This window comes from Phyllobates terribilis, unplaced genomic scaffold (genome assembly GCF_046119375.1).
Source record: "Phyllobates terribilis strain yellow unplaced genomic scaffold, ASM4611937v1 Scaffold_13__5_contigs__length_258822181, whole genome shotgun sequence".
NCBI lineage: Eukaryota > Metazoa > Chordata > Amphibia > Anura > Dendrobatidae > Phyllobates > Phyllobates terribilis.
In genome coordinates, this window is record NW_027362773.1 from 179,924,664 (window position 1) to 179,996,752 (window position 72,089).

Sequence of the window (72,089 nt, forward strand, 5' to 3'; positions counted from 1 at the left end):
CCTTGATATTTAGTTGTTTTCAGCCAATTTTCTGAATTTTTGAAAATTTCACTTTTTTGTAAAAATATCCACTAATTGAGGGAATAATATGTGTGAGGGTACCCCAGGAGAGTTACGAATGTGTGTGGGTAGAATATATATCACACGGGGGTAAAATTGAAAAAAGTTGTAAAATTATTTTTCTAGGACTTAGTCATTTTTCCTGCGTTTATCAGACTTTCAGATAGGGGAAATGTCAGTGAGTGTTCCGATTTCAGTACCAGAGCAATTCGCCCGATGAGTCCTTGATATTTAGTCGTTTTCAGTTAATTTTCTGAATTTTTGAAAATTTCACTTTTTTGTGAAAATATCCACTAAATGAGGGAATAATATGTGTGAGGGTACCCCAGGAGAGTTCCAAATGTGTGTGGGTAGAATATATATCCCACGGGGGTAAAATTGAAAAAAGTTGTAAAATTATTTTTTTTGGACTTAGTCATTTTTCTGGCGTTTATCAGAATTTCAAATAGGGGAAATGTCAGTGAGTGTTCCGATTTCAGTACCAGAGCCACTCGCCCGATGAGACCTTGATATTTAGTCGTTTTCAGCCAATTTTCTGAATTTTTGAAAATTTCATTTTTTTTGTGAAAATATCCACTAAATGAGGGAATAATATGTGTGAGGGTACCCCAGGAGAGTTCCAAATGTGTGTGGGTAGAATATATATCCCACGGGGGTAGAATTGAAAAAAGTTGAACAATTTTTTTTTTTGGACTTAGTCATTTTTCCGGCGTTTATCAGACTTTCAGATAGGGGAAATGTCAGTGAACATTCCGATTTCAGTTCCAGAGTGATTTTCCCATTGTGTCCTTGATATTTAGTTGTTTTCAGCCAATTTTCTGAATTTTTGAAAATTTCACTTTTTTTGTAAAAATATCCAGTAAATGAGGGAATAATATGTGTGAGGGTACCCCAGGAGAGTTCCGAATGTGTGTGGGTAGAATATATATCACACGTGGGTAAAATTGAAAAAAGTTGAAACATTTTTTTTTTTCGACTTAGTCATTTTTCCTGTGTTTATCAGACTTTCAGATAGGGGAAATGTCAGTGAGTGTTCCAATTTCAGTACCAGAGTGATTCGCCCGATGAGTCCTTGATATTTAGTCGTTTTCAGCCAATTTTCAGAATTTTTGAAAATTTCACTTTTTTGTGAAAATATCCAATAAATGAGGGAATAATATGTGTGAGGGTACCCCAGGAGAGTTCCAAATGTGTGTGGGTAGAATATATATCCCACGGGGGTACAATTGAAATAAGCTGAAAAATTTTTTTTTTTGGACTTAGTCATTTTTTCGGCCTTTTTCAGACTTTCAGATAGGGGAAATGTCAGTGAGTGTTCTGATTTCAGTACCAGAGCAATTCGCCCGATGAGTCCTTGATATTTAGTCGTTTTCAGCCAATTTTCTGAATTTTTGAAAATTTCACTTTTTTGTGAAAATATCCACTAAATGAGGGAATAATATGTGTGAGGGTAGCCCAGGAGAGTTCCAAATGTGTCTGGGTAGAATATATATCCCACGGGGGTAAAATTGAAAAAAGTTGAACAATTTTTTTTTTTGGACTTAGTCATTTTTCCGGCGTTTATCAGACTTTCAGATAGGGGAAATGTCAGTGAGCATTCCGATTTCAGTTCCAGAGCGATTCTCCCATTGTGTCCATGATATTTAGTTGTTTTCAGCCAATTTTCTGAATTTTTGAAAATTTCACTTTTTTGTAAAAATATCCACTAAATGAGGGAATAATTTGTGTGAGGGTACCCCAGGAGAGTTCCGAATGTGTGTGGGTAGAATATATATCACACGGGGGTAAAAGTGAAAAAAGTTGAAACATTTTTTTTTTTCGACTTAGTCATTTTTCCTGTGTTTATCAGACTTTCAGATAGGGGAAATGTCAGTGAGTGTTCCAATATCAGTACCAGAGTGATTCGCCCGATGAGTCCTTGATATTTAGTCGTTTTCAGCCAATTTTCAGGATTTTTGAAAATTTCACTTTTTTGTGAAAATATCCAATAAATGAGGGAATAATATGTATGAGGGTACCCCAGGAGAGTTCCAAATGTGTGTGGGTAGAATATATATCCCACGGGGGTAAAATTGAAAAAAGTTGAAAAATTATTTTTCTTGGACTTAGTCATTTTTCCTGCGTTTATCAGACTTTCAGAAAGGGGAAATGTCAGTGAGCATTCTAATTCAGTTCCAGAGCCATTCGCCCGATGAGTCCTTGATATTTATTCGTTTTCAGCAAATTTTTTGAATTTTTGAAAATTTCACTTTTTTGTGAAAATATCCACTAAAAGAGGGAATAATATGTGTGAGGGTACCCCAGGAGAGTTCCAAATGTGTGTGGGTAGAATATATATCCCACGGGGGTACAATTGAAAAAAGTTGTAAAATTATTTTTCTTGGACTTAGTCATTTTTCCGGCGTTTATCAGACTTTCAGATAGGGGAAATGTCAGTCAGTGTTCCGATTTCAGTTCCAGAGCAATTCACCCGATGAGTCCTTGATATTTAGTCGTTTTCAGTCAATTTTCTTTATTTTTGAAAATTTCACTTTTTTGTGAATATATCTACTAAATGAGGGAATAATATGTGTTAGGGTACCCCAGGAGAGTTCCAAATGTGTGTCGGTAGAATATATATCCCACGGGGGTAAAATTGAAAAAAGTTGAAAAATTATTTTTCTTGGACTTAGTCATTTTTCCGGCGTTTATCAGACTTTCAGATAGGGGAAATGTCAGTGAGCATTCCGATTCAGTTCCAGAGTGATTCGCCCGATGAGTCCTTGATATTTATTCGTTTTCAGCCAATTTCTTGAATTTTTGAAAATTTCACTTTTTTGTGAAAATATCCACTAAATGAGGGAATAATATGTGTGAGGGTACCCCAGGAGAGTTTCAAATGTGTTTGGGTAGAATATATATCACACGGGGGTAAAATTGAAAAAAGTTAAAAAATTATTTTTCTTGGACTTAGTCATTATTCCTGCGTTTATCAGACTTTCAGATAGGGGAAATGTCAGTGAGCATTCCGATTCAGTTCCAGAGCGATTCGCCCGATGAGTCTTTGATATTTATTCGTTTTCAGCCAATTTTTTTAATTTTTGAAAATTTCACTTTTTTGTAAAAATATCCACTAAATGAGGGAATAATATGTGTGAGGGTACCCCAGGAGAGTTTCAAATGTGTGTGGGTAGAATATATGTCCCACGGGGGTAAAATTGAAAAAAGTTGAAAAATTATTTTTCTTGGACTTAGTCATTTTTCCGGCGTTTATCAGACTTTGATAGGGGAAATGTCCGTGAGCATTCCGATTCAGTTTCAGAGTGATTCGCCCGATGAGTCCTTGATATTTATTCGTTTTCAGCCAATTTTTTGAATTTTTGAAAATTTCACTTTTTTGTGAAAATATCCACTAAATGAGGGAATAATATGTGTGAGGGTACCCCAGGAGAGTTCCAAATGTGTGTGGGTATAATATATATCCCACGGGGGTAAAATGGAAAAAAGTTGAAAAATTATTTTTCTTGGACTTAGTCATTTTTCCGGCGTTTATCAGACTTTCAGATAGGGGAAATGTCAGTGAGCGTTCCGATTTCAGTTCCAGAGCGATTCGCCCGATGAGTCCTTGATATTTAGTCGTTTTCAGCCAATTTTCTGAATTTTTGAAAATTTCACTTTTTTGTGAAAATATCCACTAAATGAGGGAATAATATGTGTGAGGGTACCCCAGGAGAGTTCCAAATGTGTGTGGGTATAATATATATCCCACGGGGGTAAAATGGAAAAAAGTTGAAAAATTATTTTTCTTGGACTTAGTCATTTTTCCGGCGTTTATCAGACTTTCAGATAGGGGAAATGTCAGTGAGCGTTCCGATTTCAGTTCCAGAGCGATTCGCCCGATGAGTCCTTGATATTTAGTCGTTTTCAGCCAATTTTCTGAATTTTTGAAAATTTCACTTTTTTGTGAAAATATCCACTAAATGAGGGAATAATATGTGTGAGGGTACCCCAGGAGAGTTCCAAATGTATGTGGGTAGAATATATATCCCACGGGGGTAAAATTGAAAAAAGTTGAAAATTTTTTTTTTTTGGACTTAGTCATTTTTTCGGCCTGTATCAGACTTTCAGATAGGGGAAATGTCAGTGAGCATTCCGATTTCAGTTCCAGAGCGATTCGCCCGATGAGTCCTTGATATTTAGTCGTTTTCAGCTAATTTTCTGAATTTTTGAAAATTTCACTTTTTTGTGAAAATATCTACTAAATGAGGGAATAATATGTTTGAGGGTACCCCAGGAGAGTTCCAAATGTGTGTGGGTAGAATATATATCCCACGGGGGTAAAATTGAAAAAAGTTGTAAAATTATTTTTCTTGGACTTAGTCATTTTTCCGGCGTTTATCAGACTTTCAGATAGGGGAAATGTCAGTGAGTGTTCCAATATCAGTACCAGAGTGATTCGCCCGATGAGTCCTTGATATTTAGTCGTTTTCAGCCAATTTTCAGAATTTTTGAAAATTTCACTTTTTTGTGAAAATATCCAATAAATGAGGGAATAATATGTATGAGGGTACCCCAGGAGAGTTCCAAATGTGTGTGGGTAGAATATATATCCCACGGGGGTAAAATTGAAAAAAGTTGAAAAATTTTTTTTTTTTGGACTTAGTCATTTTTTTGGCCTTTATCAGACTTTCAGATAGGGGAAATGTCAGTGAGCGTTCCGATTTCAGTCCCAGAGCGATTCGCCCGATGAGTCCTTGATATTTAGTCGTTTTCAGCCAATTTTCAGAATTTTTGAAAATTTCACTTTTTTGTGAAAATATCTACTAAATGAGCGAATAATATGTGTTAGGGTACCCCAGGAGAGTTCCAAATGTGTGTGGGTAGAATATATATCCCACGGGGGTAAAATTGAAAAAAGTTGAAAAATTATTTTTCTTGGACTTAGTCATTTTTCCGGCGTTTATCAGACTTTCAGATAGGGGAAATGTCCGTGAGCATTCCGATTCAGTTCCAGAGTGATTCGCCCGATGAGTCCTTGATATTTATTCGTTTTCAGCCAATTTTTTGAATTTTTGAAAATTTCACTTTTTTGTGAAAATATCCACTAAATGAGGGAATAATATGTGTGAGGGTACCCCAGGAGAGTTCCAAATGTATGTGGGTAGAATATATATCCCACGGGGGTAAAATTGAAAAAAGTTGAAAAATTTTTTTTTTTTGGACTTAGTCATTTTTTCGGCCTGTATCAGACTTTCAGATAGGGGAAATGTCAGTGAGCGTTCCGATTTCAGTTCCAGAGCGATTCGCCCGATGAGTCCTTGATATTTAGTCGTTTTCAGCTAATTTTCTGAATTTTTGAAAATTTCACTTTTTTGTGAAAATATCTACTAAATGAGGGAATAATATGTTTGAGGGTACCCCAGGAGAGTTCCAAATGTGTGTGGGTAGAATATATATCCCACGGGGGTAAAATTGAAAAAAGTTGTAAAATTATTTTTCTTGGACTTAGTCATTTTTCCGGCGTTTATCAGACTTTCAGATAGGGGAAATGTCAGTGAGTGTTCCAATTTCAGTACCTGAGCGATTCGCCCGATGATTCCTTGATATTTAGTCATTTTCAGCCAATTTTCTGAATTTTTGAAAATTTCACTTTTTTGTGAAAATATCCACTAAATGAGGGAATAATATGTGTGATGGTACCCCAGGAGAGTTCCAAATGTGTGTGGTTAGAATATATATCCCACGGGGGTAAAATTGAAAAAAGTTGTAAAATTATTTTTCTTGGACTTAGTCATTTTTCCGGCGTTTATCAGACTTTCAGATAGGGGAAATGTCAGTGAGCGTTCCGATTTCAGTTCCAGAGCGATTCGCCGATGAGTCCTTGATATTTAGTCGTTTTCAGCCAATTTTCAGAATTTTTGAAAATTTCACTTTTTTGTGAAAATATCCACTAAATGAGGGAATAATATGTGTGATGGTACCCCAGGAGAGTAACAAATGTTTGTGGTTAGAATGTATATCCCACGGGGGTAAAATTGAAAAAAGTTGAAAAATTATTTTTCTTGGACTTAGTCATTTTTTCGGCGTTTGTTAGACTTTCAGCTAGGGGAAATGTCAGTGAGCATTCCGATTTCAGTTTCAGAGCGATTCGCCCAATGAGTACTTGATATTTAGTTGTTTTCAGCCAATTTTCTGAATTTTTGAAAATTTCACTTTTTTGTGAAAATATCCACTAAATGAGGGAATAATATGTGTGAGGGTACCCCAGGAGAGTTAAAATGTGTGTGGGTAGAATATATATCCCACGGGGGTAAAATTGAAAAAAGTTGTAAAATTATTTTTCTTGGACTTAGTCATTTTTCCGGCGTTTATCAAACTTTCAGATAGGGGAAATGTCAGTGAGCGTTCCAATTTCAGTCCAGAGCGATTCGCCCGTTGAGTCCTTGATATTTAGTAGTTTTCAGACAATTTTCTGAATTTTTGAAAATTTCACTTTTTTGTGAAAATATCCACTAAATGAGGGAATAATATGTGTGAGGGTACCCCAGGAGAGTTCCAAATGTGTGTGGGTAGAATATATATCCCACGGGGGTAAAATTGAAAAAAGTTGAAAAATTATTTTTTTTTGGACTGTCATTTTTCCGGCGTTTATCAGACTTTCAGATAGGGGAAATGTCAGTGAGCGTTCCGATTTCAGTTCCAGAGCGATTTGCCCGTTGATTCATTGATATTTAGTCGTTTTCAGTCAATTTTCTGAATTTTTGAAAATTTCACTTTTTTGTGAAAATATCCACTAAATGAGGGAATAATATGTGTGAGGGTACCCCAGGAGAGTTCCAAATGTGTGTGGGTAGAATATATATTCCACGGGGGTAAAATTGAAAAAAGTTGAAAACTTATTTTTTTTTGGACTTAGTCATTTTTCGGGCGTTTATCAGACTTTCAGATAGGGGAAATGTCAGTGAGCGTTCCAATTTCAGTTCCAGAGCGATTCGCCCATTGAGTCCTTGATATTTAGTCGTTTTCAGTCAATTTTCTGAATTTTTGAAAATTTCACTTTTTTGTGAAAATATGCCATAAATGAGGGAATAATGTGTGAGAGTACCCCAGGAGAGTTCCAAATGTGTGTGCGTAGAATATATATCCCACAGGGGTAAAATTGAAAAAAGTTGAAAAAATTTTTTTGTTGGACTGTCATTTTTCGGGCGTTTATCAGACTTTCAGATAGGGGAAATGTCAGTGAGCATTCCGATTTCAGTTCCAGAGCGTTTCGCGCGTTGTGTCCTTGATATTTAGTCGTTTTCAGTCAATTTTCTGAATTTTTGAAAATTTCACTTTTTTGTGAAAATTTCCACTAATTGAGGGAATAATATGTGTAAGGGTACCCCAGTAGAGTTCCAAATGTGTGTTTGTAGAATATATATTCCACGGGGGTAAAATTGAAAAAAGTTGATAAATTATTTTTTTTTGGACTGTCATTTTTCGGGCGTTTATCAGACTTTCAGATAGGGGAAATGTCAACGAGCGTTCCAATTTCAGTCCAGAGCGATTCGCCCGTTGAGTCCTTAATATTTAGTCGTTTTCAGTCAATTTTCTGAATTTTTGAAAATTTCACTTTTTTGTGAAAATTTCCACTAAATGAGGGAATAATATGTGTGAGGGTACCCCAGGAGAGTTCCAAATGTGTGTGGGTAGAATATATATTCTACGGGGGTAAAATTGAAAAAAGTTGAAAAATTATTTTTTTTTGGACTGTCATTTTTCGTGCGTTTATCAGACTTTCAGATAGGGGAAATGTCAGTGAGCGTTCCATTTTCAGTTCCATCGCAATTCGCCCATTGAGTCCTTGATATTTAGTCGTTTTCAGCTAATTTTCTGCATTTTTGAAAATTTCACTTTTTTGTAAAAATATCCACTAAATGAGGGAATAATATGTGTGAGGGTACCCCAGGAGAGTTCCAAATGTGTGTGGGTAGAATATATATCCCACGGGGGTAAAAGTGAAAAAAGTTTAAAAAAATTTTTTTTGGACTTAGTCATTTTTCCGGCGTTTATCAGACTTTCAGATAGGGGAAATGTCAGTGAGCATTCCGATTTCAGTTCCAGAGCGACTCGCCTGATGAGTCCTTGATATTTAGTCGTTTTCAGTCAATTTTGTGAATTTTTGAAAATTTCACTTTTTTGTGAAAATATCCACTAAATGAGGGAATAATATGTGTGAGGGTACCCCAGGAGAGTTCCAAATGTGTGTGGGGAGTATATATATCTCACGGGGGTAAAATTGAAAAAAGTTGAAAATTTATTTTTGTTTGGACTGTCATTTTTCGGGCGTTTATCAGACTTTCAGATAGGGGACATGTCAGTGAGCGTTCCAATTTCAGTTCCAGAGCGATTCGCCCGTTGAGTTCTTGATATTTAGTCGTTTTCAGACAATTTTCTGAATTTTTGAAAATTTCACTTTTTTGTGAAAATATCCACTAAATGAGGGAATAATATGTGTGAGGGTACCCCAGGAGAGTTCCAAATGTGTGTGGGTAGAATATATATCTCACGGGGGTAAAATTGAAAAAAGTTGAAAATTTATTTTTTTTTTGGACTGTCATTTTTCGGGCGTTTATCAGACTTTCAGATAGGGGAAATGTCAGTGAGCGTTCCAATTTCAGTTCCAGAGCGATTCGCCCGTTGAGTCCTTGATATTTAGTCGTTTTCAGACAATTTTCTGAATTTTTGAAAATTTCACTTTTTTGTGAAAATATCCACTAAATGAGGGAATAATATGTGTGAGGGTACCCCAGGAGAGTTCCAAATGTTTGTGGGTAGAATATATATCTCACGGGTGAAAAATTGAAAAAAGTTGAAAAATTATTTTTTTTTGGACTGTCATTTTTCGGGCGTTTATCAGACTTTCAGATAGGGGAAATGTCAGTGAGCGTTCCAATTTCAGTTCCAGAGCGATTCGCCCGTTGAGTCCTTGATATTTAGTCGTTTTCAGTCAATTTTCTGAATTTTTGAAAATTTCACTTTTTTGTGAAAATATCCACTAAATAAGGGAATAATATGTGTGAGGGTACCCCAGGAGAGTTCAAAATGTGTGTGGGTAGAATATATATCCCACGGGGTAAAATTGAAAAAAGTAGAAAAATTTTTTTTTTTGGACTTAGTCATTTTTCCGGCCTTTATCAGACTTTCAGATAGGGGAAATGTCAGTGAGTGTTCCGATTTCAGTTCCAGAGTTATTCGCCCGTTGAGTCCTTGATATTTAGTCGTTTTTAGTCAATTTCCTGAATTTTTGAAAATTTCACTTTTTTGTGAAAATTTCCACTAAATGAGGGAATAATATGTGTGAGGGTACCCCAGGAGAGTTCCAAATGTGTGTGGGTAGAATATACAGTGCCTACAAGTAGTATTCAACCCCCTGCAGATTTAGCTGGTTTGATAAGATGCAAATAAGTTAGAGCCTTCAAACTGCAAACGAGAGTAGGTTTTATGAGCATAAGAATAAATCTTACAAACCAAAAAGTTATGTTGCTCAGTTGAATTTTATTAAATTTTAAACATAAAAGTGTGGGTCAATTATTATACAACCCCTATGTTTAATATTTTGTGGAATAACCCTTGTTTGCAATTACAGCTAATAATCGTCTTTTATAAGACCTGATCAGGCCGGCACAGGTCTGTAGAGTTATTTTGGCCCACTCCTCCATGCAGATCTTCTCCAAGTTATCTAGGTTCTTTGGGTGTCTCATGTGGACTTTATTCTTGAGCTCCTTCCACGAGTTTTCAATTGGGTTAAGGTCAGGAGACTGACTAGGCCACTCCAACACCTTGACTTTTTCCCTCTTGAACCAGGCCTTGGTTTTCTTGGCTGTGTGCTTTGGGTCGTTGTCTTGTTGGAAGATGAAATTACGACCCATCTTAAGATCCTTGATGGAGGAGCGGAGGTTCTTGGCTAAAATCTCCAGGTAGGCCGTGCTATCCATCTTCCCATGGATGCGGACCAGATGGCCAGGCCCCTTGGCAGAGAAACAGCCCCACAGCATGATGCTGCCACCACCATGCTTGACTGTAGGGATGGTATTCTTGAGGTCGTATGCAGTGCCATCCAGTGTCCAAACGTCACGTGTGTGGTTGGCACCAAAGATCTCGATCTTGGTCTCATCAGACCATAGAACCTTGAACCAGTCTGTCTCAGAGTCCTCCAAGTGATCATGAGCAAACTGTACACGAGCCTTGACATGAAGCATTGAAAGTAAAGGTACCTTACGGGCTCGTCTGGAACGGAGACCATTGCGGTGGAGTACGTTACCTATGGTATTGACTGAAACCAATGTCCCCACTGCCATGAGATCTTCCCGGAGCTCCTTCCTTGTTGTCCTTGGGTTAGCCTTGACTCTTCGGACAAGCCTGGCCTCGGCACGGGAGGACACTTTCAAAGGCTGTCCAGGCCGTGGAAGGCTAACACTAGTTCCATAAGCCTTCCACTTACGGATGATGCTCCCAACAGTGGAGACAGATAGGTCCAACTCCTTGGAAAGGGTTTTGTACCCCTTGCCAGCCTTGTGACCCTCCACGATCTTGTCTCTGATGGCCTTGGAATGCTCCTTTGTCTTTCCCATGTTGACCATGTCTGAGTGCTGTTCACAAGTTTGGGGAGGGTCTTAAATAGTCAGAAAAGGCTGGCAAAAGAGATCTTTAATCCACACATGTGAAGCTCATTATTCTTGGTGCCTGAACTACTTCTTAATACTTTAGGGGGACCAAACAGAATTCTTGTGGTTTGAGGGGTTGAATAATAAATGACACTCTGAATTAACTTTTAACGTTTTAAAAAAAAAACAAAAACAAAATTTGCTGCAGAGCATTTCCCACTTCCAGGCTGATCTACAGTACAAATGTCACAATGCCAAGTTAATTCCGCATGTGTCAACCAGCTAAATCTGCAGGGGGTTGAATACTACTTGTAGGCACTGTATATCCCACGGGGGTAAAATTGAAAAAAGTTGAAAAATAATTTTTTTTTGGACTTAGTCATTTTTCGGGCGTTTATCAGACTTTCAGATAGGGGAAATGTCAATGAGCGTTCCGATTTCAGTTCCAGAGCGATTCGCCCGTTGAGTCCTTGATATTTAGTCGTTTTCAGTCAATTTTCAGAATTTTTGAAAATTTCACTTTTTTGTGAAAATATCCACTAAATGAGGGAATAATATGTGTGAGGGTACCCCAGGAGAGTTCCAAATGTGTGTGGGTAGAATATACAGTGGTGGCCAAAAGTATTGGCACCCCTGCAATTTTGTCAGATAATACTCAGTTTCTTCCTGAAAATGATTGCAATCACAAATTCTTTGGTATTATTATGTTCATTTAATTTGCTTGCAAGGAAAAAACACAAAAGAGAATGAAGCAAAAATCAAATCATTGATCATTTCACACAAAACTCCAGAAATGGGCCAGACAAAAGTATTGGCACCCTCAGCCTAATACTTGGTTGCACAACCTTTAGCCAAAATAACTGCGAACAACCGCTTCCGGTAACCATCAATGAGTTTCTTACAATGCTCTGCTGGAATTGTAGACCATTCTTCTTTGCAAACTGCTCCAGGTCCCTAATATTTGAAGGGTGCCTTCTCCAAACTGCCATTTTGAGATCTCTCCACAGGTGTTCTATGGGATTCAGGTCTGGACTCATTGCTGGCCACCTTAGAAGTCTCCAGTGCTTTCTCTCAAACCATTTTATAGTGCTTTTGGAAGTGTGTTTTGGGTCATTTTCCTGCTGGAAGACCCATGACCTGAGGAAGACACAGCTTTCTCACACTGGGCCCTGCATTATGCTGAAAAATTTGTTGGTAGTCTTCAGACTTCATAATGCCATGCACACGGTCAAGCAGTCCAGTGCCAGAGGCAGCAAAGCAACCCCAAAACATCAGGGAACCTCCGCCATGTTTGACTGTAGGGACCGTGATCTTTTCTTTGAATGCCTCTTTTTTTTCCTGTACACTCTATGTTGATGCTTTTTCCCAAAAAGCTGTACTTTTGTCTCATATGACCAGAGAACATTCTTCCAAACCGTTTTAGGCTTTCTCAGGTAAGTTTTGGCAAACTCCAGCCTGCCTTTTTTATGTCTCGGGGTAAGAAGTGGGGTCTTCCTGGGTATCCTACCATACAGTCCCTTTTCATTCAGACGCCGACGGATAGTACGGGTTGACAATTTTGTACCCTCAGACTGCAGGGCAGCTTGAACTTGTTTGGATGTTAGTCGAGGTTCTTTATCCACCATCCGCACAATCTTGCGTTGAAATCTCTCGTCAATTTTTCTTTTCCGTCCACATCTAGGGATGTTAGCCACAGTGCCATGGGCTTTAAACTTCTTGATGACACTGCGCACGCAAGACATAGGAACATTCAGGTCTTTGGAGATGGACTTGTAGCCTTGAGATTGCTCATGCTTCCTCACAATTAGGTTTCTCAAGTCCTCAGACAGTTCTTTGGTCTTCTTTCTTTTCTCCATGCTCAATGTGGTACACACAAGGACACAGGACAGAGGTTGAGTCAACTTTAATCCATGTTAACTGGCTGCAAGTGTGATTTAGTTATTGCCAACACCTGTTAGGTGCCACAGGTAAGTTACAGGTGCTGTTAATTACACGAATTAGAGAAGCATCACATGATTTTCCAAACAGTGCCAAAACTTTTGTCCACCCCCTTTTTTAGGTTTGGTGTGGAATTGTATCCAATTTGGCTTTAGGACAATTCTTTTTGTGTTTTTCATTGAAGACAAATTAAATGAAGATAATAATACCAAAGAATTTGTGATTACAATCATTTTCAGGAAGAAACTGAGTATTATCTGACAGAATTGCAGGGGTGCCAATACTTTTGGTCACCACTGTATATCCCACGGGGGTAAAATTGAAAAAAGTTGAAAATTTTTTTTTTTTGAACTTAGTCATTTTTCCGGCGTTTATCAGACTTTCAGATAGGGGAAATGTCAATGAGCATTCCGATTTCAGTTGCAGAGCGATTCGCCCGTTGAGTCCTTGATAGTTAGTCGTTTTCAGTCAATTTTCTGTATTTTTGAAAATTTCACTTTTTTGTGAAAATATCCACTAAATGAGGGAATAATATGTGTGAGGTTACCCCAGGAGAGTTCAAAATGTGTGTGGATAGAATATATATCCCACGGGGGTAAAATTGAAAAAAGTTGAAAAATTATTTTTTTTGGACTTAGTCATTTTTCCGGCGTTTATCAGACTTTCAAATAGGGGAAATGTCAGTGAGCGTTCCGATTTCAGTTCCAGAGCGATTCGCCCGATGAGTCCTTGATATTTAGTCATTTTCAGCCAATTTTCAGAATTTTTGAAAATTTCACTTTTTTGTGAAAATATCCACTAAATGAGGGAATAATATGTGTGAGGGTACCCCAGGAGAGTTCCAAATGTGTGTGGGTAGAATATACAGTGGTGGCCAAAAGTATTGGCACCCCTGCAATTTTGTCAGATAATACTCAGTTTCTTCCTGAAAATGATTGCAATCACAAATTCTTTGGTATTATTATGTTCATTTAATTTGCTTGCAAGGAAAAAACACAAAAGAGAATGAAGCAAAAATCAAATCATTGATCATTTCACACAAAACTCCAGAAATGGGCCAGACAAAAGTATTGGCACCCTCAGCCTAATACTTGGTTGCACAACCTTTAGCCAAAATAACTGCGAACAACCGCTTCCGGTAACCATCAATGAGTTTCTTACAATGCTCTGCTGGAATTGTAGACCATTCTTCTTTGCAAACTGCTCCAGGTCCCTAATATTTGAAGGGTGCCTTCTCCAAACTGCCATTTTGAGATCTCTCCACAGGTGTTCTATGGGATTCAGGTCTGGACTCATTGCTGGCCACCTTAGAAGTCTCCAGTGCTTTCTCTCAAACCATTTTATAGTGCTTTTGGAAGTGTGTTTTGGGTCATTTTCCTGCTGGAAGACCCATGACCTGAGGAAGACACAGCTTTCTCACACTGGGCCCTGCATTATGCTGAAAAATTTGTTGGTAGTCTTCAGACTTCATAATGCCATGCACACGGTCAAGCAGTCCAGTGCCAGAGGCAGCAAAGCAACCCCAAAACATCAGGGAACCTCCGCCATGTTTGACTGTAGGGACCGTGATCTTTTCTTTGAATGCCTCTTTTTTTTCCTGTACACTCTATGTTGATGCTTTTTCCCAAAAAGCTGTACTTTTGTCTCATATGACCAGAGAACATTCTTCCAAACCGTTTTAGGCTTTCTCAGGTAAGTTTTGGCAAACTCCAGCCTGCCTTTTTTATGTCTCGGGGTAAGAAGTGGGGTCTTCCTGGGTATCCTACCATACAGTCCCTTTTCATTCAGACGCCGACGGATAGTACGGGTTGACAATTTTGTACCCTCAGACTGCAGGGCAGCTTGAACTTGTTTGGATGTTAGTCGAGGTTCTTTATCCACCATCCGCACAATCTTGCGTTGAAATCTCTCGTCAATTTTTCTTTTCCGTCCACATCTAGGGATGTTAGCCACAGTGCCATGGGCTTTAAACTTCTTGATGACACTGCGCACGCAAGACATAGGAACATTCAGGTCTTTGGAGATGGACTTGTAGCCTTGAGATTGCTCATGCTTCCTCACAATTAGGTTTCTCAAGTCCTCAGACAGTTCTTTGGTCTTCTTTCTTTTCTCCATGCTCAATGTGGTACACACAAGGACACAGGACAGAGGTTGAGTCAACTTTAATCCATGTTAACTGGCTGCAAGTGTGATTTAGTTATTGCCAACACCTGTTAGGTGCCACAGGTAAGTTACAGGTGCTGTTAATTACACGAATTAGAGAAGCATCACATGATTTTCCAAACAGTGCCAAAACTTTTGTCCACCCCCTTTTTTAGGTTTGGTGTGGAATTGTATCCAATTTGGCTTTAGGACAATTCTTTTTGTGTTTTTCATTGAAGACAAATTAAATGAAGATAATAATACCAAAGAATTTGTGATTACAATCATTTTCAGGAAGAAACTGAGTATTATCTGACAGAATTGCAGGGGTGCCAATACTTTTGGTCACCACTGTATATCCCACGGGGGTAAAATTGAAAAAAGTTGAAAATTTTTTTTTTTTGAACTTAGTCATTTTTCCGGCGTTTATCAGACTTTCAGATAGGGGAAATGTCAATGAGCATTCCGATTTCAGTTGCAGAGCGATTCGCCCGTTGAGTCCTTGATAGTTAGTCGTTTTCAGTCAATTTTCTGTATTTTTGAAAATTTCACTTTTTTGTGAAAATATCCACTAAATGAGGGAATAATATGTGTGAGGTTACCCCAGGAGAGTTCAAAATGTGTGTGGATAGAATATATATCCCACGGGGGTAAAATTGAAAAAAGTTGAAAAATTATTTTTTTTGGACTTAGTCATTTTTCCGGCGTTTATCAGACTTTCAAATAGGGGAAATGTCAGTGAGCGTTCCGATTTCAGTTCCAGAGCGATTCGCCCGATGAGTCCTTGATATTTAGTCATTTTCAGCCAATTTTCAGAATTTTTGAAAATTTCACTTTTTTGTGAAAATATCCACTAAATGAGGGAATAATATGTGTGAGGTTACCCCAGGAGAGTTCCAAATGTGTGTGGGTAGATTATATGTCCCACGGGGGTAAAATTGAAAAAAGTTTAAAAAAATTTTTTTTTTGGAGTTAGTAATTTTTCCGGCGTTTATCAGACTTTCAGATAGGGGAAATGGCAGTGAGCGTTCCAATTTCAGTTCCAGAGTGATTCGCCCGATGAGTCCTTGATATTTGTCGTTTTCAGCCAATTTTCTGAAGTTTTGAAAATTTCACTTTTTTGTGAAAATATCCACTAAATGAGTAAATAATATGTGTGAGGGTACCCTAGGAGATTTCCAAATGTGTGTGGGTAGAAAATATATCCCACGGTGGTAAAATTGAAAAAAGTTGAAAATTTTTTTTTGGCCTTAGTTATTTTTCCGGAATTTATCAGACTTTCAGATAGGGGAAATGTCAGTGAGCGTTCCGATTTCAGCTCCAGAGCGATTCGCCCGATGAGTCCTTGATATTTAGTTGTTTTCAGACAATTTACTGAATTTTTGAAAATGTCACTTTTTTGTGAAAATATCCACTAAATGAGGGAATAATATGTGTGAGGGTACCCCAGGAGAGTTCCAAATGTGTGTCGGTAGAATATATATCCCACGGGGGTAAAATTGAAAAAAGTTGAAAAAAATTTTTTTTTTTTGGCCTTAGTCATTTTTCCGGCGTTTATCAGACTTTCAGATAGGGGAAATGTCAGTGAGCGTTCCGATTTCAGTTCCAGAGCGATTCGCCTGATGAGTCCTTGATATTTAGTCGTTTTCAGATAATTTTCTGAATTTTTGAAAATTTCACTTTTTTGTGAAAATATCCACTAAATGAGGGAATAATATGTGTGAGGGTACCCCAGGAGAGTTCCAAATGTGTGTGGGTAGAATATATATCACACGGGGGTAAAACTGAAAAAAGTTGAAAAAATTTTTTTTTTTGGACTTAGACATTTTTCTAGCCTTTATCAGACTTTCAGATAGGGGAAATGTCAGTGAGCGTTCCGATTTCAGTTCCAGAGCGATTCGCCCGATGAGTCCTTGATATTTAGTCATTTTCAGCCAATTTTCAGAATTTTTGAAAATTTCACTTTTTTGTGAAAATATCCACTAAATGAGGGAATAATATGTGTGAGGTTACCCCAGGAGAGTTCCAAATGTGTGTGGGTAGATTATATGTCCCACGGGGGTAAAATTGAAAAAAGTTTAAAAAAATTTTTTTTTTGGACTTAGACATTTTTCTAGCCTTTATCAGACTTTCAGATAGGGGAAATGTCAGTGAGCGTTCCGATTTCAGCTCCAGAGCGATTCGCCCGATGAGTCCTTGATATTTAGTTGTTTTCAGACAATTTTCTGAATTTTTGAAAATGTCACTTTTTTGTGAAAATATCCACTAAATGAGGGAATAATATGTGTGAGGGTACCCCAGGAGAGTTCCAAATGTGTGTGTGTAGAATATATATCCCACGGGGGTAAAATTGAAAAAAGTTGAAAACATTTTTTTTTGGACTTAGTCATTTTTCCGGCGTTTATCAGACTTTCAGATAGGGGAAATGTCAGTGAGCATTCCGATTTCAGTTCCAGAGCGATTCGCCTGATGAGTCCTTGATATTTAGTCGTTTTCAGCCAATTTTCTGAATTTTTGAAAATTTCACTTTTTTGTGAAAATATCCACTAAATGAGGGAATAATATGTGTGAGGGTACCCCAGGAGCGTTCCAAATGTTTGTGGGTAGAATATATATCCCACAGGGGTAAAATTGAAAAAAGTTGAAAACATTTTTTTTTTGGACTTAGTCATTTTTCCGGCGTTTATCAGACTTTCAGATAGGGGAAATGTCAGTGAGCGTTCCGATTTCAGTTCCAGAGCGATTCGCCCGATGAGTCCTTGATATTTAGTCGTTTTCAGATAATTTTCTGAATTTTTGAAAATTTCACTTTTTTGTGAAAATATCCACTACATGAGGGAATAATATGTGTGAGGGTACCCCAGGAGAGTTCCAAATGTGTGTGGGTAGAATATATATCCCACGGGGGTAAAATTGAAAAAAGTTGAAAACATTTTTTTTTTGGACTTAGTCATTTTTCCGGCGTTTATCAGACTTTCAAATAGGGGAAATGTCAGTGAGCATTCCGATTTGAGTTCCAGAGCGATTCGCCCGATAAGTCCTTGATATTTAGTCGTTTTCAGACAATTTTCTGAAGTTTTGAAAATTTCACTTTTTTGTGAAAATATCCACTAAATGAGGGAATAATATGTGTGAGGGTACCCCAGGAGAGTTCCAAATGTGTGTGGGTAGAATATATATCCCACAGGGGTAAAATTGAAAAAAGTTGAAAACATTTTTTTTTTGGACTTAGTCATTTTTCCGGCGTTTATCAGACTTTCAGATAGGGGAAATGTCAGTGAGCATTCCGATTTCAGTTCCAGAGCGATTCGCCCGATGAGTCCTTGATATTTAGTCATTTTCAGCCAATTTTCTGAATTTTTGAAAATTTCACTTTTTTGTGAAAATATCCACTAAATGAGGGAATAATATGTGTGAGGGTACCCCAGGATAGTTACAAATGTGTGTGGGTAGATTATATATCGTACGGGGGTAAAATTGAAAAGAGTTGAAAAATTATTTTTTTTTGGACACAGTCATTTCTCGGGCGTTTATCAGACTTTCAGATAGGGGAAATGTCAGTGAGCATTCCGATTTCAGTTCCAGAGCGATTCGCCTGATGAGTCCTTGATATTTAGTCGTTTTCAGATAATTTTCTGAATTTTTGAAAATTTCACTTTTTTGTGAAAATATCCACTAAATGAGGGAATAATATGTGTGAGGGTACCCCAGGAGAGTTCCAAATGTGTGTGGGTAGAATATATATCCCACGGGGGTAAAATTGAAAAAAGTTGCAAAAAATTTTTTTTTTTTGGCCTTAGTTATTCTTCCGGAATTTATCAGACTTTCAGATAGGGGAAATGTCAGTGAGCGTTCCGATTTCAGTTCCAGAGCGATTCGCCCGATGCCTCCTTGATATTTAGTCGTTTTCAGACAATTTTCTGAATTTTTGAAAATTTCACTTTTATGTGAAAATATCCACTAAATGAGGGAATAATATGTGTGAGGGTACCCCAGGAGAGTTCCAAATGTGTGTGGGTAGAATATATATCCCACGGGGGTAAAATTGAAAAAAGTTGAAAACATTTTTTTTTGGACTTAGTCATTTTTCCGGCGTTTATCAGACTTTCAGATAGGGGAAATGTCAGTGAGCATTCCGATTTCAGTTCCAGAGCGATTCGCCCGATGAGTCCTTGATATTTAGTCATTTTCAGCCAATTTTCTGAATTTTTGAAAATTTCACTTTTTTGTGAAAATATCCACTAAATGAGGGAATAATATGTGTGAGGGTACCCCAGGAGAGTTCCAAATGTGTGTGGTTAGAATATATATCCCACAGGGGTAAAATTGAAAAAAGTTGAAAACATTTTTTTTTTGGACTTAGTCATTTTTCCAGTGTTTATCACACTTTCAGATAGGGGAAATGTCAGTGAGCATTCCGATTTCAGTTCCAGAGCGATTCGCCCGATGAGTCCTTGATATTTAGTCGTTTTCAGCCAATTTTCTGAAGTTTTTAAAATTTCACTTTTTTGTGAAAATATCCACTAAATGAGGGAATAATAGGTGTGAGGGTACCCCAGGAGAGTTCCAAATGTGTGTGGGTAGAATTTATATCCCACGGGGGTAAAATTGAAAAAAGTTGAAAAAAATTTTTTTTTGGACAGTCATTTTTCTGGCATTTATCAGACTTTCAGATAGGGGAAATGTCAGTGAGTGTTCCGATTTCAGTTCCAGAGCAATTCGCCCGATGAGTCCTTGATATTTAGTCGTTTACAGACAATTTTCTGAATTTTTGAAAATTTCACTTTTTTGTGAAAATATCCACTAAATGAGGGAATAATATGTGTGAGGGTACCCCAGGATAGTTACAAATGTGTGTGGGTAGATTATATATCGTACGGGGGTAAAATTGAAAAGAGTTGAAAAATTATTTTTTTTTGGACACAGTCATTTCTCGGGCGTTTATCAGACTTTCAGATAGGGGAAATGTCAGTGAGCATTCCGATTTCAGTTCCAGAGCGATTCGCCCGATGAGTCCTTGATATTTAGTCGTTTTCAGCCAGTTTTCTGAATTTTTGAAAATGTCACTTTTTTTTTAAAATATCCACTAAATGAGGGAATAATATGTGTGAGGGTACCCCAGGATAGTTCCAAATGTGTGTGGGTAGATTATATATCGTACGGGGGTAAAATTGAAAAAAGTTGAAAAATTATTTTTTTTTGGACTTAGTCATTTCTCGGGCGTTTATCAGACTTTCAGATAGGGGAAATGTCAGTGAGCGTTCCGATTTCAGTTCCAGAGCGATTCGCCCGATGAGTCCTTGATATTTAGTCATTTTCAGCCAATTTTCTGAATTTTTGAAAATTTCACTTTTTTGTGAAAATATCCACTAAATGAGGGAATAATATGTGTGAGGGTACCCCAGGAGAGTTCCAAATGTGTGTGGTTAGAATATATATCCCACAGGGGTAAAATTGAAAAAAGTTGAAAACATTTTTTTTTTGGACTTAGTCATTTTTCCAGTGTTTATCAGATTTTCAGATAGGGGAAATGTCAGTGCGCGTTCTGATTTCAGTACCAGAGCGATTCGCCCAATGAGTCCTTGATATTTAGTCGTTTTCAGCCAATTTTCAGAATTTTTGAAAATTTCACTTTTTTGTGAAAATATCCACTAAATGAGGGAATAATATGTGTGAGGGTACCCCTGGAGAGTTCCAAATGTGTGTGGGTAGAATATATATCCCACGGGGGTAAAATTGAAAAAAGTTTAAAAAAAAATATTTTTGGACTTAGTCATTTTTCCGGAGTTTATCAGACTTTCAGATAGGGGAAATGTCAGTGAGCGTTCCAATTTCAGTTCCAGAGCGATTTGCCCGTTAAGTCCTTGATATTTAGCCGTTTTCAGCCAATTTTCTAAAGTTTTGAAAATTTCACTTTTTTGTGAAAATATCCACTAAATGAGGGAATAATATGTGTGAGGGTACCCCAGGAGAGTTCCAAATGTGTGTGGGTAGAATTTATATCCCACGGGGGTAAAATTGAAAAAAGTTGTAAAAAAATTTTTTTGGGACTTAGTCATTTTTCCGGTGTTTATCAGACTTTCAGATAGGGGAAATGTCAGTGAGCGTTCCGATTCCAGTTCCAGAGCGATTCGCCCGATGAGTCCTTGATATTTAGTCGTTTTCTGCCAGTTTTCTGAATTTTTGAAAATGTCACTTCTTTTTGAAAATATCCACTAAATGAGGGAATAATATGTGTGAGGGTACCCCAGGAGAGTTCCAAATGTGTGTGGGCATAATTTATATCCCACGGGGGTAAAATTGAAAAAAGTTGTAAAAAAATTTTTTTTGGACTTACTCATTTTTCCGGCGTTTATCAGACTTTCAGATAGGGGAAATGTCAGTGAGCGTTCCGATTTCAGTTCCAGAGCGATTCGCCCGATGAGTCCTTGATATTTAGTCGTTTTCAGACAATTTTCTAAATTTTTTAAAATGTCACTTCTTTTTGCAAATATCCACTAAATGAGGGAATAATATGTGTGAGGGTACCCCAGGATAGTTCCAAATGTGTGTGGGTAGATTATATATCCCACGGGGGTAAAATTGAAAAAAGTTGAAAAATTTTTTTTTTTTGGACTTAGTTATTTCTCGGGCGTTTATCAGACTTTCAGATAGGGGAAATGTCCGTGAGCGTTCCGATTTCAGTTCCAGAGCGATTCGCCCATTGAGTCCATGATATTTAGTCGTTTTCAGCCAATTTTCTGAAATTTTGAAAATTTCACTTTTTTGTTAAAATATCCACTAAATGAGGGAATAATATGTGTGAAGGTACCCCAGGAGAGTTCCAAATGTGTGTGGGTAGAATATATATCCCACGGGGGTAAAATTGAAAAAAAGTTGAAAAATTATTTTTTTGGACTTAGTCATTTTTCCGGCGTTTATCAGACTTTCAGATAGGGGAAATGTCAGTGAGCGTTCCGATTCCAGTTCCAGAGCGATTCGCCCGATGAGTCCTTGATATTTAGTCGTTTTCTGCCAGTTTTCTGAATTTTTGAAAATGTCACTTCTTTTTGAAAATATCCACTAAATGAGGGAATAATATGTGTGAGGGTACCCCAGGAGAGTTCCAAATGTGTGTGGGCATAATTTATATCCCACGGGGGTAAAATTGAAAAAAGTTGCAAAAAATTTTTTTTTTTTGGCCTTAGTTATTCTTCCGGAATTTATCAGACTTTCAGATAGGGGAAATGTCAGTGAGCGTTCCGATTTCAGTTCCAGAGCGATTCGCCCGATGCCTCCTTGATATTTAGTCGTTTTCAGACAATTTTCTGAATTTTTGAAAATTTCACTTTTATGTGAAAATATCCACTAAATGAGGGAATAATATGTGTGAGGGTACCCCAGGAGAGTTCCAAATGTGTGTGGGTAGAATATATATCCCACGGGGGTAAAATTGAAAAAAGTTGAAAACATTTTTTTTTGGACTTAGTCATTTTTCCGGCGTTTATCAGACTTTCAGATAGGGGAAATGTCAGTGAGCATTCCGATTTCAGTTCCAGAGCGATTCGCCCGATGAGTCCTTGATATTTAGTCATTTTCAGCCAATTTTCTGAATTTTTGAAAATTTCACTTTTTTGTGAAAATATCCACTAAATGAGGGAATAATATGTGTGAGGGTACCCCAGGAGAGTTCCAAATGTGTGTGGTTAGAATATATATCCCACAGGGGTAAAATTGAAAAAAGTTGAAAACATTTTTTTTTTGGACTTAGTCATTTTTCCAGTGTTTATCACACTTTCAGATAGGGGAAATGTCAGTGAGCATTCCGATTTCAGTTCCAGAGCGATTCGCCCGATGAGTCCTTGATATTTAGTCGTTTTCAGCCAATTTTCTGAAGTTTTTAAAATTTCACTTTTTTGTGAAAATATCCACTAAATGAGGGAATAATAGGTGTGAGGGTACCCCAGGAGAGTTCCAAATGTGTGTGGGTAGAATTTATATCCCACGGGGGTAAAATTGAAAAAAGTTGAAAAAAATTTTTTTTTGGACAGTCATTTTTCTGGCATTTATCAGACTTTCAGATAGGGGAAATGTCAGTGAGTGTTCCGATTTCAGTTCCAGAGCAATTCGCCCGATGAGTCCTTGATATTTAGTCGTTTACAGACAATTTTCTGAATTTTTGAAAATTTCACTTTTTTGTGAAAATATCCACTAAATGAGGGAATAATATGTGTGAGGGTACCCCAGGATAGTTACAAATGTGTGTGGGTAGATTATATATCGTACGGGGGTAAAATTGAAAAGAGTTGAAAAATTATTTTTTTTTGGACACAGTCATTTCTCGGGCGTTTATCAGACTTTCAGATAGGGGAAATGTCAGTGAGCATTCCGATTTCAGTTCCAGAGCGATTCGCCCGATGAGTCCTTGATATTTAGTCGTTTTCAGCCAGTTTTCTGAATTTTTGAAAATGTCACTTTTTTTTTAAAATATCCACTAAATGAGGGAATAATATGTGTGAGGGTACCCCAGGATAGTTCCAAATGTGTGTGGGTAGATTATATATCGTACGGGGGTAAAATTGAAAAAAGTTGAAAAATTATTTTTTTTTGGACTTAGTCATTTCTCGGGCGTTTATCAGACTTTCAGATAGGGGAAATGTCAGTGAGCGTTCCGATTTCAGTTCCAGAGCGATTCGCCCGATGAGTCCTTGATATTTAGTCATTTTCAGCCAATTTTCTGAATTTTTGAAAATTTCACTTTTTTGTGAAAATATCCACTAAATGAGGGAATAATATGTGTGAGGGTACCCCAGGAGAGTTCCAAATGTGTGTGGTTAGAATATATATCCCACAGGGGTAAAATTGAAAAAAGTTGAAAACATTTTTTTTTTGGACTTAGTCATTTTTCCAGTGTTTATCAGATTTTCAGATAGGGGAAATGTCAGTGCGCGTTCTGATTTCAGTACCAGAGCGATTCGCCCAATGAGTCCTTGATATTTAGTCGTTTTCAGCCAATTTTCAGAATTTTTGAAAATTTCACTTTTTTGTGAAAATATCCACTAAATGAGGGAATAATATGTGTGAGGGTACCCCTGGAGAGTTCCAAATGTGTGTGGGTAGAATATATATCCCACGGGGGTAAAATTGAAAAAAGTTTAAAAAAAAATATTTTTGGACTTAGTCATTTTTCCGGAGTTTATCAGACTTTCAGATAGGGGAAATGTCAGTGAGCGTTCCAATTTCAGTTCCAGAGCGATTTGCCCGTTAAGTCCTTGATATTTAGCCGTTTTCAGCCAATTTTCTAAAGTTTTGAAAATTTCACTTTTTTGTGAAAATATCCACTAAATGAGGGAATAATATGTGTGAGGGTACCCCAGGAGAGTTCCAAATGTGTGTGGGTAGAATTTATATCCCACGGGGGTAAAATTGAAAAAAGTTGTAAAAAAATTTTTTTGGGACTTAGTCATTTTTCCGGTGTTTATCAGACTTTCAGATAGGGGAAATGTCAGTGAGCGTTCCGATTCCAGTTCCAGAGCGATTCGCCCGATGAGTCCTTGATATTTAGTCGTTTTCTGCCAGTTTTCTGAATTTTTGAAAATGTCACTTCTTTTTGAAAATATCCACTAAATGAGGGAATAATATGTGTGAGGGTACCCCAGGAGAGTTCCAAATGTGTGTGGGCATAATTTATATCCCACGGGGGTAAAATTGAAAAAAGTTGTAAAAAAATTTTTTTTGGACTTACTCATTTTTCCGGCGTTTATCAGACTTTCAGATAGGGGAAATGTCAGTGAGCGTTCCGATTTCAGTTCCAGAGCGATTCGCCCGATGAGTCCTTGATATTTAGTCGTTTTCAGACAATTTTCTAAATTTTTTAAAATGTCACTTCTTTTTGCAAATATCCACTAAATGAGGGAATAATATGTGTGAGGGTACCCCAGGATAGTTCCAAATGTGTGTGGGTAGATTATATATCCCACGGGGGTAAAATTGAAAAAAGTTGAAAAATTTTTTTTTTTTGGACTTAGTTATTTCTCGGGCGTTTATCAGACTTTCAGATAGGGGAAATGTCCGTGAGCGTTCCGATTTCAGTTCCAGAGCGATTCGCCCATTGAGTCCATGATATTTAGTCGTTTTCAGCCAATTTTCTGAATTTTTGAAAATTTCACTTTTTTGTTAAAATATCCACTAAATGAGGGAATAATATGTGTGAAGGTACCCCAGGAGAGTTCCAAATGTGTGTGGGTAGAATATATATCCCACGGGGGTAAAATTGAAAAAAAGTTGAAAAATTATTTTTTTGGACTTAGTCATTTTTCCGGCGTTTATCAGACTTTCAGATAGGGGAAATGTCAGTGAGCGTTCCGATTCCAGTTCCAGAGCGATTCGCCCGATGAGTCCTTGATATTTAGTCGTTTTCTGCCAGTTTTCTGAATTTTTGAAAATGTCACTTCTTTTTGAAAATATCCACTAAATGAGGGAATAATATGTGTGAGGGTACCCCAGGAGAGTTCCAAATGTGTGTGGGCATAATTTATATCCCACGGGGGTAAAATTGAAAAAAGTTGTAAAAAAATTTTTTTTGGACTTACTCATTTTTCCGGCGTTTATCAGACTTTCAGATAGGGGAAATGTCAGTGAGCATTCCGATTTCAGTTCCAGAGCGATGCGCCCGATGAGTCCTTGATATTTAGTCGTTTTCAGCCAATTTTCTGAATTTTTGAAAATTTCACTTTTTTGTGAAAATAACCACTAAATGAGGGAATACTATGTGTGAGGGTACCCCAGAAGAGTTCCTAATGTGTGTGGGGAGATTATACAGTTCTATGAAAAAGTTTGGGCACCCCTATTAATCTTAAGCTTAATGTTTTATAAAAACTGGTGTTTTTTCAACAGCTATTTCAGTTTGATATATGTAATAACTGTTGGACACAGTAATGTTTTTGCCTTGAAATGAGGTTTATTGTACTAACAGAAAATGTGCAATCTGCATTCAAACACAATTTGACAGGTGCATAAGTATGGACACCCTTATCATTTTCTTGTTTTAAATACTCCTACCTACTTTTTACTGACTTACTAAAGCACTTTTTTTGGTTTTGGAACCTCATTGAGCTTTGAACTTCATAGCCACGTGTATGCAATCATGAGAAAAGCTACTTAAAGTGGCCACTTGCAAGTTGTTCTCCTGTTTGAATCTCCTCTGAAGAGTGGCATCATGGGCTCCTCAAAACAACTGTCAAATGGTCTGAAAACAAAGATTATTCAACATAGCTGTTCAGGGGAAGGATACAAAAAGCTGTCTCAGAGATTTAACCTGTCAGTTTCCACTGTGAGGAACATAGTAAGGAAATGGTAGATAACAGGGACAGTTCTTGTTAAGGCCAGAAGTGTCAGGCCAAGAAAAACATCAGAAAGGCAGAGAAGAAGAATGGTGAGATCAGTCAAGGACAATCCTCAGACCACCTCCAGAGAGCTGCAGCATCAACTTGCTGCAGATGGTGTCACTGTGCATCGGTCAACTATACAACGCACTTTGCACAAGGAGAAGCTGTATGGGAGAGTGATGCGAAAGAAGCCGTTTCTGCAAGCACGCCACAAACAGAGTCGGCTGAGGTATGCAAAAGCACATTTGGAGAAGCCAATTTCTTTTTGGAAGAGGTCCTGTGGACTGATGAAACCAAGATTGAGTTGTTTGGTCATACAAAAAGGCGTTATGCATGGCGGCAAAAAAACACAGCATTCCAAGAAAAACACTTGCTACCCACAGTAAAATTTGGTGGAGGTTCCATCATGCTTTGGGGCTGTGTGGCCAATGCCGGCACCGGGAATCTTGTTAAAGTTGAGGGACGCATGGATTCCACTCAGTATCAGCAGATTCTTGACAATAATGTTCAAGAATCAGTGATAAAGTTGAAGTTACGCAGGGGATGGATCTTTCAGCAAGACAATGATCCAAAACACCGCTCCAAATCTACTCAGGCATTCATGCAGAGGAACAATTACAATGTAATGGAATGGCCATCCCAGTCCCCAGACCTGAATATCATTGAACATCTGTGGGATCATTTGAAGAGGGCTGTCCATGCTCGGCAACCATCAAACTTTACTGAACTGGAATTGTTTTGTAAAGAGGAATGGTCAAAATACCTTCATCCAGGATCCAGGAATTCATTAAAAGCTACAGGAAGCGACTAGAGGCTGTTATTTTTGCAAAATGAGGATCTACTAAATATTAATGTCACTTTTCTGGTTAGGTGCCCATACTTATGCACCTGTCAAATTTTGTTTGAATGCAGATTGCACATTTTCTGTTAGTATAATAAACCTCATTTCAAGGCAGAAACATTACTGTGTCCAACAGTTATTACATATATCAAACTGAAATAGCTGTTGCAAAAACACCAATTTTTATAAAACATTAAGCTTAAGATTAATAGGGGTGCCCAAACTTTTTCTTATAACTGTATATCCCACGGGGGTAAAATTGAAAATAGTTGAAAAATTTTTTTTTTTGTACTTAATCATTTTTCGGGCATTTATCAGACTTTCAGATAGGGGAAATGTCAGTGAGCGTTCCGATTTCAGTTCCAGAGCGATTCGCCCGATGAGTCTTTGATATTTAGACGTTTTCAGGGAATTTTCTGAATTTTTGAAAATTTCACTTTTTTGTGAAAATATCCACTAAATGAGGGAATAATATGTGTGAGGGTACCCCAGAAGAGTTCCTAATGTGTGTGGGTAGATTATATATCCCACGGGGGTAAAATTGAAACTAGTTGAAAAATTTTTTTTTTTGTACTTAATCATTTTTCGGGTATTTATCACACTTTCAGATAGGGGAAATGTCAGTGAGCGTTCCGATTTCAGTTCCAGAGCGATTCGCCCGATGAGTCTTTGATATTTAGACGTTTTCAGGGAATTTTCTGAATTTTTGAAAATTTCACTTTTTTTGTGAAAATATCCACTAAATGAGGGAATAATATGTGTGAGGGTACCCCAGGAGAGTTCCAAATGTGTGTGGTTAGAAAATATATCCCACGGGGGTAAAATTGCAAAAAGTTTAAAAATTTTTTTTTTGGACTTAGTCATTTTTCTGCCGTTTATCAGACTTTCAGATAGGGGTAATGTCAGTGAGCGTTCCGATTTCAGTTCCAGAGCGATTCGCCCGATGAGTACTTGATGTTTAGTCGTTTTCAGCCAATTTTCTGAATTTTTGAAAATGTCACTTTTTTGTGAAAATATCCACTAAATGAGGGAATAATATGTGTGAGGGTACCCCAGGAGAGTTCCAAATGTGTGTGGTTAGAAAATATATCCCACGGGGGTAAAATTGCAAAAAGTTTAAAAAATTTTTTTTGTACTTAGTCATTTCTCGAGCATTTATCAGACTTTCAGATAGGGGAAATGTGAGTGAGCATTCCGATTTCAGTTCCAGAGCGATTCGCCCGATGAGTCTTTGATATTTAGACGTTTTCAGGGAATTTTCTGAATTTTTGAAAATTTCACTTTTTTGTGAAAATATCCACTAAATGAGGGAATAATACGTACCCTAGGAGAGGTCCAAATGTGTGTGGGTAGAAAATATATCCCACAGGGGTAAAATTGCAAAAAGTAAAAAAAAATTTTTTTTTGGACCTAGTCATTTTTCCGCCGTTTATCAGACTTCCAGATAGGGGAAATGTCAGTGAGCGTTCCGATTTCAGTTCCAGAGCTATTCGCCGGTTGAGTCCTTGATATTTAATTGTTTTCAGCCAATTTTCTGAATTTTTGAAAATTTCACTTTTTTGTGAAAATATCCACTAAATGAGGGAATAATATGTGTGAGGGTACCCCAGGAGAGTTCCAAATGTGTGTGGGTAGAATATATATCCCACGAGAGTAAAATTGAAAAAAGATGAAAAAAATTTTTTTTTGGACTTAGTCATTTTTCCGGCATTTATCAGACTTTCAGATAGGGGAAATGTCAGTGAGCGTTCCGATTTCAGTTCCAGAGCGATTCGCCAGATTAGTCCTTGATGTTTAGTCGTTTTCAGCCAATTTTCTGAATTTTTGAAAATTTCACTTTCTTGTGAAAATATCCACTAAATGAGGGAATAACACGTGTGAGGGTACCCTAGGAGAGTTCCAAATGTGTGTGGGTAGAAAATATATTCCACGGGGGTAAAATTGCAAAAAGTTTAAAAAAAATTTTTTTTGGACTTAGTCATTTTCGGGCATTTATCAGACTTTCAGATAGGGGAAATGTCAGTGAGCGTTCTGTTTTCAGTTCCAGAGCGATTCGCCCGATGAGTCCTTGATATTTAGTCCTTTTCAGCCAGTTTTCTGAATTTTTGAAAATGTCAATTTTTTGTGAAAATATCCACTAAATGAGGGAATAATACGTGTGAGGGTACCCTAGGAGAGTTCCAAATGTGTGTGGGTAGAAAATATATCCCACGGGGGTAAAATTGAAAAAGTTGAAAAAATTTTTTTTTTTGGACTTAGTTATTTTTCCAGCATTTATTAGACTTTCAGATAGGGGAAATGTCAGTGAGCGTTCTGACTTCAGTTCCAGAGCGATTCGCCCGATGAGTCCTTGATATTTAGTCGTTTTCAGCCAAATTTTAGAATTTTTGAAAATTTCACTTTTTTGTGAAAATATCCACTAAATGAGGGAATAATATGTGTGAGGCTACCCCAGGAGAGTTCCAAATGTGTGTTGGTAGAATATATATCCCACGAGGGTAAAATTGAAAAAAGATGAAAAAAATTTTTTTTTGGACTGTCATTTTTCCGGCGTTTATCAGACTTTCAGATAGGGGAAATGTCAGTGAGCGTTCGGATTTCAGTTCCAGAGCGATTCGCCCGATAAGTCCTTGATGTTTAGTCGTTTTCAGCCAATTTACTGAAGTTTTGAAAATTTCACTTTCTTGTGAAAATATCCACTAAATGAGGGAATAATACGTGTGAGGGTACCCTAGGAGAGTTCCAAATGTGTGTGGGTAGAAAATATATCCCACGGGGGTAAAATTGCAAAAAGTTAAAAAATTTTTTTTTGGACTTAGTCATTTTTCGGGCATTTATCAGACTTTCAGATAGGGGAAATGTAAGTGAGCGTTCTGATTTCAGTTCCAGAGCGATTCGCCCGATCAGTCCTTGATATTTAGTTGTTTTCAGCCAGTTTTCTGAATTTTTGAAAATGTCACTATTTTGTGAAAATATCCACTAAATGAGGGAATAATATGTGTGAGGGTACCCCAGGAGAGTTCCAAATGTGTGTGGGTAGAATATATATCCCACGGGGGTAAAATTGAAAAAAGATGAAAAAATTTTTTTTTTTAACTGTCATTTTTCCGGCGTTTATCTGACTTTCAGATAGGGGAAATGTCAGTAAGCGTTCTGATTTCAGTTCCAGAGCGATTAGCCCGATGCGTCCTTGATATTTAGTCGTTTTCAGCCAATTTTTAGAATTTTTGAAAATTTCACTTTTTTGTGAAAATATCCACTAAATGAGGGAATAATATGTGTGAGGCCACCCCAGGAGAGTTCCAAATGTGTGTGGGTAGAATATATATCCCACGAGGGTAAAATTGAAAAAAGATGAAAAAAATTTTTTTTTGGACTGTCATTTTTCCGGCGTTTATCAGACTTTCAGATAGGGGAAATGTCAGTGAGCGTTGCGATTTCAGTTCCAGAGCGATTCGCCCGTTGAGTCCTTGATATTTAGTCGTTTTCAGCCAATTTTCTGAATTTTTGAAAATTTCACTTTTTTGTGAAAATATCCACTAAATGAGGGAATAATATGTGTGAGGGTACCCCAGGCGAATTCCAAATGTGTGTGGGTAGAATATATATCCCACGGGGGTAAAATTGAAAAAAGTTGAAAAAATTTTTTTTTTGGACTTTGTCATTTTTCCGCCATTTATCAGACTTTCAGATAGGGGAAAAGTCAGTGAGCATTCCGATTTCAGTTCCAGAGCGATTTGCCCGATTAGTCCTTGATGTTTAGTCGTTTTCAGCCAATTTTCTGAATTTTTGAAAATTTCACTTTCTTGTGAAAATATCCACTAAATGAGGGAATAATACATGTGAGGGTACCCTAGGAGAGTTCCAAATGTGTGTGGGTAGAATATATATCCCACGAGGGTAAAATTGAAAAAAGATGAAAAAAATTTTTTTTTTGACTGTCATTTTTCCGGCGTTTATCAGACTTTCAGATAGGGGAAATGTCAGTGAGCGTTCGGATTTCAGTTCCAGAGGGATTCGCCCGATTAGTCCTTGATATTTAGTCGTTTTCAGCCAATTTTCTTAAGTTTTGAAAATTTCACTTTCTTGTGAAAATATCCACTAAATGAGGGAATAATACGTGTGAGGGTACCCTAGGAGAGTTCCAAATGTGTGTGGGTAGAAAATATATCCCACGGGGGTAAAATTGCAAAAAGTTTAAAAAAAATTTTTTTTGGACTTAGTCATTTTTCGGGCATTTATCAGACTTTCAGATAGGGGAAATGTTAGTGAGCGTTCTGATTTCAGTTCCAGAGCGATTTGCCCGATCAGTCCTTGATATTTAGTCGTTTTCAGCCAGTTTTCTGAATTTTTGAAAATGTCACTATTTTGTGAAAATATCCACTAAATGAGGGAATAATATGTGTGAGGGTACCCTAGGAGAGTTCCAAATGTGTGTGGGTAGAATATATATCCCACGGGGTAAAATTGAAAAAAGTTGAAAAATTATTTTTTTTTGGACTTAGTCATTTCTCGGGCATTTATCAGACTTTCAGATAGGGGAAATGTCAGTGAGCGTTCCGATTTCAGTTCCAGAGCTATTCGCCGGTTGAGTCCATGATATTTAGTTGTTTTCAGCCAATTTTCAGAATTTTTGAAAATTTCACTTTTTTGTGAAAATATCCACTAAATGAGGGAATAATATGTGTGAGGCCACCCCAGGAGAGTTCCAAATGTGTGTGGGTAGAATATATATCCCACGAGGGTAAAATTGAAAAAAGATGAAAAAAATTTTTTTTTGGACTGTCATTTTTCCGGCGTTTATCAGACTTTCAGATAGGGGAAATGTCAGTGAGAGTTCCGATTTCAGTTCCAGAGCGATTCGCCCGATGAGTCCTTGATGTTTAGTCGTTTTCAGCCAATTTTCTGAATTTTTGAAAATTTCACTTTTTTGTGAAAATATCCACTAAATGAGGGAATAATACGTGTGAGGTTACCCTAGGAGAGTTCCAAATGTGTGTGGGTAGAAAATATATCCCACGGAGGTAAAATTGCAAAAAGTATAAAAATTTTTTTTTGTACTTAGTCATTTCTCGGGCATTTATCAGACTTTCAGATAGGGGAAATGTCAGTGAGCGTTCTGATTTCAGTTCCAGAGCGATTCGCCCTTTGAGTCATTGATATTTAGTCGTTTTCAGCCAATTTTCTGAATTTTTGAAAATTTCACTTTTTTGTGAAAATATCCACTAAATGAGGGAATAATATGTGTGAGGGTACCCCAGGAGAGTTCCAAATGTGTGTGGGTAGAATATATATCCCACGGGGGTAAAATTGAAAAAAGTTGAAAAAATTTTTTTTTTTGGACTTAGTTATTTTTCCAGCATTTATTAGACTTTCAGATAGGGGAAATGTCAGTGAGCGTTCTGATTTCAGTTCCAGAGCGATTCGCCCGATGAGTCCTTGATATTTAGTCGTTTTCAGCCAAATTTTAGAATTTTTGAAAATTTCACTTTTTTGTGAAAATATCCACTAAATGAGGGAATAATATGTGTGAGGCTACCCCAGGAGAGTTCCAAATGTGTGTTGGTAGAATATATATCCCACGAGGGTAAAATTGAAAAAAGATGAAAAAAAATTTTTTTTGGACTGTCATTTTTCCGGCGTTTATCAGACTTTCAGATAGGGGAAATGTCAGTGAGCGTTCGGATTTCAGTTCCAGAGCGATTCGCCCGATAAGTCCTTGATGTTTAGTCGTTTTCAGTCAATTTACTGAAGTTTTGAAAATTTCACTTTCTTGTGAAAATATCCACTAAATGAGGGAATAATACGTGTGAGGGTACCCTAGGAGAGTTCCAAATGTGTGTGGGTAGAAAATATATCCCACGGGGGTAAAATTGCAAAAAGTTAAAAAATTTTTTTTTGGACTTAGTCATTTTTCGGGCATTTATCAGACTTTCAGATAGGGGAAATGTTAGTGAGCGTTCTGATTTCAGTTCGAGAGCGATTCGCCCGATCAGTCCTTGATATTTAGTCGTTTTCAGCCAGTTTTCTGAATTTTTGAAAATGTCACTATTTTGTGAAAATATCCACTAAATGAGGGAATAATATGTGTGAGGGTACCCTAGGAGAGTTCCAAATGTGTGTGGGTAGAATATATATCCCACGGGGTAAAATTGAAAAAAGTTGAAAAATTATTTTTTTTTGGACTTAGTCATTTCTCGGGCATTTATCAGACTTTCAGATAGGGGAAATGTCAGTGAGCGTTCCGATTTCAGTTCCAGAGCTATTCGCCCGTTGAGTCCATGATATTTAGTTGTTTTCAGCCAATTTTCAGAATTGTTGAAAATTTCACTTTTTTGTGAAAATATCCACTAAATGAGGGAATAATATGTGTGAGGGTACCCCAGGACAGTTCCAAATGTGTGTGGGTAGAATATATATCCCACGGGGGTAAAATTGAAAAAAGATGAAAAAATTTTTTTTTTTAACTGTCATTTTTCCGGCGTTTATCAGACTTTCAGATAGGGGAAATGTCAGTGAGCGTTCTGATTTCAGTTCCAGAGCGATTAGCCCGATGAGTCCTTGATATTTAGTTGTTTTCAGCCAATTTTTAGAATTTTTGAAAATTTCACTTTTTTGTGAAAATATCCACTAAATGAGGGAATAATATGTGTGAGGCCACCCCAGGAGAGTTCCAAATGTGTGTGGGTAGAATATATATCCCACGAGGGTAAAATTGAAAAAAGATGAAAAAAATTTTTTTTTGGACTGTCATTTTTCCGGCGTTTATCAGACTTTCAGATAGGGGAAATGTCAGTGAGCGTTGCGATTTCAGTTCCAGAGCGATTCGCCCGTTGAGTCCTTGATATTTAGTCGTTTTCAGCCAATTTTCTGAATTTTTGAAAATTTCACTTTTTTGTGAAAATATCCACTAAATGAGGGAATAATATGTGTGAGGGTACCCCAGGCGAATTCCAAATGTGTGTGGGTAGAATATATATCCCACGGGGGTAAAATTGAAAAAAGTTGAAAAAATTTTTTTTTTGGACTTTGTCATTTTTCCGCCATTTATCAGACTTTCAGATAGGGGAAAAGTCAGTGAGCATTCCGATTTCAGTTCCAGAGCGATTTGCCCGATTAGTCCTTGATGTTTAGTCGTTTTCAGCCAATTTTCTGAATTTTTGAAAATTTCACTTTCTTGTGAAAATATCCACTAAATGAGGGAATAATACATGTGAGGGTACCCTAGGAGAGTTCCAAATGTGTGTGGGTAGAATATATATCCCACGAGGGTAAAATTGAAAAAAGATGAAAAAAATTTTTTTTTTGACTGTCATTTTTCCGGCGTTTATCAGACTTTCAGATAGGGGAAATGTCAGTGAGCGTTCGGATTTCAGTTCCAGAGCGATTCGCCCGATTAGTCCTTGATGTTTAGTCGTTTTCAGCCAATTTTCTGAAGTTTTGAAAATTTCACTTTCTTGTGAAAATATCCACTAAATGAGGGAATAATACGTGTGAGGGTACCCTAGGAGAGTTCCAAATGTGTGTGGGTAGAAAATATATCCCACGGGGGTAAAATTGCAAAAAGTTTAAAAAAAATTTTTTTTGGACTTAGTCATTTTTCGGGCATTTATCAGACTTTCAGATAGGGGAAATGTCAGTGAGCGTTCTGATTTCAGTTCCAGAGCGATTCGCCCGATCAGTCCTTGATATTTAGTCGTTTTCAGCCAATTTTCAGAATTTTTGAAAATTTTACTTTTTTGTGAAAATATCCACTAAATGAGGGAATAATATGTGTGAGGGTACCCCAGGAGAGTTCCAAATGTGTGTGGGTAGAATATATATCCCACGGGGGTAAAATTGAAAAAAGATGAAAAAAAATTTTTTTTTAACTGTCATTTTTCCGGCGTTTAACAGACTTTCAGATAGGGGAAATGTCAGTGAGCGTTCTGATTTCAGTTCCAGAGCGATTAGCCCGATGAGTCCTTGATATTTAGTCGTTTTCAGCCAATTTTTAGAATTTTTGAAAATTTCACTTTTTTGTGAAAATATCCACTAAATGAGGGAATAATATGTGTGAGGCCACCCCAGGAGAGTTCCAAATGTGTGTGGGTAAAATATATATCCCACGAGGGTAAAATTGAAAAAAGATGAAAAAAATTTTTTTTTGGACTGTCATTTTTCCGGCGTTTATCAGACTTTCAGATAGGGGAAACGTCAGTGAGCGTTGCGATTTCAGTTCCAGAGCGATTAGCCCGATGAGTCCTTGATATTTAGTCGTTTTCAGCCAATTTTTAGAATTTTTGAAAATTTCACTTTTTTGTGAAAATATCCACTAAATGAGGGAATAATATGTGTGAGGCCACCCCAGGAGAGTTCCAAATGTGTGTGGGTAGAATATATATCCCACGAGGGTAAAATTGAAAAAAGATGAAAAAAATATTTTTTTGGACTGTCATTTTTCCGGCGTTTATCAGACTTTCAGATAGGGGAAATGTCAGTGAGCGTTGCGATTTCAGTTCCAGAGCGATTCGCCCGTTGAGTCCTTGATATTTAGTCGTTTTCAGCCAATTTTCTGAATTTTTGAAAATTTCACTTTCTTGTGAAAATATCCACTAAATGAGGGAATAATACATGTGAGGGTACCCTAGGAGAGTTCCAAATGTGTGTGGGTAGAATATATATCCCACGAGGGTAAAATTGAAAAAAGATGAAAAAAATTTTTTTTTTGACTGTCATTTTTCCGGCGTTTATCAGACTTTCAGATAGGGGAAATGTCAGTGAGCGTTCGGATTTCAGTTCCAGAGCGATTCGCCCGATTAGTCCTTGATGTTTAGTCGTTTTCAGCCAATTTTCTGAAGTTTTGAAAATTTCACTTTCTTGTGAAAATATCCACTAAATGAGGGAATAATACGTGTGAGGGTACCCTAGGAGAGTTCCAAATGTGTGTGGGTAGAAAATATATCCCACGAGGGTAAAATTGCAAAAAGTTTAAAAAAAATTTTTTTTGGACTTAGTTATTTTTCGGGCATTTATCAGACTTTCAGATAGGGGAAATGTCAGTGAGCGTTCTGATTTCAGTTCCAGAGCGATTCGCCCGATGAGTCCTTGATATTTAGTCGTTTTCAGACAAATTTTTAGAATTTTTGAAAATTTCACTTTTTTGTGAAAATATCCACTAAATGAGGGAATAATATGTGTGAGGCCACCCCAGGAGAGTTCCAAATGTGTGTGGGTAGAATATATATCCCACGAGGGTAAAATTGAAAAAAGATGAGAAAAAATTTTTTTTGGACTGTCATTTTTCCGGCGTTAATCAGACTTTCAGATAGGGGAAATGTCAGTGAGCGTTCTGATTTCAGTTCCAGAGCGATTAGCCCGATGAGTCCTTGATATTTAGTCGTTTTCAGCCAATTTTTAGAATTTTTGAAAATTTCACTTTTTTGTGAAAATATCCACTAAATGAGGGAATAATATGTGTGAGGGTACCCCAGGTGAATTCCAAATGTGTGTGGGTTGAATATATATGCCACGGGGGTAAAATTGAAAAAAGTTGAAAAAATTTTTTTTTTGGACTTTGTCATTTTTCCGCCATTTATCAGACTTTCAGATAGGGGAAAAGTCAGTGAGCATTCCGATTTCAGTTCCAGAGCGATTTGCCCGATTAGTCCTTGATGTTTAGTCGTTTTCAGCCAATTTTCTGAATTTTTGAAAATTTCACTTTCTTGTGAAAATATCCACTAAATGAGGGAATAATACATGTGAGGGTACCCTAGGAGAGTTCCAAATGTGTGTGGGTAGAATATATATCCCACGAGGGTAAAATTGAAAAAAGATGAAAAAAATTTTTTTTTTGACTGTCATTTTTCCGGCGTTTATCAGACTTTCAGATAGGGGAAATGTCAGTGAGCGTTCCGATTTCAGTTCCAGAGCGATTCGCCCGATTAGTCCTTGATGTTTAGTCGTTTTCAGCCAATTTTCTGAAGTTTTGAAAATTTCACTTTCTTGTGAAAATATCCACTAAATGAGGGAATAATATGTGTGAGGGTACCCCAGGAGAGTTCCAAATGTGTGTGGGTAGAAAATATATCCCACGGGGGTAAAATTGCAAAAAGTTTAAAAAAATTTTTTTTTGGACTTAGTCATTTTTCGGGCATTTATCAGACTTTCAGATAGGGGAAATGTCAGTGAGCATTCTGATTTCAGTTCCAGAGCGATTCGCCCGATGAGTCCTTGATATTTAGTCGTTTTCAGCCAATTTTTAGAATTTTTGAAAATTTCACTTTTTTGTGAAAATATCCACTAAATGAGGGAATAATATGTGTGAGGCCACCCCAGGAGAGTTCCAAATGTGTGTGGGTAGAATATATATCCCACGAGGGTAAAATTGAAAAAAGATGAAAAAAAATTTTTTTTGGACTGTCATTTTTCCGGCGTTAATCAGACTTTCAGATAGGGGAAATGTCAGTGAGCGTTCCGATTTCAGTTCCAGAGCTATTCGCCGGTTGAGTCCTTGATATTTAGTTGTTTTCAGCCAATTTTCAGAATTTTTGAAAATTTCACTTTTTTGTGAAAATATCCACTAAATGAGCGAATAATATGTGTGAGGGTACCCCAGGAGAGTTCCAAATGTGTGTGGGTAGAATATATATCCCACGGGGGTAAAATTGAAAAAAGATGAAAAAAATTTTTTTTTGAACTGTCATTTTTCCGCCATTTATCAGACTTTCAGATAAGGGAAATGTCAGTGAGCGTTCTGTTTTCAGTTCCAGAGTGATTCGCCCGATGAGTCCTTGATATTTAGTCGTTTTCAGCCAATTTTTTGAATTTTTGAAAATTTCACTTTTTTGTGAAAATATCCACTAAATGAGGGAATAATATGTGTGAGGCCACCCCAGGAGAGTTCCAAATGTGTGTGGGTAGAATATATATCCCACGAGGGTAAAATTGAAAAAAGATGAAAAAAATTTTTTTTTGGACTGTCATTTTTCCGGCGTTTATCAGACTTTCAGATAGGGGAAATGTCAGTGAGCGTTCTGATTTCAGTTCCAGAGCGATTCGCCCGATGAGTCCTTGATATTTAGTCGTTTTCAGACAATTTTCAGAATTTTTGAAAATTTCACTTTTTTGTGAAAATATCCACTAAATGAGGGAATAATATGTGTGAGGGTACCCCAGGAGAGTTCCAAATGTGTGTGGGTAGAATATATATCCCACGGGGGTAAAATTGAAAAAAGTTGAAAAATTTTTATTTTTTGGACTCAGTCATTTTTTGGGCGTTTATCAGACTTTCAGATAGAGGAAATGTCAGTGAGCGTTCCGATTTCAGTTCCAGAGCTATTCGACCGTTGAGTCCTTAATATTTAGTCGTTTTCAGCCAATTTTCAGAATTTTTGAAAATTTCACTTTTTCGTGAAAATAACCACTAAATGAGGGAATAATATGTGTGAGGGTACCCCAGGAGAGTTCCAAATGTGTGTGGGTTGAAAATATATCCCACGGGGGTAAAATTGCAAAAAGTTTAAAAACATTTTTTTTGGACTTAGTCATTTTTCGGGCGTTTATCAGACTTTCAGATAGAGGAAATGTCAGTGAGCGTTCCGATTTCAGTTCCAGAGCTATTCGACCGTTGAGTCCTTGATATTTAGTCGTTTTCAGCCAATTTTCAGAATTTTTGAAAATTTCACTTTTTTGTGAAAATATCCACTAAATGAGGGAATAATATGTGTGAGGGTACCCGAGGAGAGTTCCAAATGTGTGTGGGTAGAATATATATCCCACGGGGGTAAAATTGAAAAAAGTTGAAAAATTATTTTTTTTTGGACTTAGTCATTTCTCGGGCGTTTATCAGACTTTCAGATAGGGGAAATGTCAGTGAGTGTTCTGATTTCAGTTCCAGAGCTATTCGCCTGATGAGTTCTTGATATTTAGACATTTTCAGCCAATTTTCTGAATTTTTGAAAATTTCACTTTTTTGTGAAAATATCCACTAAATGAGGGAATAATACGTGTGAGGGTACCCTATGAGAGTTCCAAATGTGTGTGGGTAGAAAGTATATCCCATGGGGGTAAAATTGCAAAAAGTAAAAAAAAAAATTTTTTCTTGGACTTAGTCATTTCTCTGGCGTTTATCAGACTTTCAGATAGGGGAAATGTCAGTGAGCGTTCTGATTTCAGTTCCAGAGCGATTCGCCCTTTGATTCCTTGATATTTAGTAGTTTTCAGCCAATTTTAAGAATTTTTTAAAATTTCACTTTTTTGTGAAAATCCACTAAATGAGGGAATAATACATGTGAGGGTCCCCTAGGAGAGTTCCAAATGTGTGTGGGTTGAAAATATATCCCACAGGGGTAAAATTGCAAAAAGTTTAAAAACATTTTTTTTGGACTTAGTCATTTTTCGGGCGTTTATCAGACTTTCAGATAGAGGAAATGTCAGTGAGCGTTCCGATTTCATTTCCAGAGCTATTCGACCGTTGAGTCCTTGATATTTAGTCGTTTTCAGCCAATTTTCAGAATTTTTGAAAATTTCACTTTTTTTGTGAAAATATCCACTAAATGAGGGAATAATATGTGTGAGGGTACCCAGGAGAGTTCCAAATGTGTGTGGGTAGAATATATATCCCACGGGGGTAAAATTGAAAAAAGTTGAAAAATTATTTTTTTTTGGACTTAGTCATTTTTCGGGCATTTATCAGACTTTCAGATAGGGGAAATGTCAGTGAGCGTTCTGATTTCAGTTCCAGAGCGATTCGCCCAATGATTCCTTTGATATTTAGTCGTTTTCTTCCAATTTTCAGAATTTTTTAAAATTTCACTTTTTTGTGAAAATATACACTAAATGAGGGAATAATATGTGTGAGGCTACCCCAGGAGAGTTCCAAATGTGTGTGGGTAGAATATATATCACACGGGGGTAAAATTGAAAAAAGATGAGAAAAATTTTTTTTTGGACTGTCATTTTTCCGGCGTTTATCAGACTTTCAGATAGGGGAAATGTCAGTGAGAGTTCCGATTTCATTTCCAGAGCGATTCGCCCGATGAGTCCTTGATGTTTAGTCGTTTTCAGCCAATTTTCTGAATTTTTGAAAATTTCACTTTTTTGTGAAAATATCCACTAAATGAGGGAATAATACGTGTGAGGTTACCCTAGGAGAGTTCCAAATGTGTGTGGGTAGAAAATATATCCCACGGAGGTAAAATTGCAAAAAGTTTAAAAAAATTTTTTTGTACTTAGTCATTTCTCGGGCATTTATCAGACTTTCAGATAGGGGAAATGTCAGTGAGCGTTCTGATTTCAGTTCCAGAGCGATTCGCCCTTTGAGTCATTGATATTTAGTCGTTTTCAGCCAATTTTCTGAATTTTTGAAAATTTCACTTTTTTGTGAAAATATCCACTAAATGAGGGAATAATATGTGTGAGGGTACCCCAGGAGAGTTCCAAATGTGTGTGGGTAGAATATATATCCCACGGGGGTAAAATTGAAAAAAGTTGAAAAAATTTTTTTTTTTGGACTTAGTTATTTTTCCAGCATTTATTAGACTTTCAGATAGGGGAAATGTCAGTGAGCGTTCTGATTTCAGTTCCAGAGCGATTCGCCCGATGAGTCCTTGATATTTAGTCGTTTTCAGCCAAATTTTAGAATTTTTGAAAATTTCACTTTTTTGTGAAAATATCCACTAAATGAGGGAATAATATGTGTGAGGCTACCCCAGGAGAGTTCCAAATGTGTGTTGGTAGAATATATATTCCACGAGGGTAAAATTGAAAAAAGATGAAAAAAATTTTTTTTTGGACTGTCATTTTTCCGCCGTTTATCAGACTTTCAGATAGGGGAAATGTCAGTGAGCGTTCGGATTTCAGTTCCAGAGCGATTCGCCCGATAAGTCCTTGATGTTTAGTCGTTTTCAGCCAATTTACTGAAGTTTTGAAAATTTCACTTTCTTGTGAAAATATCCACTAAATGAGGGAATAATACGTGTGAGGGTACCCTAGGAGAGTTCCAAATGTGTGTGGGTAGAAAATATATCCCACGGGGGTAAAATTGCAAAAAGTTAAAAAATTTTTTTTTGGACTTAGTCATTTTTCGGGCATTTATCAGACTTTCAGATAGGGGAAATGTTAGTGAGCGTTCTGATTTCAGTTCCAGAGCGATTCGCCCGATCAGTCCTTGATATTTAGTCGTTTTCAGCCAGTTTTCTGAATTTTTGAAAATGTCACTATTTTGTGAAAATATCCACTAAATGAGGGAATAATATGTGTGAGGGTACCCTAGGAGAATTCCAAATGTGTGTGGGTAGAATATATATCCCACAGGGTAAAATTGAAAAAAGTTGAAAAATTATTTTTTTTTGGACTTAGTCATTTCTCGGGCTTTTATCAGACTTTCAGATAGGGGAAATGTCAGTGAGCGTTCCGATTTCAGTTCCAGAGCTATTCGCCGGTTGAGTCCTTGATATTTAGTTGTTTTCAGCCAATTTTCAGAATTTTTGAAAATTTCACTTTTTTGTGAAAATATCCACTAAATGAGGGAATAATATGTGTGAGGGTACCCCAGGAGAGTTCCAAATGTGTGTGGGTAGAATATATATCCCACGGGGGTAAAATTGAAAAAAGATGAAAAAAAATTTTTTTTTAACTGTCATTTTTCCGGCGTTTATCAGACTTTCAGATAGGGGAAATGTCAGTGAGCGTTCTGATTTCAGTTCCAGAGCGATTAGCCCGATGAGTCCTTGATATTTAGTCGTTTTCAGCCAATTTTTAGAATTTTTGAAAATGTCACTTTTTTGTGAAAATATCCACTAAATGAGGGAATAATATGTGTGAGGCCACCCCAGGAGAGTTCCAAATGTGTGTGGGTAGAATATATATCCCACGAGGGTAAAATTGAAAAAAGATGAAAAAAATTTTTTTTTGGACTGTCATTTTTCCGGCGTTTATCAGACTTTCAGATAGGGGAAACGTCAGTGAGCGTTGCGATTTCAGTTCCAGAGCGATTAGCCCGATGAGTCCTTGATATTTAGTCGTTTTCAGCCAATTTTTAGAATTTTTGAAAATTTCACTTTTTTGTGAAAATATCCACTAAATGAGGGAATAATATGTGTGAGGCCACCCCAGGAGAGTTCCAAATGTGTGTGGGTAGAATATATATCCCACGAGGGTAAAATTGAAAAAAGATGAAAAAAATTTTTTTTTGGACTGTCATTTTTCCGGCGTTTATCAGACTTTCAGATAGGGGAAATGTCAGTGAGCGTTGCGATTTCAGTTCCAGAGCGATTCGCCCGTTGAGTCCTTGATATTTAGTCGTTTTCAGCCAATTTTCTGAATTTTTGAAAATTTCACTTTCTTGTGAAAATATCCACTAAATGAGGGAATAATACATGTGAGGGTACCCTAGGAGAGTTCCAAATGTGTGTGGGTAGAATATATATCCCACGAGGGTAAAATTGAAAAAAGATGAAAAAAATTTTTTTTTGACTGTCATTTTTCCGGCGTTTATCAGACTTTCAGATAGGGGAAATGTCAGTGAGCGTTCGGATTTCAGTTCCAGAGCGATTCGCCCGATTAGTCCTTGATGTTTAGTCGTTTTCAGCCAATTTTCTGAAGTTTTGAAAATTTCACTTTCTTGTGAAAATATCCACTAAATGAGGGAATAATACGTGTGAGGGTACCCTAGGAGAGTTCCAAATGTGTGTGGGTAGAAAATATATCCCACGAGGGTAAAATTGCAAAAAGTTTAAAAAAAATTTTTTTTGGACTTAGTCATTTTTCGGGCATTTATCAGACTTTCAGATAGGGGAAATGTCAGTGAGCGTTCTGATTTCAGTTCCAGAGCGATTCGCCCGATGAGTCCTTGATATTTAGTCGTTTTCAGACAAATTTTTAGAATTTTTGAAAATTTCACTTTTTTGTGAAAATATCCACTAAATGAGGGAATAATATGTGTGAGGCCACCCCAGGAGAGTTCCAAATGTGTGTGGGTAGAATATATATCCCACGAGGGTAAAATTGAAAAAAGATGAAAAAAAATTTTTTTTGGACTGTCATTTTTCCGGCGTTAATCAGACTTTCAGATAGGGGAAATGTCAGTGAGCGTTCTGATTTCAGTTCCAGAGCGATTAGCCCGATGAGTCCTTGATATTTAGTCGTTTTCAGCCAATTTTTAGAATTTTTGAAAATTTCACTTTTTTGTGAAAATATCCACTAAATGAGGGAATAATATGTGTGAGGCCACCCCAGGAGAGTTCCAAATGTGTGTGGGTAGAATATATATCCCACGAGGGTAAAATTGAAAAAAGATGAAAAAAATTTTTTTTTGGACTGTCATTTTTCCGGCGTTTATCAGACTTTCAGATAGGGGAAATGTCAGTGAGCGTTGCGATTTCAGTTCCAGAGCGATTCGCCCGTTGAGTCCTTGATATTTAGTCGTTTTCAGCCAATTTTCTGAATTTTTGAAAATTTCACTTTTTTGTGAAAATATCCACTAAATGAGGGAATAATATGTGTGAGGGTACCCCAGGTGAATTCCAAATGTGTGTGGGTTGAATATATATGCCACGGGGGTAAAATTGAAAAAAGTTGAAAAAATTTTTTTTTTGACTGTCATTTTTCCGGCGTTTATCAGACTTTCAGATAGGGGAAATGTCAGTGAGCGTTCCGATTTCAGTTCCAGAGCGATTCGCCCGATTAGTCCTTGATGTTTAGTCGTTTTCAGCCAATTTTCTGAAGTTTTGAAAATTTCACTTTCTTGTGAAAATATCCACTAAATGAGGGAATAATATGTGTGAGGGTACCCCAGGAGAGTTCCAAATGTGTGTGGGTGGAAAATATATCCCACGGGGGTAAAATTGCAAAAAGTTTAAAAAAAATTTTTTTTGGACTTAGTCATTTTTCGGGCATTTATCAGACTTTCAGATAGGGGAAATGTCAGTGAGCATTCTGATTTCAGTTCCAGAGCGATTCGCCCGATGAGTCCTTGATATTTAGTCGTTTTCAGCCAATTTTTAGAATTTTTGAAAATTTCACTTTTTTGTGAAAATATCCACTAAATGAGGGAATAATATGTGTGAGGCCACCCCAGGAGAGTTCCAAATGTGTGTGGGTAGAATATATATCCCACGAGGGTAAAATTGAAAAAAGATGAAAAAAAATTTTTTTTGGACTGTCATTTTTCCGGCGTTAATCAGACTTTCAGATAGGGGAAATGTCAGTGAGCGTTCCGATTTCAGTTCCAGAGCTATTCGCCGGTTGAGTCCTTGATATTTAGTTGTTTTCAGCCAATTTTCAGAATTTTTGAAAATTTCACTTTTTTGTGAAAATATCCACTAAATGAGCGAATAATATGTGTGAGGGTACCCCAGGAGAGTTCCAAATGTGTGTGGGTAGAATATATATCCCACGGGGGTAAAATTGAAAAAAGATGAAAAAAATTTTTTTTTGAACTGTCATTTTTCCGCCATTTATCAGACTTTCAGATAAGGGAAATGTCAGTGAGCGTTCTGTTTTCAGTTCCAGAGCGATTCGCCCGATGAGTCCTTGATATTTAGTCGTTTTCAGCCAATTTTTTGAATTTTTGAAAATTTCACTTTTTTGTGAAAATATCCACTAAATGAGGGAATAATATGTGTGAGGCCACCCCAGGAGAGTTCCAAATGTGTGTGGGTAGAATATATATCCCACGAGGGTAAAATTGAAAAAAGATGAAAAAAATTTTTTTTTGGACTGTCATTTTTCCGGCGTTTATCAGACTTTCAGATAGGGGAAGTGTCAGTGAGCGTTCCGATTTCAGTTCCAGAGCGATTCGCCCGTTGAGTCCTTTAGATTTAGTCGTTTTCAGCCAATTTTCTGAATTTTTGAAAATTTCACTTTTTTGTGAAAATATCCACTAAATGAGGGAATAATATGTGTGAGGGTACCCCAGGAGAGTTCCAAATGTGTGTGGTTAGAAAATATATCCCACGGGGGTAAAATTGCAAAAAGTTTAAAAAATTTTTTTTTGGACTTAGTCATTTTTCGGGCATTTATCAGACTTTCAGATAGGGGAAATGTCAGTGAGCGTTCTGATTTCAGTTCCAGAGCGATTCGCCCGATGAGTCCTTGATATTTAGTCGTTTTCAGCCAGTTTTCTGAATTTTTGAAAATGTCACTTTTTTGTGAAAATATCCACTAAATGAGGCAATAATATGTGTGAGGGTACCCCAGGAGAGTTCCAAATGTGTGTGGGTAGAATATATATCCCACGGGGGTAAAATTGAAAAAAGTTGAAAAATTATTTTTTTTTGGACTTAGTAATTTCTCTGGCGTTTATCAGACTTTCAGATAGGGGAAATGTCAGTGAGCGTTCTGATTTCAGTTCCAGAGCGATTCGCCCGATGATTCCTTGATATTTAGTAGTTTTCAGCCAATTTTCAGAATTTTTTAAAATTTCACTTTTTTGTGAAAATATCCACTAAATGAGGGAATAATACATGTGAGGGTACCCTAGGAGAGTTCCAAATGTGTGTGGGTAGAATATATATCCCACGGGGGTAAAATTGAAAAAAGTTGAAAAATTATTTTTTTTTGGACTTAGTCATTTTTCGGGCATTTATCAGACTTTCAGATAGGGGAAATGTCAGTGAGCGTTCTGATTTCAGTTCCAGAGCGATTCGCCCAATGATTCCTTTGATATTTAGTCGTTTTCTTCCAATTTTCAGAATTTTTTAAAATTTCACTTTTTTGTGAAAATATACACTAAATGAGGGAATAATATGTGTGAGGCTACCCCAGGAGAGTTCCAAATGTGTGTGGGTAGAATATATATCACACGGGGGTAAAATTGAAAAAAGATGAGAAAAATTTTTTTTTGGACTGTCATTTTTCCGGCGTTTATCAGACTTTCAGATAGGGGAAATGTCAGTGAGCGTTCCGATTTCAGTTCCAGAGCGATTCAAACGATGAGTCCTTGATGTTTAGTCGTTTTCAGACAATTTTCTGAATTTTTGAAAATTTCACTTTTTTGTGAAAATATCCACTAAATGAGGGAATAATACGTGTGAGGGTACCCCAGAGAGTTCCAAATGTGTGTGGGTAGAATATATATCCCACGGGGGTAAAATTGAAAAAAGTTGAAAAATTATATTTTTTTGGACTTAGTCATTTTTCAGGCGTTTATCAGACTTTCAGATAGGAGAAATGTCAGTGAGCGTTCCAATTTCAGTTCCAGAGCGATTCGCCCGTTGAGTCCTTGATACTTAGATGTTTTCAGACAATTTTCTGAATTTTTGAAAATGTCACTTTTTTTGTGAAAATAACCACTAAATGAGGGAATAATATGTGTGAGGGTACCCCAGTAGAGTTCCAAATGTGTGTGGGTAGATTATATATCCCACGGGGGTAAAATTGAAAATAGTTGAAAAATTTTTTTTTTTGGACTTTGTCATTTTTCGGGCGTTTATCAGACTTTCAGATAGGGGAAATGTCAGTGAGCGTTCCGATTTCAGTTCCAGAGCGATTCGCCCGATGAGTCCTTGATGTTTTTAGTCGTTTTCAGCCAATTTTCAGAATTTTTGAAAATTTCACTTTTTTGTGAAAATATCCACTAAATGAGGGAATAATATGTGTGAGGGTACCCCAGTAGAGTTCCAAATGTGTGTGGGTAGAATATATATACCACGGGGGTAAAATTGAAAAAAGTTGAAAAATTATTTTTTTTTCTACTTAGTCTTTTCTCGGGCATTTATCAGACTTTCAGATAGGGGAAATGTCAGTGAGCTTTCCAATTTCAGTTCCAGAGCTATTCACCCGTTGAGTCCTTGATATTTAGTCGTTTTCAGCCAATTTTCAGAATTTTTGAAAATTTCACTTTTTTGTAAAAATATCTACTAAATGAGGGAATAATACGTGTGAGGATACCCTAGGAGAGTTCCAAATGTGTGTGGGTAGAAAATATATCCCACGGGGGTAAAATTGCAAAAAGTTTAAAAAATTTTTTTTTGGACTTAGTCATTTTTCGGGCATTTATCAGACTTTCAGATAGGGAAAATGTCACTGAGCGTTCTGAATTCAGTTCCAGAGCGATTTGCCCGATGAGTCCTTGATATTTAGTCGTTTTCAGCCAATTTTCAACATTTTTGAAAATTTCACTTTTTTGTGAAAATATCCACTAAATGAGGGAATAATACGTGTGAGGGTACCCTAGGAGAGTTCCAAATGTGTGTGGGTTGAAAATATATCCCACAGGGGTAAAATTGCAAAAAGTTTAAAAAAAATTTTTTGGGACTTAGTTATTTTTCGGGCATTTATCAGACTTTCAGATAGGGGAAATGTCAGTGAGCGTTCTGATTTCAGTTCCAGAGCGTTTCGCCCGATGAGTCCTTGATATTTAGTCGTTTTCAGCCAGTTTTCTGAATTTTTGAAAATGTCACTTTTTTGTGAAAATATCCACTAAATGAGGGAATAATATGTGTGCGGGTACCCCAGGAGAGTTCCAAATGTGTGTGGGTAGAATATATATCCCACGGGGGTAAAATTGAATAAAGTTGAAAAATTATATTTTTTTGGACTTAGTCATTTTTCAGGCGTTTATCAGACTTTCAGATAGGAGAAATGTCAGTGAGCGTTCCAATTTCAGTTCCAGAGCGATTCGCCCGTTGAGTCCTTGATACTTAGACGTTTTCAGACAATTTTCTGAATTTTTGAAAATTTCACTTTTTTGTGAAAATAACCACTAAATGAGGGATTAATATGTGTGAGGGTACCCCAGGAGAGTTCCAAATGTGTGTGGGTAGATTATATATCCCACGGGGGTAAAATTGAAAATAGTTGAAAAATTTTTTTTTTTGGACTTTGTCATTTTTCGGGCGTTTATCAGACTTTCAGATAGGGGAAATGTCAGTGAGCATTCCGATTTCAGTTCCAGAGCGATTCGCCCGATGAGTCCTTGATATTTAGATGTTTTCAGCCAATTTTCAGAATTTTTGAAAATTTCACTTTTTTGTGAAAATATCCACTAAATGAGGGAATAATACGTGTGAGGGTTCCCCAGGAGAGTTCCAAATGTGTGTGGGTTGAAAATATATCCCACAGGGGTAAAATTTAGTGTTGAGCGAACATGCTCGACACTGCTCGGTACTCGCCCGAGCATCACGCTACTCGGGATGTTCGGCGAGCACCGAGCATTTCCGGGTTACTCGGGCGGGAGCTCGGGTCTCCGCCCTGCATGTCTGGTGCTCTTTACAGAGCCAATGAACATGCAGGGATTGCCAGCCAGTCACTGTAATGCTGCAGCCATGTTGGTTGTGGGCATTACAGTGATTGGCTTGCCGCACAGCATCACCTCGAGTATTTAAAACCGGGCGCCGCCATCTTGGACACAGTCGCTCCGGATCAGACAGTGTAGGGACAGCGCTGCTGATTTAGGGAGAGATATATCCTGCAAAATAGTTAGTGTAGGGTCTGTAAAGGCTGCCAGATCAAACAAACAGTCCTTCTCAGGACTAATATCCATCCCAGGTATATCAGGCAGGCAGGCAGGCTGTATAGGAGACGCAGTGGTTATACCAGCAAACGCTGCATTACAGTCCTGTGTGCTGCTCCTGTTGCTGAAATTGCTGGACTTAGCTCCAGGTCCCGGGGACCAGGATAAATCCTTTTTTTTTATCTAAATCCTCTTTTTTTTTTCCTCCTTCACAATGTACAAATACCCATCTTTATTAACCTTTTGGTGTCCCCCCCCCCAAAAAAAAAAGTGTGCCTCTGATTTTTCAGACACAAATATATCTGTTGAAAATAGTCTGGTGTAGGCCAGAGAAATAGAAGTGTGGTTTTGCAGTTCTATGGGCCATTTGTATCTAAAAAAAACAGTTTGAGTGTGTCGCTCACTGTTCAGCCGCAAATATATGTATATTTTAAAAAGTCTGGTATACACCAGTAAATTATTACTGTGGTTTTGATGTTCCACGGTAAAACATCTCTATTATCCTGTTTTTGGCATTTTTTGCTGTATAAAAATAATAATAGTGTCTCCCTAATTTTTCAGACACAAATATATCTGTTGAAAATAGTCTGGTGTAGGCCCGAGAAATACAAGTGTGGTTTTGCAATTCCACGGTACAAACCTCTGTATTATCCACTTTTGGGCCTTTTGTATCTAAAAAAAACAGTTTGAGTGTGTCGCTCACTGTTCAGCCGCAAATATATATATATTTTAAAAAGCCTGGTATACACCAGTAAATTATAACTGTGGTTTTGCTGTTCCACGGTAAAAAATCTCTATTGTTCAGGTTTTGGTAGTTTTTTCCGTAAAGAAAAACAGTAGTGTCTCCTGACTGTTGTGACACAAAAATATATCTGTTGAAAATAGTCTTGTGTAGGCCCGACATCCCAGTGTGGTTTCGCAGTTCCACGGGTCAAATCGCTGTACTATCCAGTTTTGGGCCTTTGGTATCTAAAAAAAAAGCAGTTTGAGTGTGTCGCTCACTGTTCAGCCGCAAATATCTCTATTTAAAAAAGTGTGGTATACCCCAGTAAACAATAACCTTGGTTTTCCTCTTTCACGGTTCTAATCTACTCTTTATTACCCTTTTCCATTGATAGTGCAAGTGTAAGCTATTTTACTTCAATTACAATGGGCAAGGCGCATGGCAAGGGACGTGGAAGTGGACGTTCTGGTGATGGTTCGTGCAGAGGATGGGGCCGTGGCCAAGGTGAAAATGTGCCACAACCAACAGCCACATCTTCTCGCTCCCACTTCTTGACCGAATTACTAGGGAAGCACAGAACAACACCAGTATTGAGAACTGATCAGTGTGAACAGGTTATTAATTGGATAGCAGACAATACTTCCAGTTACCTGGGCACCACCACATCCGGTCTGTCTTCCACACGGTCAACTCTTAGTAGCCATGAGTCTCGACCGCATACTCCTCCTCACCCTGATGCTCCTTCCTCCCACCATGCCGAGTGTCGTCAGACAGCAAGTGATCCCACACTTGGACACTCTGAAGAGCTGTTCACTGGTCCATTTCCATATTTGGGCCCCTCGCCTGATACGCTTGAAGTGGTGGAAGAGGAGATCCCATGTTGCGATGCCCAAATATTTGAACAGCCACGGCCACAGGAAGTCGACGTTGGCAATCTGTCACAAGAGGTGGACGATGACGAGACACAATTGCCAGGAAGTGAGGAGGAGGATCGTGGTGCGCAAGTGGAAGAGGAGGAGGTGGTGGATGATCTAGTAACTGACCCAACGTGGAAGGAGGACATGCAGAGTGAGGCCAGCTGCACACAGGGGGAGGGAGGCAGAGTACCCCAACAGGCAGGAAGAAGCAGTGTGGTGGCCGCAGACAGAAGACAGGCAACCGTTCCCCGTAACACCAACACGAGGGACGTTGCCAGTACAAGCGGTAGGTCTTCCAGAGTCTGGAATTTTTTAAAATATTCTGCTGATAACCCCAAAAAGGCCATATGTTCCACCTGCCATGCCAGCATCAGCAGGGGTGACAAAACTACCAGCCTGACCACCACCAGCATGATCAGGCACATAGCAGCAAAGCACCCGACTTTGTGGGGCGAAACCCAGGGTCCACGACCAGTGTCAGCGGGTGTCACCACTGCTTTTTCCACTGTTGTGCGTGCAATAGAACCCCCTGTTGTGTGTGCAAGGCAATCCCCTGTCCATACTGCATGTAAAGATGCCCCCTCCTCTCAGTCTTCACTTGTTATGGCAGTTTCTCAAGAAACAGCATCAACGTCCACGTTCCACCGCAGCGTTCAATTGTCCATATCCCAGACCTTTGAACGAAAGCGGAAATTCGCAGCTAATGCCCCACAGGCCACAGTCCTAAATTTGCACATTTCACGACTGCTTGCATTGGAAATGCTGCCTTTTAGGCTGGTGGAGACGGAATCCTTCCGCAATCTTATGGCGGTGGCTGTCCCTCGGTACTCGGTCCCCAGTCGACACTATTTTGCCCGGTGTGCCATCCCCGCACTACACAAGCACGTGTCCCAAAGCATCTGCCGTGCCCTCAACAACGCAGTTACTGGGAAAGTCCACCTGACAACGGACACGTGGACAAGTACTTGTGGCCAGGGACGGTACATCTCTCTGACGGCACACTGGGTAAACATAGTGGAAGCCGGGACCCAGTCGGACCTTGGGACGGAACACATCCTCCCCACACCGAGGATTGCGGGCCCTATGTCAGTCAGAGTTGCCCCCACTGTGTACAGCTCCTGCGCATCCTCCTCCTCCTCCTCCTCCTCATGTTCAGCCTCCATCTCAGATATCACCACATCAGTTACAAGCTGGAAGCATTGCAGTACTGCCTCCGCCAAGCGGCAACAGGCTGTGCTGAAACTCATAAGCTTAGGTGATAAACCTCACACTGCTTGTGAGTTGTGGACAGCTGTGAAAGAGCAGGCAGATCCGTGGCTGAGACCGCTGAACCTACATCCTGGCATGGTCGTGTGTGACAATGGCCGTAACATGGTGGCGGCTCTGAGGCGAGGTGAGATCACACACGTACCATGCCTGGCTCATGTGCTTAACCTCGTGGTTCAGCGGTTTCTTAAATCGTACCCCGAGTTGCCAGAACTGCTCGTGAAAGTACGCCGCCTGTCAGCTCATTTTCGCAAGTCGGCTACAGCTTCCGCCGCCCTTGCTGTGTTGCAGCAGCGTTTGCAGCTTCCGGCACACCGACTGGTGTGTGATGTCCCCACACGTTGGAACTCTACCCTCCACATGTTGCAAAGGATTTGTGAGCAGAAGAGAGCAGTTGTGGAGTACCAGCTGCAACAAGGCCGTCGATATTCAGGTCAGACTCCACACATAAGACCTCAGGAGTGGACCTGGATGTCTGACATATGTACCATCCTGACAAACTTTGAGGAGGCCACCAAGATGGTGAGTGGCGATGACGCCATCATTAGCGTCAGCATCCCACTTGTCTGTCTTTTGCAACGCTCTCTGCAGAGAATTAAAGAGGAGGCATTGCAGCCAGAGTATGATGAGATGGATCAAGAAGCTGTAGCGGGCGATTACACACAGCCCAGCCTCATCTCATCCCAACGTGCAATGGGGGACAATGAGGGGGAGGAGGAGGAGGAGGAAGAACAGGAGCTGCTATCATGCGTTGTAGACGGTAGTACCTGTACAAGTGTCATACCGTCGGTTCAGCGTGGGTGGCCTGAGGACAGGGGGGAGGAGGAAGAGGAGGAGGAGAGCATGGTCAGTTGTCATCTTGGTGAGGACACGGAAATCTTGCCCGTTAGCAGTCTGGCACGCATGGCTGACTTTATGTTACGCTGCCTTAACCGTGACCCTCGCGTTGTCAAAATATTGGGTGACAGTCATTACTGGTTGGTGACACTTGTAGACCCCCGCTACAAGGAGAACTTTCACTCTCTTATTCCTGAGGTGGAGAGGTCTACAAAAATGGGGCAATAACAGAAGGCCCTTGCTGCAGAATTCTTAAAAAAATTCCCATCTGAACACGCTGGCGGCAGAGGTCACAGTTCGTTGCCCAACCAAGGCGTACAGACGAGAGAGATGCAACTCCAATCCAGCAGAGGCAGGGGAACACTGTCAACGTTCTGGGACAGTTTTCTGACACCCGCCCAGCTTACAGGCCCTGAGGCGCAGGGTACTCTCACAAGGAGTGGAAAGTTTCAAAAGATGGTGAGGGAGTACCTTGCCGATCGTACCAGCGTCCTCCGTGATTCCTCTGTGCCTTTTAATTATTGGGTATCCAAGCTGGACACTTGGAATGAACTCGCTCTGTACGCCTTGGAGGTCATGGCCTGCCCTGCCGCTAGCGTGTTATCGGAGCGTGTTTTTAGTGCCGCTGGGGGAATTATAACTGATAAGCGCACTCGCCTGTCAACTGACAATGCTGACAAGCTGACCCTTATCAAAATGAACAAGGGCTGGATTGGGCCAGACTTCTCATCACCACCAAATGACAGCAGAGTAACATGAAGTCAAATCCACTGTGTTATTTCGGGAGGTGTATTCACATGCACCGCTTCACACCCACACATGGGTATATTCTTCCTCGTTTCGGCTGTTTAATCTTCTTCTCCTTATCCTCAGCCTCCACCACCACTATACCACCAGGGTGCCAGCATTGCAAGTTCCTTCGTCCTAATTTTTGGCACCCACTCCCCAATAATGGGACTTATGTTTGTAATATGCTGTACTGCATAGCTCTTGTAAGGGGCATTGCAAGTTGTTCCATCCTAATTTTTGGCAGCTTTTGCTGGGAAAGCATAAGCAAATACTATGGGAGACCCACTCCCCAATAATGGGACTTATGTTTGTAATATGCTGTACTGCATGGCTCTTGTAAGGGGCATTGCAAGTTGCTCCGTCCTAATTTTTGGCAGCTTTTGCTTGCAAGGCATAAGCAAATACTATGGGACACCCACTCCCCAATAATGGGACTTATGTTTGTAATATGCTGTACTGCATGGGATGCGCCCCCTGGGCCGTGTGTACACGTGTGTGGGATACCCGGTGCCGGGTCTCTGGGGTCTGTAGTCTCCGTGGCGGTGACCCGGTCCCTTGGCTCAGGCTGGTCAAACCAGTGGCAATCTTTCTTAGGTTTTGAGGTTAATTGTCCAACTGCGCCACCTGTGGATTGCGGTCAGGGAGTACCACCGCTGCGAGGCAGACCGCTGAGGCTGGTGTTGTGTGCGCAGCATAAAATGGGATAACTCCCCTCTGGAGGAGTATAGCCTCAGGGCAGTGAGTGTGGATGATGGGGGTGATGGTGCAAGAGTGCAGCAGGAATGACTCAGAGTCTTTGCAGTGCAGTTCAGGGTCTTTACTGATGATTATAAGGTAGACCCTCCTGGGAGTACTGGCTAGCATAAGAGGCCTGGTCAGTCTGTGAGCAAGCAGGAGTTCCCCTGGCCAGGTGGAGTTGTAGGCCTCCCCGTCTGTCTGCACTCTTCCTGGCTACCTTGCTGTAAGCGGGTAGAAGTAGCCCACGTCCCTGAGTGTACCGTGTAGTGCTCACCCGTATGGCTGGTGACTTGGGGCCTTCTGTTAGCCTCCGCTCCATGACGGCAGTGCTGGTCCCTTGCTTGTGACTGAGCCTCCGGGCTTCTATGGTCAGAGGACCTGAAATCCCCTGCCGGCTGGTTTCTGCTGCTGGATATATAAGTTCTCACAGCTTCGGACTCCTGTGTCCGGTTCCTATTGTCTTCTGCCAGGGCGAGCTCTGCTCAGATTCCAGCCCCTCGTCTTTAGCTCCTAGCTCCTACAGAGCTCCTTGCTGTTACTTTCCCTTGCTCTCACTCTGACTCTGACTATTCTCTGTTCTCTGACTCACTCAACCCCACCCCAGATCCAGTTTATAAGGGCAGAATACTCCCCTCCCAGGACTGGGGCAGGAGGATGTTGCATGTTTAAGGGATCCTGACCAGGAAACCTCCCACTTGCTCTCCGACGTAAACTCTATTACTGTGGTGACCAGACCCCTGGGGTGCCACACATGGCTCTTGTAAGGGGCATTGCAGTACCTCATAATTTTTGGAAAGCCTTCCATTCACTGCTTAGGCCAACAGTGCACAGGAGACCCAGTTGCTATAAATGGAAAAAAAGGTTTAGTTAACGCCCTCTGACCTCCATGTCATTTCCAAGGGGCATTGGAGTGCCTCGAAATTTTTGGTAGGCATTGCACTCACTGTATGCCCTATAACTGTGTAGTCGAACCGCTCCTTTTGTTACAGAAACATATCTCACAAGACATATCTGGTTGACTGGCCTGATATTGATGTGAATGGTCCCTGTTCCTCCTGCTCTTTCTCCTTTGCCACTACCTCATCCATCATTTATCACCTGAAGCTTTGTTTTAACGGGAGTCATAGAACTTGGATAGTAGCAGGAAAACATCCAGCAATCCTCGGAGGAGGTAGGATATGCGCCAAAACGCTGACCTCCTCAGGCCTAGCCGCTACTACATACATGCGCTTGCATTACAAAAAAACAAAGCAGATGCTAACTTCTATCATCCTCATCATGCTCCTCACCTTGGCACTCTCAACTCCCCTGATGGAGAAGCCAGGGCCCACCGGAGGAGTCTGATAGTCCGGTGGGCTCGGCCAATGCTGCCCTAAAGCAGGCCAGGCTAAGAAAAGTGAGGGAAAAGTTACCGGTACAAATAGGGGTGGCTGGGGACCGAGTATGGACACCCGGCCACCCCCTGGAGGCTGGGGAGCAAGCGGGGACTCCCGGCCACCAGTCGGCTGGGGACTGAGTATGGATACCAGGCCGCCTACACAGCCATGGCGTGGTGGCCAGATTCCGCATCCACATACCTAAAAGGCCCAATTTAAAGTGCAAGCAAGCAAGCAGTATGGTATTTCAGCCTGGGGGTGGGTGGGTGGCAGGCTGCATACTTGCGCTTGCATTGCAAGGAATGGGAGAGGTACAATTGAACACTGCCCTGGAACAAGGACTTAAATGGGGATAGTTGCAAGTCTGCAACGACAGGTGCAAGGTGGGAGGCATCTTTGCATGTACCATGAACAGGGGTTTGGCATGCACACACTACAGCGGAATAGGCTCTCCTTCCCACTAAATGCACTGGGGAGGGCACAGGTAATGTTTTGGTATACGCGCTTAATCTTATGTATAAGGCACACCAGGACAAATAGGGGCGGCTGGGGACTGAGTATGGATACCTCGCTGCCGAAGCAGCCATGAGGTAGTGGCCAGCTTCGGCCTCCTCCAAACTAAAAGGCCCCATTTCAAGTGCAAGCTAGCAGTATGGAATTGAAGTCTGGGGGTGGGTGGGTGGCAGGCTGCACACTTACACTTGCATTAAAAGAAAACATAGCAGATGCTAACTTCTGTCATCATCATCATGCTCCTCACCTTGGCACTCTCAACTCCACCGATGGAGAAGTCAGGGCCCACCGGAGGAGTCTGGTTCTCTGGTGGGCTCGTCCAATGCTGCCTAAAGCAGGCCGGGCTAAGAAAAGTGTGTGGGGGGGAGCGGCTGGGGACCGTTTATGGACACCCGACTGCCCCCAGGCGGCTGGGGACCGTGTGGACACTCGGCCGCGGGGCGGCTGGGGACTGAGTATGGACACCCAGCCGCCGGGCGGCTGGGGACTGAGTATGGATTCCAGGCCGCCAACACAGCCATGACGTGGTGGCCAGATTCCGTCTCCACATGCCTAAAAGGCCCAATTTCAAGTTCAAGCAAGCAAGCAGTATGGTATTGCAGCCTGGGGGTGGGTGGGTGGCAGGCTGCATACTTGCGCTTGTATTGCAAGGAATGGGGGAGGTACAATTGAACACTGCCCTGGGACTAGAACTTGCATGGGGATAGTTGCAAGTCTGCATCTTCTGATGCGGCAAGGATCACTTATGATGGGCACACTTTTAGACAGTGACCTGGGAGTCAGAGATGCTTCCAGGGGTTTTCCCATGCTGTTCCCATGTCTTTTCAGCACTTTATGCATGTGTCACACAGCACATGGCCAGATAAGGTTGTAAAATGTTAAAATGACATTTCCCGGTGAATGCATTTGTCATAGTTGAAAGCAATACAAAAGTGCAAAAACGCATAAAAAATGCTACTTGTGAACATAGCCGAAGGTGTGGAGGAGTATTTTTGTTTTTGGTCATTTATTTTAACTTATACACAAGTCTTTTCCCTGGAAAGGATGTTCCTTAACATATTTCACAGGAAAAAAGTTTCACTTTCGTTTTATTGTGAGCCTGTAAAATTGTCTTAATACCTCTGACCACGTTGTTGACAGCAGTGACCTGGGGGTCAGAAATGCTTCCTGGGGCGATCCCCATGCTGTCCCCATGTCATTTGAGCACTGTCACTATCGTTTTGGGCACTTGTTAGGCATTTAAAAGACTGCCGGGGGTGCCACCGCAAAAATGCTCGAGTCTCCCATAGACTAACATTGGGCTCGTTGCTCGGGTCGAGCACCCGAGTATCACAGCGAGCTCGGCCCGAGCTTCGAGCACCCGAGCATTTTAGTGCTCGCTCAACACTAGTAAAATTGCAAAAAGTTTAAAAAATTTTTTTTTGGACTTAGTCATTTTTCGGGCATTTATCAGACTTTCAGATAGGGGAAATGTCAGTGAGCGTTCCGGTTTCAGTTCCAGAGCGATTTGCCCGATGAGTCCTTGATATTTAGACGTTTTCAGCCAATTTTCTGAATTTTTGAAAATTTCACTTTTTTGTGAAAATATCCACTAAATGAGGGAATAATACGTGTGAGTGTACCCTTGGATAGTTGCAAATGTGTGTGGGTTGAAAATATATCCCACAGGGGTAAAATTGCAAAAAGTTTAAAAAATTTTTTTTTTGGACTTACTCATTTTTCGGGCGTTTATCAGACTTTCAGATAGGGGAAATGTCAGTGAGCATTCCGATTTCAGTTCCAGAGCGATTTCCTCGATGAGTCCTTGATATTTAGTAGTTTTAAGCCAATTTTCAGAATTTTTGAAAATTTCACTTTTTTGTGAAAATATCCACTAAATGAGGGAATAATACGTGTGAGGGTACCCTAGGAGAGTTCCAAATGTGTGTGGGTAAAATATATATCCCACAGGGGTAAAATTGAAAAAAGTTGAAAAATTATTATTTTTTGAACTTAGTCATTTCTCGGGCGTTTATCAGACTTTCAGATAGGGGAAATGTCAGTGAGCGTTCCGATTTCAGTTCCAGAGTGATTCGCCCGTTGAGTCCTTGATATTTAGTCGTTTTCAGCCAATTTTCTGAATTTTTGAAAATTTCACTTTTTTTTTAAAATATCCACTAAATGAGGGAATAATAAGTGTGAGGGTATCCTAGGAGAGTTCCAACTGTGTGTGGGTAGAAAATATATCCCACAGAGATAAAATTGCATAAAGTTTAAAAAAATTTTTTTTTCGACTTACTCATTTTTCGGGCGTTTATCAGACTTTCAGATAGGGAAAATGTCAGTGAGCGTTCTCATTTCAGTTCCAGATCGATTTGCCCGATGAGTCCTTGATATTTAGTCGTTTTCAGCCAATTTTCTGAAGTTTTGAAAATTTCACTTTTTTGTGAAAATATCCACTAAATGAGGGAATAATACGTGTGAGGGTACCCTAGGAGAGTTCCAAATGTGTGTGGGTAGAAAATATATCCCACGGGGGTAAAATTGAAAAAAGTTGAAAATTTTTTTTTTTTTTACTTTGTCATTTTTCGGGCATTTATCAGACTTTCAGATAGGGGAAATGTCAGTGAGCGTTCCATTTTCAGTTCCAGAGCGTTTTGCCCATTGAGTCCTTGATATTTAGTTGTTTTCAGTCAATTTTCTGAATTTTTGAAAATTTCACTTTTTTGTGAAAATGTCCACTAAATGAGGGAATAATATGTGTGAGGGTAACCCAGGAGAGTTCCAAATGTGTGTGGGTAGAAAATATATCCCACGGGGGTAAAATTACAAAAAGTATATAAAAAAATTTTTTTGGACTTAGTCATTTTTCGGGCATTTGTCAAACTTTCAGATAGGGGAAATGTCAGTGAGTGTACTGATTTCAGTTCCAGAGCGATTCGCCAGATGAGTCCTTGATATTTAGTCGTTTTCAGCCAGTTTTCTGAATTTTTGAAAATTTCACTTTTTTGTGAAAATGTCCACTAAATGAGGGAATAATATGTGTGAGGGTACCCCAGGAGAGTTCCAAATGTGTGTAGGTAGAATATATATCACATGGGGGTAAAATTGAAAAAAGTTGAAAAATTATATTTTTTTGGACATAGTCATTTTTTGGGCATTTATCAGACTTTCAGATAGGGGAAATGTCAGTGAGCATTCTGATTTCAGTTCCAGAGCGATTCACCCGAAGAGTCCTTGATATTTAGTCGTTTTCAGCAAGTTTTCTGAATTTTTTAAAATGGCGCTTTTTTGTGAAAATATCCACTAAATGAGGGAATAATACGTGTGAGGGTACCCTAGGAGAGTTCCAAATGTGTGTGGGTTGAAAATATATCCCACGGGGGTAAAAATGAAAAAAGTTGAAAAATTATTTTTTTTGGACTTTGTCATTTTTCGGGCGTTTATCAGACTTTCAGATAGGGGAAATGTCAGTGAGCGTTCCCTTTTCAGCTCCAGAGCGATTTGCCTGTTGAGTCCTTGATATTTAGTCGTTTTCAGTCAATTTTCTGAATTTTTGAAAATTTCACTTTTTTGTGAAAATATCCACTAAATGAGGGAATAATATGTGTGAGGGTACCCCAGGAGAGTTCAAAATGTGTGTGGGTAGAATATATATCCCACGGGGGTAAAATTGAAAAAAGTTGAAAATTTTTTTTTTTTTGTATTGAGTCATTTCTCGGGCGTTTATCAGACTTTCAGATAGTGGAAATGTCAGTGAGCGTTCCGATTTCAGTTCCAGAGCGATTTGCCCGATGAGTCCTTGATATTTAGTCGTTTTCAGACAATTTTCTGAATTTTTGAAAATTTCACTTTTTTGTGAAAATATCCACTAAATGAGGGAATAATACGTGTAAGGGTACCCTAGGAGAGTTCCAAATGTGTGTGGGTTGAAAATATATCCCACAGAGATAAAATTGCATAAAGTTTAAAAAAATTTTTTTTTCGACTTACTCATTTTTCGGGCGTTTATCAGACTTTCAGATAGGGAAAATGTCAGTGAGCGTTCTCATTTCAGTTCCAGATCGATTTGCCCGATGAGTCCTTGATATTTAGTCGTTTTCAGCCAATTTTCTGAATTTTTGAAAATTTCACTTTTTTGTGAAAATATCCACTAAATGAGGGAATAATACATGTGAGGGTACCCTAGGAGAGTTCCAAATGTGTGTGGGTAGAAAATATATCCCACGGGGGTAAAATTGCAAGAAGTATAAAAAAAAATTTTTTTGGACTTAGTCATTTTTCGGGCATTTGTCAAACTTTCAGATAGGGGAAGTGTCAGTGAGTGTACTGATTTCAGTTCCAGAGCGATTCGCCAGATGAGTCCTTGATATTTAGTCGTTTTCAGCCAGTTTTCTGAATTTTTGAAAATTTCACTTTTTTGTGAAAATGTCCACTAAATGAGGGAATAATATGTGTGAGGGTACCCCAGGAGAGTTCCAAATGTGTGTGGGTAGAATATATATCCCACGAGGGTAAAATTGAAAAAAGTTGAAAAATTTTTTTTTTTTTAACTTAGTCATTTTTCAGACTTTCAGATAGGGGAAATGTCAGTGAGCATACCGATTTCAGTTCCAGAGCGATTTGCCCGATGAATCCTTGATATTTAGTCGTTTTCAGAAAATTTTCAGAATTTTTTAAAATGGCGCTTTTTTGTGAAAATATCCACTAAATGAGGGAATAATACGTGTGAGGGTACCCTAGGAGAGTTCCAAATGTGTGTGGGTTGAAAATATATCCCACGGGGGTAAAAATGAAAAAAGTTGAAAAAATTTTTTTTTTGGACTTTGTCATTTTTCGGGCGTTTATCAGACTTTCAGATAGGGGAAATGTCAGTGAGCGTTCCCTTTTCAGTTCCAGAGTGATTTGCCTGTTGAGTCCTTGATATTTAGTCGTTTTCAGTCAATTTTCTGAATTTTTGAAAATTTCACTTTTTTGTGAAAATATCCACTAAATGAGGGAATAATATGTGTGAGGGTACCCCAGGAGAGTTCAAAATGTGTGTGGGTAGAATATATATCCCACGGGGGTAAAATTGAAAAAAGTTGAAAAATTTTTTTTTTTGTATTGAGTCATTTCTCGGGCGTTTATCAGACTTTCAGATAGTGGAAATGTCAGTGAGCGTTCCGATTTCAGTTCCAGAGCGATTTGCCCGATGAGTCCTTGATATTTATTAGTTTTCAGACAATTTTCTGAATTTTTGAAAATTTCACTTTTTTGTGAAAATATCCACTAAATGAGGGAATAATACGTGTAAGGGTACCCTAGGAGAGTTCCAAATGTGTGTGGGTTGAAAATATATCCCACAGAGATAAAATTGTATAAAGTTTAAAAAAAATTTTTTTTCGACTTACTCATTTTTCGGGCGTTTATCAGACTTTCAGATAGGGAAAATGTCAGTGAGCGTTCTCATTTCAGTTCCAGATCGATTTGCCCGATGAGTCCTTGATATTTAGTCGTTTTCAGCCAATTTTCTGAATTTTTATAAATTTCACTTTTTTGTGAAAATATCCACTAAATGAGGGAATAATACATGTGAGGGTACCCTAGGAGAGTTCCAAATGTGTGTGGGTAGAAAATATATCCCACGGGGGTAAAATTGAAAAAAGTTGAACATTTTTTTTTTTTTTACTTTGTCATTTTTCGGGCATTTATCAGACTTTCAGATAGGGGAAATGTCAGTGAGCGTTCCATTTTCAGTTCCAGAGCGTTTTGCCCATTGAGTCCTTGATATTTAGTTGTTTTCAGTCAATTTTCTGAATTTTTGAAAATTTCACTTTTTTGTGAAAATGTCCACTAAATGAGGGAGTAATATGTGTGAGGGTACCCCAGGAGAGTTCCAAATGTGTGTGGGTAGGAAATATATCCCACGGGGGTAAAATTGCAAGAAGTATAAAAAAAAATTTTTTGGGACTTAGTCATTTTTCGGGCATTTTTCAAACTTTCAGATAGGGGAAATGTCAGTGAGTGTACTGATTTCAGTTCCAGAGCGATTCGCCAGATGAGTCCTTGATATTTAGTCGTTTTCAGCCAGTTTTCTGAATTTTTGAAAATTTCTCTTTTTTGTGAAAATGTCCACTAAATGAGGGAATAATATGTGTGAGGGTACCCCAGGAGAGTTCCAAATGTGTGTGGGTAGAATATATATCACATGGGGGTAAAATTGAAAAAAGTTGAAAAATTATATTTTTTTGGACAAAGTCATTTTTCGGGCGTTTATCAGACTTTCAGATAGCGGAAATGTCAGTGAGCGTTCCGATTTCCGTTCCAGAGCGATTCACCCGATGAGTCCTTGATATTTAGTCGTCAGACAATTTTCTAAATTTTTGAAAATTTCACATTTTTGTTAAAATATCCACTAAATGAGGAAATAATATGTGTGAGAGTACCCCAGGAGAGTTCCAAATGTGTGTGGGTAGAATATATATCCCACGAGGGTAAAATTGAAAAAAGTTGAAAAAAATTTTTTTTTTTAACTTAGTCATTTTTCAGACTTTCAGATAGGGGAAATGTCAGTGAGCGTACCGATTTCAGTTCCAGAGCGATTTGCCCGATGAATCCTTGATATTTAGTCGTTTTCAGAAAATTTTCAGAATTTTTGAAAATGTCACTTTTTTGTGAAAATATCCACTAAATGAGGGAATAATATGTGTGAGGGTACCCCAGGAGAGTTCCAAATGTGTGTGGGTAGAATATATATCCCACGGGGTAAAACTGAAAAAAGTTTAAATCATTTTTTTTTTGGACTTAGTCGTTTTTCCGGTGTTTATCAGACTTTCAGATAGGGAAAATGTCAGTGAGCGTTCCGATTTCAGTTCCAGAGCGATTTGCCCGATGAGTCCTTGATATTTAGTCGTTTTCAGACAATTTTCTTAATTTTTGAAAATTTCAATTTTTTGTGAAAATATCCACTAAATGAGGGAATAATACATGTGAGGGTACCCTAGGAGAGTTCCAAATGTGTGTGGGTAGAAAATATATCCCACGGGGGTAAAATTGCAAAAAGTTTAAAAAAAATTTTTTTTGGACTTAGTCATTTTTCGGGCATTTATCAGACTTTCAGATAGGGGAAATGTCAGTGAGCATACCGATTTCAGTTCCAGAGCGATTTGCCCGAAGAGTCCTTGATATTTAGTCGTTTTCAGACAATTTTCTGAATTTTTGAAAATTTCACTTTTTTGTGAAAATAACCACTAAATGAGGGAATAATATGTGTGAGGGTACCCCAGGAGAGTTCCAAATGTGTGTGGGTTGAAAATATATCCCACGGGGGTAAAAATGAAAAAAGTTGAAAAATTTTTTTTTTTGGACTTTGTCATTTTTCGGGCGTTTATCAGACTTTCAGATAGGGGAAATGTCAGTGAGCGTTCCCTTTTCAGTTCCAGAGCGATTTGCCTGTTGAGTCCTTGATATTTAGTCGTTTTCAGTCAATTTTCTGAATTTTTGAAAATTTCACTTTTTTGTGAAAATATCCACTAAATGAGGGAATAATATGTGTGGGGGTACCCCAGGAGAGTTCAAAATGTGTGTGGGTAGAATATATATCCCACGGGGGTAAAATTGAAAAAAGTTGAAAATTTTTTTTTTTTGTATTGAGTCATTTCTCGGGCGTTTATCAGACTTTCAGAAAGTGGAAATGTCAGTGAGCGTTCCGATTTCAGTTCCAGAGCGATTTGCCCGATGAGTCCTTGACATTTAGTCGTTTTCAGACAATTTTCTGAATTTTTGAAAATTTCACTTTTTTGTGAAAATAACCACTAAATGAGGGAAAAATATGTGTGAGGGAAACCCAGGAGAGTTCCAAATGTGTGTGGGTTGAAAACATATCCCACGGGGGTAAAATTGAAAAAAGTTGAAAAATTATTTTTTTTTTAACTTAGTCATTTTTCGGACGTTTATCAGACTTTCAGATAGGGGAAACGTCAGTGAGCGTTCCAATTTTAGTTCCAGAGCGATTCACCTGTTGAGTCCTTGATATTTAGTCGTTTTCAGTCAATTTTCTGAATTTTTGAAAATTTCACTTTTTTGTGAAAATAACCACTAAATGAGGGAATAATATGTGTGAGGGTACCCCAGGAGAGTTCCAAATGTGTGTGGGTAGAAAATATATCCCACAGAGGTAAAATTGAAAAAAGTTGAAACATTTTTTTTTTTGGACTTAGTCATTTTTCGGGCGTTTATCAGACTTTCAGATAGGGGAAATGTCAGTGATCGTTCCGATTTAAATTCCAGAGCGATTCGCCCGATGAGTCCTTGATATTTAGTCGTTTTCAGACAATTTTCTGAATTTTTGAAAATTTGACTTTTTTTGTGAAAATATCCACTAAATTAGGGAATAATACGTGTGAGGGTACCCTAGGAGAATTCCAAATGTGTGTGGGTAGAATATATATCCCACAGGGGTCAAATTGAAAAAAGTTGAAAAATTTTTTTTTTTGGACTTAGTCATTTTTCGGGCGTTTATCAGACTTTCAGAGAGGGGAAATGTCAGTGAGCGTTCCAATTTCAGTTCCAGAGTGATTCGCCATTTGAGTCCTTGATATTTAGTCATTTTCAGTCAATTTTCTGAATTTTTGAAAATTTGACTTTTTTGTGAAAATATCCACTAAATGAAGGAATAATATGTGTGAGGGTACCCCAGGAGAGTTCCAAATGTGTGTGGGTTGAAAACATATCCCACGGGGGTAAAATTGCAAAAAGTATAAAAATATTTTTTTTGGACTTAGTCATTTTTCGGGCATTTATCAAACTTTAAGATAGGGGAAATGTCAGTGAGTGTTCTGATTTCAGTTTCAGAGCGATTTGCCCGATGAGTCCTTGATATTTAGTCGTTTTCAGCCAGTTTTCTGAATTTTTGAAAATGTCACTTTTTTGTGAAAATATCCACTAAATGAGGGAATAATATGTGTGAGGGTACCCCAGGAGAGTTCCAAATGTGTGTGGGTAGAATATATATCCCACGGGGGTAAAATTTAAAAAAGTTGAAAAATTATTATTTTTTGGACTTATTTTCTCGGGCCTTTATCAGACTTTCAGATAGGGGAAATGTCAGTGAGCATTCCGATTTCAGTTCCAGAGCGATTTGCCCGATGAGTCCTTGATATTTAGTCGTTTTCAGACAATTTTCTGAATTTTTGAAAATTTCACTTTTTTGTGAAAATATCACCTAAATGAGGGAATAATACGTGTGAGGGTACCCTGCGAGAGTTCCAAATGTGTGTGGGTTGAAAACATATCCCACGGGGGTAAAATTGAAAAAAGTTGAAAAATTATTTTTTTTTTAACTTAGTCATTTTTCGGGCGTTTATCAGACTTACAGATAGGGGAAATGTCAGTGAGCGTTCCGATTTCAGTTCCAGAGCGATTTGCCCGATGAATCCTTGATATTTAGTAGTTTTCACACAATTTTCTGAATTTTTGAAAATTTCACTTTTTTGTGAAAATATCCACTAAATGAGGGAATAATACGTGTGAGGGTATCCTGCGAGAGTTCCAAATGTGTGTGGGTTGAAAACATATCCCACGGGGGTAAAATTGAAAAAAGTTGAAAAATTATTTTTTTTTTAACTTAGTCATTTTTCGGGCGTTTATCAGACTTACAGATAGGGGAAATGTCAGTGAGCGTTCCGATTTCAGTTCCAGAGCGATTCGCCCAATCAGTCCTTGATATTTAGACGTTTTCAGCCAGTTTTCTGAATTTTTGAAAATGTCACTTTTTTGTGAAAATATCCACTAAATGAGGGAATAATATGTGTGCGGGTACCCCAGGAGAGTTCCAAATGTGTGTGGGTAGAATATATATCCCACGGGGGTAAAATTTAAAAAAGTTGAAAACATTTTTTTTTTTAACTTAGTCATTTTTCGGGTGTTTATCAAACTTTCAGATAGGGGAAATGTCAGTGAGTGTTCTGATTTCAGTTCCAGAGCGATTTGCCCGATGAGTCCTTGATATTTAGTCGTTTTCAGCCAGTTTTCTGAATTTTTGAAAATTTCACTTTTTTGTGAAAATATCCACTAAATGAGGGAATAATATGTGTGAGGGTACCCCAGGAGAGTTCCAAATGTGTGTGGGTAGGAAATATATCCCACGGGGGTAAAATTGCAAGAAGTATAAAAAAAAATTTTTTGGGACTTAGTCATTTTTCGGGCATTTGTCAAACTTTCAGATAGGGGAAATGTCAGTGAGTGTACTGATTTCAGTTCCAGAGCGATTCGCCAGATGAGTCCTTGATATTTAGTCGTTTTCAGCCAGTTTTCTGAATTTTTGAAAATTTCTCTTTTTTGTGAAAATGTCCACTAAATGAGGGAATAATATGTGTGAGGGTACCCCAGGAGAGTTCCAAATGTGTGTGGGTAGAATATATATCACATGGGGGTAAAATTGAAAAAAGTTGAAAAATTATATTTTTTTGGACAAAGTCATTTTTCGGGCGTTTATCAGACTTTCAGATAGCGGAAATGTCAGTGAGCGTTCCGATTTCCGTTCCAGAGCGATTCACCCGATGAGTCCTTGATATTTAGTCGTCAGACAATTTTCTAAATTTTTGAAAATTTCACATTTTTGTTAAAATATCCACTAAATGAGGAAATAATATGTGTGAGAGTACCCCAGGAGAGTTCCAAATGTGTGTGGGTAGAATATATATCCCACGAGGGTAAAATTGAAAAAAGTTGAAAAAAATTTTTTTTTTTAACTTAGTCATTTTTCAGACTTTCAGATAGGGGAAATGTCAGTGAGCGTACCGATTTCAGTTCCAGAGCGATTTGCCCGATGAATCCTTGATATTTAGTCGTTTTCAGAAAATTTTCAGAATTTTTGAAAATGTCACTTTTTTGTGAAAATATCCACTAAATGAGGGAATAATATGTGTGAGGGTACCCCAGGAGAGTTCCAAATGTGTGTGGGTAGAATATATATCCCACGGGGTAAAACTGAAAAAAGTTTAAATCATTTTTTTTTTGGACTTAGTCGTTTTTCCGGTGTTTATCAGACTTTCAGATAGGGAAAATGTCAGTGAGCGTTCCGATTTCAGTTCCAGAGCGATTTGCCCGATGAGTCCTTGATATTTAGTCGTTTTCAGACAATTTTCTTAATTTTTGAAAATTTCAATTTTTTGTGAAAATATCCACTAAATGAGGGAATAATACATGTGAGGGTACCCTAGGAGAGTTCCAAATGTGTGTGGGTAGAAAATATATCCCACGGGGGTAAAATTGCAAAAAGTTTAAAAAAAATTTTTTTTGGACTTAGTCATTTTTCGGGCATTTATCAGACTTTCAGATAGGGGAAATGTCAGTGAGCATACCGATTTCAGTTCCAGAGCGATTTGCCCGAAGAGTCCTTGATATTTAGTCGTTTTCAGACAATTTTCTGAATTTTTGAAAATTTCACTTTTTTGTGAAAATAACCACTAAATGAGGGAATAATATGTGTGAGGGTACCCCAGGAGAGTTCCAAATGTGTGTGGGTTGAAAATATATCCCACGGGGGTAAAAATGAAAAAAGTTGAAAAATTTTTTTTTTTGGACTTTGTCATTTTTCGGGCGTTTATCAGACTTTCAGATAGGGGAAATGTCAGTGAGCGTTCCCTTTTCAGTTCCAGAGCGATTTGCCTGTTGAGTCCTTGATATTTAGTCGTTTTCAGTCAATTTTCTGAATTTTTGAAAATTTCACTTTTTTGTGAAAATATCCACTAAATGAGGGAATAATATGTGTGGGGGTACCCCAGGAGAGTTCAAAATGTGTGTGGGTAGAATATATATCCCACGGGGGTAAAATTGAAAAAAGTTGAAAATTTTTTTTTTTTGTATTGAGTCATTTCTCGGGCGTTTATCAGACTTTCAGAAAGTGGAAATGTCAGTGAGCGTTCCGATTTCAGTTCCAGAGCGATTTGCCCGATGAGTCCTTGACATTTAGTCGTTTTCAGACAATTTTCTGAATTTTTGAAAATTTCACTTTTTTGTGAAAATAACCACTAAATGAGGGAAAAATATGTGTGAGGGAAACCCAGGAGAGTTCCAAATGTGTGTGGGTTGAAAACATATCCCACGGGGGTAAAATTGAAAAAAGTTGAAAAATTATTTTTTTTTTAACTTAGTCATTTTTCGGACGTTTATCAGACTTTCAGATAGGGGAAACGTCAGTGAGCGTTCCAATTTTAGTTCCAGAGCGATTCACCTGTTGAGTCCTTGATATTTAGTCGTTTTCAGTCAATTTTCTGAATTTTTGAAAATTTCACTTTTTTGTGAAAATAACCACTAAATGAGGGAATAATATGTGTGAGGGTACCCCAGGAGAGTTCCAAATGTGTGTGGGTAGAAAATATATCCCACAGAGGTAAAATTGAAAAAAGTTGAAACATTTTTTTTTTTGGACTTAGTCATTTTTCGGGCGTTTATCAGACTTTCAGATAGGGGAAATGTCAGTGATCGTTCCGATTTAAATTCCAGAGCGATTCGCCCGATGAGTCCTTGATATTTAGTCGTTTTCAGACAATTTTCTGAATTTTTGAAAATTTGACTTTTTTTGTGAAAATATCCACTAAATTAGGGAATAATACGTGTGAGGGTACCCTAGGAGAATTCCAAATGTGTGTGGGTAGAATATATATCCCACAGGGGTCAAATTGAAAAAAGTTGAAAAATTTTTTTTTTTGGACTTAGTCATTTTTCGGGCGTTTATCAGACTTTCAGAGAGGGGAAATGTCAGTGAGCGTTCCAATTTCAGTTCCAGAGTGATTCGCCATTTGAGTCCTTGATATTTAGTCATTTTCAGTCAATTTTCTGAATTTTTGAAAATTTGACTTTTTTGTGAAAATATCCACTAAATGAAGGAATAATATGTGTGAGGGTACCCCAGGAGAGTTCCAAATGTGTGTGGGTTGAAAACATATCCCACGGGGGTAAAATTGCAAAAAGTATAAAAATATTTTTTTTGGACTTAGTCATTTTTCGGGCATTTATCAAACTTTAAGATAGGGGAAATGTCAGTGAGTGTTCTGATTTCAGTTTCAGAGCGATTTGCCCGATGAGTCCTTGATATTTAGTCGTTTTCAGCCAGTTTTCTGAATTTTTGAAAATGTCACTTTTTTGTGAAAATATCCACTAAATGAGGGAATAATATGTGTGAGGGTACCCCAGGAGAGTTCCAAATGTGTGTGGGTAGAATATATATCCCACGGGGGTAAAATTTAAAAAAGTTGAAAAATTATTATTTTTTGGACTTATTTTCTCGGGCCTTTATCAGACTTTCAGATAGGGGAAATGTCAGTGAGCATTCCGATTTCAGTTCCAGAGCGATTTGCCCGATGAGTCCTTGATATTTAGTCGTTTTCAGACAATTTTCTGAATTTTTGAAAATTTCACTTTTTTGTGAAAATATCACCTAAATGAGGGAATAATACGTGTGAGGGTACCCTGCGAGAGTTCCAAATGTGTGTGGGTTGAAAACATATCCCACGGGGGTAAAATTGAAAAAAGTTGAAAAATTATTTTTTTTTTAACTTAGTCATTTTTCGGGCGTTTATCAGACTTACAGATAGGGGAAATGTCAGTGAGCGTTCCGATTTCAGTTCCAGAGCGATTTGCCCGATGAATCCTTGATATTTAGTTGTTTTCAGACAATTTTCTGAATTTTTGAAAATTTCACTTTTTTGTGAAAATATCCACTAAATGAGGGAATAATACGTGTGAGGGTATCCTGCGAGAGTTCCAAATGTGTGTGGGTTGAAAACATATCCCACGGGGGTAAAATTGAAAAAAGTTGAAAAATTATTTTTTTTTTAACTTAGTCATTTTTCGGGCGTTTATCAGACTTACAGATAGGGGAAATGTCAGTGAGCGTTCCGATTTCAGTTCCAGAGCGATTCGCCCAATCAGTCCTTGATATTTAGACGTTTTCAGCCAGTTTTCTGAATTTTTGAAAATGTCACTTTTTTGTGAAAATATCCACTAAATGAGGGAATAATATGTGTGCGGGTACCCCAGGAGAGTTCCAAATGTGTGTGGGTAGAATATATATCCCACGGGGGTAAAATTTAAAAAAGTTGAAAACATTTTTTTTTTTAACTTAGTCATTTTTCGGGTGTTTATCAAACTTTCAGATAGGGGAAATGTCAGTGAGTGTTCTGATTTCAGTTCCAGAGCGATTTGCCCGATGAGTCCTTGATATTTAGTCGTTTTCAGCCAGTTTTCTGAATTTTTGAAAATTTCACTTTTTTGTGAAAATATCCACTAAATGAGGGAATAATATGTGTGAGGGTACCCCAGGAGAGTTCCAAATGTGTGTGGGTAGAATATATATCCCACGGGGGTAAAATTTAAAAAAGTTGAAAACATTTTTTTTTTGAACTTAGTCATTTTTCGAGTGTTTATCAGACTTTCAGACAGGGGAAATGTCAGTGAGCGTTCCGATTTCAGTTCCAGAGTGATTTGCCCAATGAGTCCTTGATATTTAGTCATTTTCAGACAATTTTCTGAATTTTTGAAAATTTGACTTTTTTGTGAAAATATCCACTAAATGAGAGAATAATACATGTGAGAGTACCCTAGGAGAGTTCCAAATGTGTGTGGGTAGAAAATATATCCCACGGGGGTAAAATTGCAAAAAGTTTAAAAAATATATTTTTTGGACTTAGTCATTTTTCGGGCATTTATCAAACTTTCAGATAGGGGAAATGTCAGTGAGTGTTCTGATTTCAGTTCCAGAGCGATTTGCCCGATGAGTCCTTGATATTTAGTCGTTTTCAGCCAGTTTTCTGAATTTTTGAAAATGTCACTTTTTTGTGAAAATATCCACTAAATGAGGGAATAATATGTGTGAGGGTACCCCAGGAGAGTTCCAAATGTGTGTGGGTAGAATATATATCCCACGGGGGTAAAATTGAAAAAAGTTGAAAAATTATATTTTTTTGGACATAGTCATTTTTCGGGCGTTTATCAGACTTTCAGATAGGGGAAATGTCAGTGAGCGTTCCAATTTTAGTTCCAGAGCGATTGACCCATTGAGTAATTGATATTTAGTCGTTTTCAGCCAGTTTTCTGAATTTTTGAAAATGTCACTTTTTTGTGAAAATATCCACTAAATGAGGGAATAATATGTGTGAGGGTACCCCAGGAGAGTTCCAAATGTGTGTGGGTAGAATATATATCCCAGGGGGGGTAAATTTAAAAAAGTTGAAAAAATTTTTTTTTTGAACTTAGTCATTTTTCGGGTGTTTATCAGACTTTCAGACAGGGGAAATGTCAGTGAGCGTTCCGATTTCAGTTCCAGAGCGATTCGCCCCATGAGTCCTTGATATTTAGTTCTTTTCAGACAATTTTCAGAATTTTTGAAAATTCCACTTTTTTGTGTGAAAATAACTACTAAATTAGGGAATAATATGTGTGAGGGTACCCCAGGAGAGTTCCAAATGTGTGTGGGTAGATTATATATCCCACGGGGGTAAAATTGAAAAAAGTTTAAACAATTATTTTTTTTGGACTTAGTCATTTTTCCGACGTTTATCAGACTTTCAGAAAGGGGAAATGTCAGTGAGTGTTCCGATTTCAGTTCCAGAGCGATTTGCCCAATGAGTCCTTGATATTTAGTCATTTTCAGACAATTTTCTGAATTTTTGAAAATTTGACTTTTTTGTGAAAATATCCACTAAATGAGAGAATAATACATGTGAGGGTACCCTAGGAGAGTTCCAAATGTGTGTGGGTAGAAAATATATCCCACGGGGGTAAAATTGCAAAAAGTTTAAAAAATATATTTTTTGGACTTAGTCATTTTTCGGGCATTTATCAAACTTTCAGATAGGGGAAATGTCAGTGAGTGTTCTGATTTCAGTTCCAGAGCGATTTGCCCGATGAGTCCTTGATATTTAGTCGTTTTCAGCCAGTTTTCTGAATTTTTGAAAATGTCACTTTTTTGTGAAAATATCCACTAAATGAGGGAATAATATGTGTGATGGTACCCCAGGAGAGTTCCAAATGTGTGTGGGTAGAATATATATCCCACGGGGGTAAAATTGAAAAAAGTTGAAAAATTATATTTTTTTGGACATAGTCATTTTTCGGGCGTTTATCAGACTTTCAGATAGGGGAAATGTCAGTGAGCGTTCCAATTTTAGTTCCAGAGTGATTTACCCGTTGAGTCCTTGATATTTAGTCGTTTTCAGCCAGTTTTCTGAATTTTTGAAAATGTCACTTTTTTGTGAAAATATCCACTAAATGAGGGAATAATATGTGTGAGGGTACCCCAGGAGAGTTCCAAATGTGTGTGGGTAGAATATATATCCCACGGGGGTAAAATTGGAAAAAGTTGAAAAATTATATTTTTTTGGACATAGTCATTTTTCGGGCGTTTATCAGACTTTCAGATAGGGGAAATGTCAGTGAGCGTTCCAATTTTAGTTCCAGAGCGATTCACCCGTTGAGTCCTTGATATTTAGTCGTTTTCAGTCAATTTTCTGAATTTTTGAAAATGTCACTTTTTTGTGAAAATATCCACTAAAT